General features: G+C 42.7%; 1 protein-coding gene across 2 annotated transcripts; it reads right to left on the bottom strand.

Annotated features, from left to right (window-relative positions):
- Nucleotides 1–17,945: 17,945 nt before the first annotated feature.
- Gypa (glycophorin A (MNS blood group)) lies at nt 17,946–34,955 on the bottom strand. Of its 2 annotated transcripts, none has more exons than XM_021635634.2 (8): nt 34,820–34,955; nt 31,943–32,053; nt 26,839–26,913; nt 25,569–25,640; nt 23,858–23,893; nt 22,425–22,510; nt 20,530–20,598; nt 17,946–18,264 (listed from the first exon to the last, which is right to left on the bottom strand). In XM_021635634.2, exons 1-8 carry the CDS (start codon nt 34,851–34,853, stop codon nt 18,232–18,234), a joined length of 516 nt encoding a protein of 171 aa, XP_021491309.1. In that variant the 5' UTR covers nt 34,854–34,955; the 3' UTR covers nt 17,946–18,231. The 2 variants fall into 2 exon arrangements, with proteins under 2 accessions (XP_021491309.1, XP_060249202.1); XM_060393219.1 differs by having other exon boundaries at nt 25,611–25,640.
- Nucleotides 34,956–60,948: the final 25,993 nt, after the last annotated feature.

Raw genomic sequence — 60,948 nt, 5'->3', positions numbered from 1 at the left:
CAGTGTTCCCTGATGGTTTCTGAGTTAGGCTGCTGCTTGAGTTCTTGCCCTGACATCCTTTAACGATGAATGATGACTGGAAGCACAAACCAAGCAACCCCCTTTCCCCTAAGTTGCTTTTGTCCATTGTGTTTATTGTAGCAACAGGAAGAGAATTAGAATATTAACTAAAATTCATTAATAAAGAGAAAACTAAGAAAGTAATTTGGACATTAAGAAAAATTTTCAAACTTCATGCATTGGTTGATGTCTATTGCCCCAGCGGGAAGTATGTCTGTGATATGAATATGTATGACCCCTAAAGACTCACGTGTTTGAATGTTTGACCCAGGGGGAGTGGCACTATTAGGAAGTGTGGCCTTCTTAGAGTAGGTGTGGCCTTGTGGAGGAAGTGTGTCATTGTGGGGGCCAGCCTTAAGGTCTCCTATGCTGCCTGTAGATCAAGACGTAGCTCTCTTGGTTCCTCCAGCACCATGTCTGCCTGCACAATGTCATGCTTTCCACCATGACAATAAAAAACTAAACCTCTGAAACCAGCCCCAAGTACATGTCCTTTGTAAGCCTTGGTGATGGTGTCTCTTCAAAGCAAAAGAAACCCAAACAAGACAATGTACACTCTCAGAATCAGGGGGTGAGGAGGTGCATTCCTCCTCCATACGGAGAGGCCCTGTATTCCCAAGTGGAAACGGGTAGATACAGGCAAGAGGGGAAAGCTAGGCCCTTAGTTCCACCACCTACCACGCACCTCACCCACCTCCACCCCTGCCTGTGCTGAGGGCGCAGCCATAGTCTCTGGGGCTTACCTTCAGTGTTTTCCTGTGAGTAGCATTATTTGTTCTTTTTGTTGAGTAGAAGAGCTGAGCATAAAGCTATTTCTCTCATTCAGAGTCTAGGATGGAATTCCCAGCAAGTGAACTATGCTGTCCTCCCCTGACAGCTCTCAAAGAGTAAAGTGGAGGAACTCCCGCTTCCTCACTCCTTTAGTGGGACACCCTGCGTGTGCCAGGTATAACTGACATATGTGAACATAGTGTGAGCATAAAATGTGAGCATATTGTGTGTTTGGGGACATACATAGCTGTATAATGAGTATATGTGTGCATTTGTGTGTGTGCCGTGTGTTTATGTGTGTGTGTGCTGTAACTTGCTGTATAGTGAGAATAATATGTGTGTATGTGTGTATGTATGTAAAGTGTGTGGATGTGTGTGTGTGCTGTAACTTGCTGTATAGTGAGAATAATATGTGTGTATGTGTGTATGTGTGTATGTATGTAAAGTGTGTGTGTGTGTGTGTGCTGTAACTTGCTGTATTGTGAGAATAATATGTGTGTGTGTGTGTGTATGTATGTATGTATGTGTTTGTGTGTGTATGTGTATTGGCGCAGCGTAAGTTGCTGTATAGGAAGTATTCTGCATGTCCTGGAGGGAGCTCCAGTCAAGGACTCAGGGCATCAATGTCTGGATAAAGCCTTTGATATAAACAGCTTTGCTCTTAGGGTTCATTATCTCCACCTTGGGCAGACACTCCTAGGACTCCTTCTTTTTGATGGGGAGCAGGATGAAAGCTGAGAGACAATATTTCCTGCTCTGACCCATTACCCACAACGTCTCCACTCCCAGCCCTTCTTCTGATCTTGGAGCAGCCAAAGCCTTGGTTCCAGTCTCCATCACCAGTGATGTAACCTAAAACTCTAAGTCTTGATCCAGTGCTTGGCCCCTCGCGTGGTGGGCTAGCTCCAGGGCAGCGTCAGGACTTTCTGGTTTTGAGCTGTTTTTCATTCTGTCATAATGATTAGAGGCAAAACTTGGTCATTTTCTGCTCTTCACTTTTATTGGCCTAACACACACCAACTTGGCTCTCTTTGCCAACCCAGAGAAGACCTCAAACATGTGCCCAGACTTTTGTACGCTATCCTCTGTGTTCACTGCTTCTGTGGGCGCTATGAAGACTATCATTTCACAAGTCAGGAAATTAAGTCAGAACTGCTAAGAAACCTACTGATGGTAACAAAATCAATCAGCGAGAAGAATGCGCCTAAACCCAGGAAGCCTGGCTCCCAGTGCACACCTTGGACTAGTCTTCATTCTGTCTCTAGCTATTAAAAATCCTCCCTGCTTTTAAACCCCAACCAACAACATACAATCAGAAAATAAAAGCTCACCTCTAACACAGCAGCCACAACTCTAAAGTACTAGGGATGGCAGTTGGAGAAGTCCCTGTCCTCATAGAGAGAATGATGAAGCTTGATGGAGCCACTAGAGATAGTTCATAATTATGGATAATTTTCTACTTATCCAATAAAGATCAGTTTTCTAAATCATCCCGCAAGATAAGAGGCATTCTATAAATATATAAAAATAACCTTTCATGAAACTTGCTGAACTTATTTAAATGCACATAAAACGGAAAAAAGAAAAAAAATTAAAAATAAGAAAAAGCATTAGTTTGCTATTGGATGTATAATATACCTTGGAGTCAACAAATTGATCAGTAGTTCAGAAAAAAATGATTTTGAAAAAGTGACTCTATTCATTCTGAAAAATTAATTATATATCCTATATCTATAACATAAAATATAAATAAAGTTTGAAAAGGAGAGAAAAGAAAGATAGGAGGAAAGAAAAGATGATGCTAGGAAACAAAACTACAGATGCTGATGAGGCAGCTCAGCATGAAGATGCTTGCTGTGCAAGCATGGCGACCTGAGTTCAAGCCCCAAAGCCCACAGTGACAGGGAGAACCCGTCCCTGAAATTTGTCCTCTGGGATCCACAAGCTACAAGGCACAGGTGCACCAGCACACACTCACACAATGACAATAACAACAACAAAAATAAACAATAACAGAAAAAACAGAACTACAAAATTATTAAAAAATGATGATTATGAATCCAGGAAGTCTTAACCACAAACTTGCAAACTTAAAGGAAATGAACAATTTGACTCCATCAAAATTCAATATATATATATGTTATGTTTGAATATATATTATATATACACAAATGAGCAAGAAAATAGAGCTACTTCACCCAGAGCAAACAATCGGCTGTTTTTCTAATATATCAGATAGTCCTTAAAGATCAGGATTTCAGATGATCCATAAATATAGAGCTACATTTAACTCCCTAACTGTGGAGAAAGGCTACTGAAATTACAGTGAGACTTCGCATAGGCTTGATTTACAAAACTCATGGTTTAAAAATGGTGAGTGTTGGGGCTGGAGAGATGGCTCAGTGATTAAGAGTACTTGCTGGTCTTCCGGAGATTCTAAATTTAGAGAATCTAAGTTCCCAACACCCACTCCAGGAGCTCACAATCACCTATAATTTCTGCTCCAGGGGATCAAACTTCTTCTTCCAGCTTCCAGACAGACAGACACTCATATATAAAGAATAAAAATTTGCTGAGAGTGGTAGCATGTGCCTTTAATCCCAGCACTTGGGAGGCAGAGGCAGGAGGCTATCCATGAGTTCAAGGCCAGTTTGATCTACAGAGTGAGTTCCAGGACAGCCAAAGCTATACACATAGAAACCCTGCCTCAAAACCCAACCCTCCAAAAAAGAATACAAATTTATCTTTAAAAAATATATTGAGTGCTATGGAAATCAGTGTGGCAGTGTCTCTGGAAGATGGGTCGAACCTGTCTCAAGATCTAGCTATAGGACTCTGAACGTTTACCCAAAGGATGCTTCATCCTACCACAGGGCTCTTGATCACTCATATTCATTGATGCTTTATTCATAACAGCCAGAAATGAGAAAACAACCTAGGTGTCCCTTAACAGATGCATCGATTAAAAAGTGTAGTATCTTTAAACAACGGAATATTACTCAGTCATGAAGGAAATATGGAGTCATGAAATTTGGAGTAGATAGAACTAGGCCCAGAGAGACAAATGCGGTATCTATCTTCTTACATGTGAGTGTCAGTTTTTAAGTCAAGGTAACCAAGCCATGGCTGACTGAAGCCCAGAGGGTCGGAATAGAGGAAGGGGGAAGACATGGAGCTCTCTAGGAAGGAGAAATAGAATAGATTGTTATGAATGGGTGAGGGTGACTGGAACAAGAGGAGCAAATGGGGAGGGAAGAGGAGGATGAGGAAGGAAGTACAGAGAGAGACAGCTAAAATTAGGAGCCATATGAGGGGTAGTATGGAAACCTAATACAGTAGAAGCTTCCTAAAATAAATGCAAATAAGAAGGAGATCTAAGTCCACTGATAGGGGGGACCTCCTCCCCATTCATCGGATCCTGTTTTATCAGGTATCTTCAGGACTGGCTGCAAAGCCCTTCTCTGTGGCCTAACAGGACTGCTCCTCCCTTCGGGGGTGGGGAGACCAAAGAGCCAGTCATTGAGTTCCTGTTAGAAATAGTCCTTGTTCCCCTCACTTTGGGAAACCAATTGGTTACTGAGCTACCACAGGCTACATCTGAGTGGAGGTTCTAGGTTATATCCATATGTGGTCCTTGGTTGAATGTCAGTCTCAGAAAAGACCCTGTGCCCAGATATATTTGGTCTTTGTGGAGCTTCTATCCTTTCCCCATCAGACTAACTCCCCTTCTTTCTTATGATTCCCTGTACTCTGCCAAAGGTTTGGTCATGAAAGGGGCACAGTGGAGATGAGGGAGGGAGGGAGGGACTGGGAGGGAATGAGGGATTGGGACACAGCTGGGATACAGAGTTAATAAAATGTAACTGATAAAAAAATAATAATAATAAAATAAAAAAAGGAGATCTAAACAAAATCACTAAATAATGGGGGAAACAGAGCCCCAACTGGACATCTTTCATCACCAAATGAAGCTTCTAGTCCTGGGACTAGATTACATCTAAATGAGTTGTTGGCCAAAAAGATCCCATGGGAACCCCTGAACAACTCCGGCTGTTGCCAAGATTATAGGTTGTTTACTAAAAACCGATAACAAGACCCTATTGCTAAAACAACACCTACCCAACTCCTTACACATAGAGAGGTTGAGCGGTGCCTACCTAGAGCCTCCAGTCCTGTAGGCCAGTGCTTAGTGCTGGGAGGTATCAGCATGCTAGCAACAGAGAATAATAAGGGCCTCACTCAGGCATCATCAGAAAAGTTCCTCCAGCAGCAGATGGGAACAATAACAGAGTCCCACAGACAGACAATATTCAGAGAGCGAGAGTCCTTTAGAAGAGCAGCCGGTGCACTTAACCTCTGAGCCATCTCTCCAGCCCTCTGATTTTTTTTTTTTTTTTACCAAGATGAAATTAAAATTGTATTTGCTCAGGGCTGTGAAATTCCTAAGGGGCACAAGTTTTAGTTATAAGTTCTGAGGGGTGAACGCCCCGCATAGTAACAATGGTATACTTGTCTGTGTGACGCTTCAGTCTGGCTTTTATGTATTCTCAGCACACATGTTTGTACACACAACATAAACACACACAATGTGTACACACACATCTCCATTAGGTGAGACTGTGTAAACTAACATGGCTGTGGTTACAACTTCACAATATCTATGCATATCATATACTTTGAATATACACAGTTTCAGTTTTCAATTATATATTAATTAGAGTAGAAAAAAAGCAGCTGCACTCAAAATGATGAACAACACTGTCACATTTCCTACCTCATAAAAATGCCTAAGGTGAAATTCAATATATTAGAATATTCCATTTCGTAGATGTTACAGGACTTGATTTTTATTTACTTAAAATATAATTACATCATTTTCTTTTCCCTTTCTTCTCCTCTACCCATCTTAAATCCTCTCCCAAAATTCCTCTTCTTTAATCATTCTTAGTATATTCTTATTTTTTCATTTGAACATGTGAAGAGTCTAGTTATGGTGAAATTTCAGGGCATATTCTTTTTTCCTTTTTTATGATTAATTTTGTTCTTTGATAATTTAATGTGTGCAATAATGGATTTTGTTCACTCTCTTTTCCTCCCATTCCCCACTCCCAATCGTTAACCTTTTCTCTATTTTGGTTTTGCTCTGTGAGCCATTTAGTTTTACCAGGATTGCAACTGTCCGTTGGCCTGGAGTGGACACTAGTGTGCCCACAACTGAAGGCAAAGGCCCTCGTGCTCCCTGAATCTATCAGGACCAAGCAGGCCAGGAGTGAGGGGTGGGGCCTCCAACCCCTCCCCCACCTAGCCTCGCTGTTGATGGCCATTCTGCAGACCCAATGCAGGCATCCACAGCTGCTGTGACTTAGAGACTGTAACGGGAGCGGCCCAGAGCTGGTCTGTCGGGTCACAGTCTTAATTTTCAGGTCTGAAATCACTGGGTCAGGTAGGTCTTGAAGTACATTGCTTTGCAGGTGCGTACTTGCTTAAGGTAAAATTGACTATCCTTTTTATGTCACAAGGGTTTCACCTACTTCCTCTTTTAAAAATTCTTCTCTTCCACATTAATCATCCTCCCTCCACCTCTGCCAGTCCTTCCCCAGCTCCCCTTTCCCCCAGATCTACTCCTCTTCTGTTTCCCTTCAAGAATATTCTTTTCAGAGATATCACCTGAATATGGCATAACAAATTACAACAAAACCAGGTACAAATGCCCATTTCAAGGCTGGATGAGGCAACACAGTAGGACAAAAAGGGTCCCAAGAGCAAGCAAAAGAGTCAGATGCATGCTCCCACTCCCACTGTTGGGAGTCCCACAGTAATAACAAGACACACAATCGTAACATTATATATATATAACTAACAGTGTCCCTCGGTCTCCTCGCCTCTCTCCACTGAGCACTGAACCCTGGACCTCAAACATGCTAGGCAAGCACTCTAGCAACAAGCTACGTCCCCTCGTTTCCTTTTACATTTTGAGTCAGGATCTCTCTAAGGTGCACAGGCTGGCCTTGAACTCACTCTGTAGTCCCATCTGGCCTTGCCCTTGGGATTCTCTCATCTCAGCTTCTCCAGCAGCTAGGATTCTAGACCTGCACCGCCAGACCAGGCAATGCTGACTAATTTCAGCTTGCTTACTCCTTGTCCTCAAGCCAGCCTGATGTAGGTTTTGTGTGAGAAGGTTTTTGTTTGAAACCTACCTCTGACCAGTTCAATGTTAATTTCTCCAGCTTTCTGTTGGAGTCACAAGTTTTTGGGTCAGTCAGAGAGTTGGAATCATAAATACATCCCACCCTTACAGAGCGGCACAGTTTTATGGAATAATATAAATAGTCAATCTAGCCCCGGGTGTGTTACCTAGGAAGGTACCTAATAGAAAACCACTTTTTGTATATGAGGTTGCTGATTGCACAATAAACAATGGTTTTAAGTCCAATCAACACTCTCATAACTCCCTTTTCTTGGGGGCGAGCATCTAGTGAGAAAAATATGGGAGCCAGCAGCTTTAGTAGCGAGGTATGCTCTCTGTTGGGCTTGATAAACATCAGCCTCAGTTATGGTCTTCCTCCTGTGGGGTAGAAACCCAGAATTTATTCCTCTGTCATATCTCCAGTTTAGTGCCCTCTGATCCGCCTTGTCTGCGTTTCTCTTTCTGCTCTCATAGCTGGCTGGATGTGGTTTAGGTGATCTGGGACAATTTGTTACTTATTTTACTATTACTTATTAATTTTATTTTTGTAAATCCTGACCTTTGGCACATCTCAGAATAGAACACTGAGATCGATTAAATTTACAAATTTCTACTTGATCAGAAAAAAATACTCTAGACCCAGGCAGCATTTCAGACTGAAGAGTGTTCCAACTACCAGTCATGTTTGTAGCCTAAGGAAAAGATGTGACACACAGGAACAGCCTGCTGTTTGGGAGACTAGCAATCAAGGGAGTTCAAGACTGACCTGGGCACTATAGTGAGATCCAGCTCCCCAACCCTCATACAAAACAAGCAGCACACACACAGACCAACAAGGAACCCAGGAAAACAAACAAACTAAAACAATTATGCCATTGTATAAACACGGTTTGAACAAGTAGTCTGTGACGAGCTGAGATAGCCTTGTTTGGAACAAGTGTATATTGTCAAATTAGGCTGTGTTTTGTCTATACGTGTAGCTAGGGTGCCACTCCCTATGTATAAAGACTGTTTGGGGACAGATTTATTGATCAAATACGGAGGCTTCTCCATCCCAAATTTACTTTGATTCAACACACTCTCATCATAGTTTCACTGAATCCCCACATGAGTCCCTTGATAAAATTATTCATATTTTTCAGGCAAGGACACCAAGACTTAAGAGATAATGTGCCCTGCTTGAGAGAGGTTAAGTTCTCTGCACTGTGAGGACTGGCTCACCTCAGATAGGAGACTGAGGTCATGCCTTGACTAGCACAAGTTTGAGGTACTGCATCAGGATTTATATATATTCATTTCCCCCTACGATTTTTCTTTGGCAGTATATTATTCAAAATGATTCTCTTTAGGCTTAAGGATGTTATAGACTGAGTGATGTGTCCTTATATGACACTAATTTTAGTGATGAAATTTTACATGATGAAGCTTTAATCCTAAATGTGGCTGGATTTGAAGACAGTCCCTATAAGGAAATACTTAAGATGGAAAAGGTGGTTAGTTTAGAGGTCTATCCAGAATGACTGGTGTCTTTATAAGAAGAGACTCAGGGCAAGACCCCATCCTAATGCACGAGGAACAGTGAGAAGGCAGTCAGATGCACCTGGGGAAATGGTCCCTCACCATAAGCCACCGTGTTCACAAACTCAACCAGAGAACATCTCTCAGAGTTTAGCCGCATGAGCTGTGCTTTGTTGCTTGTTATGACATCAGGAAGACGAGGCAGGCTATCAAAGGGGATGCAAGTACTGATATTCTCTTCTATACTAAATGGTCATACTGACAAAGAGAAGTCACATCCGAAGGAAAAAGGGACAGGCAGGTATTATTTATTTGATGTGGGCTATCATGTTAATTGTGTATTTTAATGTTAAGAAGTCATCACTGACTTAAAATGCATTTAAAATTCTAGTTGACTTCAAGATGTTGAAATGATGAGATAAGGTTTCTTTGTCAAATAGCTCACGAGAGAAATTTATAATGCAGCACAGGGAGACCGCTCAGTGGATAAAGCTGCTGGTTGCTAAGGCTGATGATCTGAGTTCTGTTTCCAGGACCCGCATGGTGCAAAGAGAGACTCTTTAAGTCTTTTTAAGCGGCTATAAGGTGTCCTCTGGCTTTCATACGTGCGAATGTGCACACACAGACACACAAATAAATAGTAAATAGGTAACTTAAAAGGGCACTCAAGCTGTGTGTGATGGCAGCACACACCTTTAAATCCAACACTTAGGCAGGCAGCGGCAGGTGGGTCTCTATGAGTTATGGACAACACGGTCTACACAGAGCATTCCAGATCAGCCTGAGCTACGGAGTGGACCTGGTCTCAAAACCTGAAGAACCAAAGACCTCAAAACGGGCATTAAATGATAAGTGCGTATTGTATTTAATATAATGGATGTTCATATGTGTATATACACACATACACTAGAGAGATGTGTGTATGTGTGTACTAGAAATCTACACAATAGTCCTCTGATTAGTAATCTTTGTGGAGAAGCTACATGTAATTTTCTTGATTTTACTTACCATACATTTTTTTATGTTTTTATCATTGAAATATATAAAAGAGAGTAAAAGTTAGTAACATAACCAGAAGATTCCTGGAGATGAGTGGTGTGTCTCTCTTCATTGTAGAGAGATAAAGAGGAAAGAAAGAAAGAAAGAAAGAAAGAAAGAAAGAAAGAAAGAAAGGAAGGAAGGAAGGAAGAGAAAAAGAAAGAGGAAGGAAGGAAGGAAGGAAGAGAAAGAAAGAAAGAGGAAGGAAGGAAGGAAGAGAAAGAAAGAAAGAGGAAGGAAGGAAGGAAGGAAGAAAGGAAGGAAGGAAGGAAGGAAGAAAAAGAAAGAAAGAAAGAAAGAAAGAAAGAAAGAAAGAAAGAAAGAAAGAAAGAAAGAAAGAAAGGTAAAGAAGAATTTAGGTGAATTCAGCAGGCTGGAAGTGTGCTTTTTCCAGAAAAAAAATCTCTGGCAGTAATTTGAGGAAGCATTTAAAAACAACATGTCAGAAGTCCTACAAACTATGCTCAAGTAAATACACTATTTGGAGCTTCATGAGCTGCAATAGGCTTTTTTAGATGAGCTAGTGAGGTGGCTGAGCTCTCCTCCTCAGACTTCTGAGCTCCGGGGAATGGTCAGTGTAGGCATGGATAAAAGAAGCAGGGTCTCAGCTCAGTAACCCGACTGGCTGCTGAAAAAGTCATTTCAGTGTTCAAAGCTTTGGTGTCTTCTTTTGTAAAACCGGGGTAACTGTTCTGTACCATTTACATAGTTTTCATCCATATCAATCAAGATGAAATAATACATGCAAAGCTCTGAAGCCTGGTGTGAATGTTAGCTATTATTCTGAAGGAAACCATTATAAATCTAGAAAAATTATGAAAATGTAGCATTTGGTGCCCTGAGAGTGTGAACTGTAGGTGCGGTGGTCCTGATTCTGCTGGGCACCTCCCTTTGTGTAGTCAGCATTTCTGTTATGCTCAGTTAGTGGCTGCCAGTCCATATACATTGGATTTCTGGTAGACAATAAAATCTAGGGTTTGGGCACACTGTCAATCGATAGCCATTCAAGCAGAACATGTAATTGCAAAGTCTAACTTTCTTTTGTTCAGTATTGATCAGAGAAATCTACTTAGCATTTCCAGTGCTCCAAGTTCTGTTGTTGTTGCAGCAACGGAAACAAAATGACTGCCCACCGGGGCTCACGATCCAATGGGAGGGAGAGCTGCTAATAATGCAGTAGAAAATGCGTGTCACGGGTCAGAAATTAATTGGGTAGAACAATGCATGTAATGAGGGCCTCGAAGAAAACTAAAGCAGAGTCAGGCAGAGGGCTTAGGTTAAGATGTGTGAGCAACAGGACCTGAGATTTAGAATTTTGAAATGCTCTGAGAAAGGAAGCAAGATTAGGTGGAAAACGATACTGGACTATGAGAGAGATGCAGTTTGGCCTTGCTGACTGTGGTGGTTTAGATAGGTATGGTTCCTACAGACTCTTATGTTTGAATGTTTGGCTCGTCAGGAGTGGCACTGTTAGAAGCTGTGGCCTAGCTGAAGTAGGTGTGGCCTTGTTGGAGGAAGTGTGTTACCGTGGGTAGGTTTTGAGGTCTCCATGCTCAAGCTCTGCCCAGTGTGACACACAGTCTCTCCTCGCTGCCTGCAGATCAAGATGTAGAACTCTCAGCTCCTCTAGCACCATGTCTGCCCACATGCCGCCATGCTCCTGCCGTGATGATAATGGACTAATTCCCTGAAACTGCAAGCCAGTCTCAAACATTTTCCTTTTTAAGAGTTGCTGTGGTCACGGTGTCTCTTTACAGCAGTGGAACTGTGACTAAGACACTGACACCCTGGGAACTGAAGATAGGTTTGGCCTTCAGAGATGCCTTCAGTTGGCCAGACAGGCTAGCATGTTAGATTCCTGCAATAACCAGAAACTGAATATAAGATGTTCCCTGGGAACTGGGCTGCGACCTCGTGGTGGCTCTTGAGGACAAGTCCTAGAATGGTGAGAGCAGTGAACTCGCGCCAGGGTCAGATAGGGAAGCTGTTGAGAGTAGTGAGGATTGCTTGTTTCCACAGAGCAATCAAGGGAATCCCTGTCAAAGTGTTTTTCGGAATACATTTAAAGGGCAGGAAGGGAAGTAGTATTCCAGAAGGAAACTTTACTTTCATTTAAAAGGTTTTCATGTAGCTTATTTATGTGAGTCTTTCTGTGATCATCCTTTGCTTTCCCATGTTAATCATATAAGTAACAATGAGAATACCATTTCTGGCATGCAATTGCAAACTTTGCCTTTAGAAGTAGGTGTCAGCACCTTTCATGAGATGCACTAATCGCTAACTAACTCTTCAGTTAATCACTGTTGAGTTGGCTGATTTTGGCTCATAAAAGTCTAGAGAAGCCATTCCGCAAAAGATATGCTGATAGTAAATCACTTGTGGGAAATGTTTTCATTGATTTGAAGGACCCCACATTCAAAGTCAGGTAAAATCTGCTGTGTAGAATCAGCGAACATCTCTGGTGGGAGCTCGTGGCTTGAGTGTGGAAATGGGGAAACCGCCAAGGGCTGATTTTGCACACACACATGACATAGGGGAGAAACAATGGCTTCCACTCCCATCCTGTAGGCTAGCCAAAAAGCTGCTTCAGTACTTGTGTCTGTCTCTTTTCCTTGCCTGCTCCATTCATATCTGCTTAGACATCACAAGAGTCACTCAAAGAAGATGCTCTCTTATGCATGTTTGAGTTAAATGCCATTCTACTGTTATGTTTGCACCGTTGGTCCACGAACACAAGCTCATTAATAGCTGTGTCGGCAGCAGGCAAACGGAAGTGCTGGCAACTCTTCCTCTACCAGCTCGTGACTCAAGTGATACGTAAAACATCCAGATGATACAGTGTGTTTTCAGAGCTAAGTTGCTAAATCAATCCCTCTATAGTGGTGTTTTCTGTGTTCCCAGAAAATTTTCTATAAAAACATGATGCCTAAAAGTCACATCTCCTCACCTCTCCTTTCCTCCTTGCTTTTCTCCTTTCCTCCCCTTTCTTCCTCCCACCTCCTAACCTCCATTCTCCCCTTCCTCCCTGCTCTCCTTTTCATACCCTCCAACATCCTGAAGTAAGACTCAGGACATTTAAATAAGTTCTGAGCTGTGGTTCATTCATATGTTGATATCTTTTGATGTTTTCATATCTGTTGCTAATGACCAAAAAAGAGATGATTAAATATAAAACAAATTTGTATCGTATCATTTAAAATCACTTAATTTACCCATTCTCCCTATCCCCATATTTTCTCATATTTCAGAGAAAGATCAGCTAGGAAGTGGTTTATCCTGAGACCTTAGGTCATATTGCACTGGGCTAACAGGCTCAAAACACTGTTACTAAGTCACTGGGAATAAACAGTACCTCCATTTGTGGTGCCCTGTCCATTTGTGGTGCCCTGTCCTTTTGTGGTGCCCTGTCCTTTCTGCTCTTGCTTTTAAGACTTTTGACTACAGGAAGAAAACCCTTTGTGGTCCTCTGCTGAGTTTACTCTCTTCTCTCATTACTGGAAATGCTTGATGGTTTCCACAGTTGCTTCTAGAAAACGAGAAAAGAGCTGTCTCATTAAATGAAAAGCATCTTGTAAGAGCAGGAGTTCCAGTTCCAGCTCCCTGAAGTAGATATGAATATCTGTGGCCCCTAAAGATACATGAGAATCCCGTATCATGAGAGTTACACAGCTTGTGGAAAGGCTATGACATTTTGGTACCAAATGGTTCTATGCCACCATTCTGAACCATATGCTTTAGACCAAGAGAAAGGTGAGGTTTCTCCAGTGTTCTTTCTAATGTGAGAAAGGTCTTACACACATACGTGGTAGGTTTTTTCCCCTGACTAGCACATTCTCAGATCTCTGTGCCCACTGCCTGATTTTCCTCTTGGGTTCTTGCATATTAGTCACGTTGGTGTTCCCAGACTCAGCTCTGCCTATCTTGGGGACCTAATGGGCCACAGAAATGTTCCAGACTGAGAGCTGACTAGTTACTTCCTCTTATTTCCATGATACACATGTCCAACCTCTGAACGTCATTGCTTCCTGAACGGCCTGTCTGCTGGCTGTTGCCTCACGTTCAGGAGGGCCTGGCTACCCTACTCCATCTCCTCCCTGCCACTTCCCATCCTGGAAACTCACTCTGTCTTCTGCGCTGCTGACTTCATCACTCTCCATTCTGTCTTCCAGAGCTCATGTTCAGTTAGCTTTCCGTCTTTCCAAATCACGTTTCTGTCTTCAAGCTTTGCTTTTGTGTTGTCTATTTATTAAGTTCAAATTGCCTGTAACTGAACTCTGTGTAACAGTCCATTTATCTAAATCCTGTGTCTTTACTTTGTCATTTTGATTAACATTTAATGTTACTAATTTTAATAATTAGTAATAATAATTAAATTAACATTCAGTTAGCCTACACTAACTTTTTATATTTTATATAAATAGCTTTTATTCTACTGTAATTCCTAGATAGAAAAGCTTCATGCATTATTTTTCCTTTTCAGAATATTTCTGGCTATTTGCATACATCTTGGTTTCCTAGCTCAGGGAAAATATGTTTGAGCAACTATCTTGTTCATGTTTCGTTCAGCTTTGAAATTTTAATGGCTTTTACTCTTTGATAGTATAACTGGACATATTATAAAAAATTAATAAGCTAGGATAAAAGGAAAGAAAAAGTCCATCCTCTTTGCATTTCTGAATGGGGATTGAGCATCTTAGCCAGAGTCCTCCTTCTTGATTAGCTTCCTTAGGTGTACAGAGTTTAGTATGATTATCCTATATTATATGTCTAATATCCACTTATGAGTGAGTATATACCCTGTGTGTCTTTCTGCTTCTGGGATACCTCACTCAGGATGATCTTTTCCAGTTCCCACCATTTACCTGCAAATTTCATGATTTCTTTGTGTTTCATTGCTGAGTAATATTCCATTCTGTAGAAATGTACCACAATTTCTGTATCCATTCCTCAACTGAGGGGCTTCTAGGCTGTCTCCAGCTTCTGGCTATTACAAATAAACCTGCTACAAACATGGCTGAGCAGATGTCATTGTTGTATACTTGAGTGTCTTTTGAATATATACCTAGGAGTGGTATAGCTGGATCTTGAAGAAGCACTATTCCTAGTTGTCTGAGAAAGTGCCAGATTTATTTCCAAAGTGGTTGTACAAGTTTACATTCCCACCAGCAGTGGAGGAGGGTTCCCCTTTCCCCACATCCTCTCCAGCATGAGTTGTTACTTGAGTTTTTGATCTTGGCTATTCTGATGGGTGTAAGATGAAATCTCAGAGTCGTTTTGAGTTGCATTTCCCTGATGACTAACGACGGCCGTTGAGCATTTCTTTACGTGTTTCTCTGCCATTCATAGCCAAACTTTGGACAGAGTACAGGGAATCTTATGAAAGAAGTGGGAGATAGTAAGACCTGGAGAGGACAGGAACTCCACAAGGAGAGCAACAGATCCAAAAAGTCTGGGCACAGGGGTCTTTTTTGAGACTGATACTCCAGCCAAGGATCACTCATGAAGATGGCCTGGAACCCCTGCATAGATGTAGCCCATGGCAGTTTAGTGTCCAAGTGGATTCCATAGTAATGGGGACAGGGACTATCTCTGAGAGGAACTGATTGGGCTGCTCTTTGATCACCTCCCCCTGAGGGGGGATCAGCCTTACCAGGCCACAGAGGAAGACGATGCAGCCACTCCTGATGAGACCTAATAGACTAGGATCAGAGGGAAGGGGAGGAGGACCTCTCTTATCAGTGGACTGGGGGAGGGGCATTGGTGGGGAAGAGAGAGGGAGGGTGGGGTTGGGAGGGGAGGAAGGAGGGAGCTACGGGGGGGATACAAAGTGCATAAACTGTAATTAATAAAAATAAGTTTTAAAAAAAAGGGAAGGAGAAGACCAACGTTGACTGTGATCTCACAACCTAAGGTTAAAATTTAGCCCTGAAGCAGGTCCCCAGCACACGCACATCAAGCTCCTGATGAGTAACTCGTTGTCATCTTTCACATACTATTGCATGTTTACTTATTTTTAGAACTTGCAGGTGGTATTATGATGTCATTCTGTCCCAAGGTTTTAAAAAATATTTTATATTTGTACACATCCAAAACAGTCACTCGGAGGTCAGTCAGTTGGAGGTTATGGTATAAATTTTTGCAAAGGCTGAGGCTGAGCAGAACAGATTTCCAATGGTCATCGTACTGTCAATCGCGGGGAGGCAGCATGTGGCCAGGGCCTGTTACGCCTCTAGTTTAGGACAGACGAGACAAAGCATGGCCATCTGTGGGCAAGCCAGAGCTGTTGGTGTATTAGAGGGAGGGCAGGGTGCTACACAGAGGGAGGCTGACTCTTTAGGTTTGCCTTTCCTTTGGGGAAGCTGTGGGTCTCCTGGAATCCTTCAGAGACCTCTGACCCAGGCACACTCCAGAACGATCTGGAATATCCTTGGAGTAGCGAGTGTGTTTGGAGCCTTTCTCTGAATGTTCTGCCCTTGTGCGGTCGTTCTTTTGCCTGGGAGCAGAAGACATGCTCTAGAAGCTGAGAGTGAGTTTGTAGCCGCCTGTGCTCGCCTTCCTGGTGGAGCAGAGCTGGGTGTGCGAGCATGTTAGCCCTGCCTTGACCGGCTGACTCATGCTGGAGAGTGGAATCTGCACTTTTTTCATCTGAACAGCATCTAGGTCAGGATTGTCTTTTGTGAAAATAGCTATTTGGGGGACGAATACTTGAAATATACGAGAAGCCACGAGTGTGTCACTGTATGTCATCGTCACTGTGTCGCTCGGTCTGCACGTGGACCCTCACATTTCTCATTCGCACGGTGTGCCTTTATGTTGCGCTCATTTACATCTGGATAAGGAAACACTCAGCAGTGAATAATAAGTTTTGTAACTAGCATCACCACCCTGGCTCACTTCAAACCCTAATTTTAAAAACTTTAATTAGAGTCATGCCTGGGGTCACACTGGCTCTACAGGAAAGATTTCTTTCTTACAATTTTTTTTCCTGATTTAAATATAAAAAAAATACAAAGAGGGTAAAGGTCACGTCTTCCTACAAACACTTTCAATATGAAGGCCAATAGAGAAGTGCAGAGAAACTGCCAAAACAGTTCAAGGTGGTGAAAACAATTTGTATGTTAATTATCCTCTGTATTCTGGAACCCTGGTTAAGTCAGCAACTTTACTCATCTCTTACCGTCTTTGACCAGTAAATTACTATAGAGACAAGGTTAGACTCATGCCCTCTCTTAGTCTAATGTTTTGTATTTATTGAAATAAGTGCAGTTAAAATTAACTTGGCACTTGAGCCATCATTGAATTAAGTTAACTTAAGGATAAACCTACTTTAAATACATATCAACAAATATTCCTTTCTTACTTCCATTCTTTATTTTAAATAGTTGACAAGCATAAAACATTCTCTGAACATACAAGTAAATTTAAAAAATATTAAAAATAGATTTAAGTGTCCAGGTCCAAATATGTACATAGAGTTATTTACTTAGTTAACATTAAGCAAGGCAAAGCCATGTGGACTCTTGTCAATTTGGAAATAGACAGTCACAGGTTTTGCTTTAATATTGAGTTTTGAAAATATTTTTTATTAATTCTGGAGAATTTCATACACTGTATTTTGAACACATTCCTCTCTTTTTCATTCCCTTGCCACTCCCAGATCCACCCTTACCTTCCCACCGCCTCCCAACTTCATGTCGTTGCTAAAAAACTGATTATTTTGAAGTTTGCTATAAAGGATGACAGCAGTGGAGTCATATCTAGTCACAAAGCCCCTTAGTGACTTCTGTCTAGAAAGTTCGTTTTGATAATCCGTTTTCCAAGGTTTTGCTGATAAGGGAAGCTTTCACCGGATGGATTCAGGGAGTTTGTTGAAAATCGGAGTTGCCCACCGCGGTCTTCCCCTGGGCCTCACGCTTACACCCAGTGCCGTAGCCACTCTCCATGGCAAAGGAAGGCCCTTACTTACTTCTCCCTCAGGGTGCTCTGGGTGGTTCTATAAATATCTCTTTGCCACATGACACCTTGACCATGCTCTGAAGGAGTTAATGTAACGCTGTCAGACAAATTATTCCGAACTACCTGAAAAGCAACTCAGGGTTTGAAACAAGAAGTATTTTTCGTCTTGACTTACACATTAAATAGTGGCTGTGTCTTCACACACATTTACGTTTGTGGGGTTTCTGAGTGTGAGTGTTGCCAGTGTGGGTAAAGTGTCCTGAACAGGGTGTGCTGCCTGCCTGGTGAGGAAGGACGCGGCTGGGCTGGCCTTTAAATTTATCTAAAACAATGAAAACGGGTTCAGGAGTTAGAATAATAAGGAAAATTGGATTTCATGGAGATAGTATAAATCTTTCAATGATAACATCATGAATAAATTATAACAGAGTTTAATAAATCAGTCTTGGTGGACAGACAGCACATGAACTCAATTGAAAGTTTGGAGCAAAATTTCTAGTCAAGTAGTTACAATTTTTTTTTACCAGCAAAATCAGGCATACAAGAAAACTTTGTTTTCATCTTCAGTTATTAATGAACAGAGTTTCCCAACCCCCCAAATTGTGAATCACTGAAGCTCAGATGTTGAGATTTTCTTTTTTTTATGATGGCGTAAGCTTAGGAAGGTACACAATTGACTGAAATGTCCACTTTGAGGCGTTTCAGACTTTGGCGTATTGTTCTTGACTGTTGCTCTGTGGAAGAGTGTGGGAGGGAAGATAAAGCAGTCAGATAAGACCCGGTTATGTTTAAAACGGCACAAAAGCATCACACCACACAAATACCAGGCTTCTGCATTCTTTGAGTAATCTTTAAACAGAATTGTTTATATTATTATTATATTATAATTGTTTATGTTATATAAAATATCCTTTATTTAGCTCTATTTGAGGGTTTTTATTTGTCTGTTTTAGAATGGCACAATTTTTTTTTTCTTTTGAAAATCTATTTTAGAAATCTCAGGTGAGAAACAAATATAATTCTTCTGCTCCTCCTTTCTCCGGAGATGAGAAACTCACGGAAGGAGGGTAGAGGCAGGCCGGGCCAAGGCGGAAGCAAAGCGAACTGATCACACGCACAAGCTCCGATTGTAGGCAGGTAAGTCTGCGAGGCGTTGCTCAGAAATAACGTTTCCACCTTTATGAGGACGCCCCGAAGCCGACTGCTGCGTTCCTCCCTGACACCCACCAGCCTCCCTGACAGTACTCTACAGCGTCACCTTCTAGATCGGAAGGCTGAACTCAGTCACGTCTCAGAGAGCGTATAAAAAGGATGTTTACCCCAGTAACACTTCCCAGGAAACGTGGGCAGGAAGTGGCCCGTGAGGAAGCGACGGTGGCAGCTGACTCGTGTTCACTCACTCCAATCTCCCACCAAGCCCAAGTCACGGCCAGGTACCCACACGTCCCAGCATTCTCTGCCTTGCTTCTGATCCCTGGTTCTTACCTAGACCACAAGAGCCATCCTGGCCTCTCAGGCCTTTGGTGTTGGCAACTGTTTTTTGTGTTTTCTCACATCTCTTATGGAATGTGTTTGAACTCTAACTCATTCACTCAGTTACAAGCATACTCTGAGTAATTTAACCTACACAAATATAGGAAAACAATGAGCCTAAGATTTGTTTCACTCATTATGAATTTTGATGATTATGGATAAAACTTAAATTGATTTTGAACATTCTAACTTACTGTTCTTGGCTGACTTTTCTCCCAACATACACGGCCTAGGCTGATACTTCGGACAAAGTTTCCTGAGAACTGCATTAATGGAGTGATACCAAGGCCATAGTGAAGAAAATCAATTATATTGGCTGGGTGTGTAGAGGCACCATTCACACCTCAGATCGTCTGGATTGTTTTCTGGTTAGTTTGGAAGCTCCAGTGTTGTTAAATTCTACATTTTTCCCTACAAAGGCAATACTGGCTCTTTCTTTTCTTTTAGTTTTTCAAGACAGGGTTTCTCAGTGTAGCCCTGGCTGCCCTGGAACTCATTCTGTAGACCAGGATGGTCTCAGAACTCAGAGAAATCACTGCCTTTGACTCCTGAGTGCTGGGATTGAAGGCATTTGCCACCACTACCACCCAGCCCGGCACTTTCTAAGATGTAAAAAACTCCCAATTTCCTTTTTCTCTTTGAGACAGGATCTCTTTACGTAAGCTGGCTGTCCTGGAATCTATGTGGACTAGGTTGGCCTTGAACTTAGAAAGATTCACCTGCCATTGATTCCCCAGTGTTGGGATTAAGGGTGTTCCACACCCATAGGTGGCTTGTTTCCCACATTTATGGTTGATAATAAATTCTCTCAAACAAACAATGGTCCTGGGGAGCTATCCTTCTGAACGAACACTCTTCTATGTGTTCCCCAACTCAACGCCTGCACATGAAGTGAAAGGGGTGCAAAGAGGTTATTTAGCAATGAAGTCTAAGGTGCTGATGACAGCTAACAGGCATGCGTACTCTGCGTAGGTAGCCCAGGCTATCCTCCAGTCCTTAACCTTCTTTCCTCACCTTCTATGTGCTGGGAAAAGAAAGGCAGCTTTCTCAAGGTTTTACAGCTAACCTTGGGGCATGAGTGTGGGAACTTGAGGTCTCCACAGCGGAAACGCCGTATCCTAACCACTGTTGGGTCTCCTACACGTATTGCTTTGAATGCTGGCAATGAAGAGGTACACTAAATAATTTGTTTTTCTTTTCCACTTACAGAATTTGTTTTACTTAAAACAAACAAACAAACAAACAAAAAAAAAAAACCCCAACCCAAACAAACATACTCTTAACCCAAGAGAGACTCTCTTCAAGCCACAAGCAATTCTCGCATTAAAAAAACAACAACAAAAAAAGGGAGATCAGGCTTGTGAATTCAGTTACTTTTCTTCCCCATGACAGAGAAAGATGGATTCACTGATTCATTTCTATTCTGTTCATGCAACAGACAGGACAGTATAGACATCAGCACCAACCTGTTCAATTGAACTTAAAGGCGCGCCATTGTCTTCATGCTCAGAAGGCTGGATGTCAACTGAGCGCTTCTAGAATGAATAAACAAACAAACAAAACTTATCATCACCATTTTCTAATTTGAAGATACCCTGAAAATCAAAATGTTTCAAATAAAACATTTTTTAAAAGTCTTATGTAGTCTGCTTATATTGGAGAAATCCCTTATTTTGTAGATAAACATGAACACTGATTTAAGTTCTGTTTTGTATTTGTTGTCAGTCAGTAGCCCTGGCTGTCCTAGAACTGTCTCCACAGACCAGGCTGGAACTTAGAGAGCCACCTACGTCTGCCTCTTGAGTGTTGGGATTAATGACATGCACTACCATACCCAGCTCCTTGATTTAGATTTACATTTGCATTTCGAAATAGTATTTTCAATCAACATAGGCCATACTATCCTGTAGATTGACTTTTCCATAGTCTCTGCTCTAATAGTGAAAATTGAAATAAAAAAATGAATAAAGAATGGTTTCTGGATCATGTTGACCAGTTCCAAATTCTTTTGTATATAAAGAGAGAATATTCTATGAATTTTGCCAACTAAATATTTCAGGGTTTGAATATCATCTATGAGAGAATTTCATTTTCACAAAAGTGACTTTTTTTTTTTTTGCAAAGTATAGACTTCAGACAAAGGAGTCATAAAATGCCTAGGATATCTTATAGGCCAAGCAAGCACCCATAAATTAATATACATATGAATCATTAGTAGGTAATGAAATGTGTAACTGACACATTTTTACTTAACAATGAGTTGGGTGATTATGGGTATTGACAATAGGAAGTAGCTGAGATCAAAGCCAAAGAAACAAAAGAAAACCCGAAAAACAAAACCGGTGTAGAATTCCTGTCATTTTTAGTGTGATGGCCATGCTACCAGTGTGGCAACCATTCTAACTATGTCAGAATAATACAGACAGATCACGGTTATAGTGCAGCAATCTGAGCGAGATTAAAAATAGAAGATGCTAACCGTCCGACTGTCAATGTCATGTGACCTCGTGCTCAGGATAGAGGACCTAGGGCGTTACAGATCCAGGGACAGCATCATGAGTGCACCCACAGGTGCCTTAAATGTCTTAGGTAAGAATTCATATGCTTTAGAAAGCTGTGTCATATATATTTAACACATTATAGAAACAATCCCTGAACGTATAATCTTGTAATACTCATTTTAAAAATAACTTTAATGGTTAAAAATTCACATGGTGAAAAATCATGTGTGAGTTTTGAATAATTCATTTCAGAAACAGTAGGAATAGAAACAAGGGCTGGAGAGACTGCTCGGCGGTTCGGAGCAGTTACTGCTTTTGCAGAGGACCCAGGTACGTTTCCCAGCACCCATACGATGAGTTCCAGGAGCCCTGATGACCTCTGGCCTCTGGAGGCCAGTGCATAAACACGGTGCACACACACGTACAAACACACACACACACGTGCAAACACACACACACGTGCACACAATTACAGTATAAATCTTAAAAAGGAAATAAGTACAAGTTTTAAATGTATGTAAGTGTGACATATTGTCTTAAATGTTTTGTACTCAAACTAAAGTGGAGATTTGACTAGCCCATCATCTATAGCCATCAGAATTTACTAAGCCATATTAGGCAAGAACTTTGTAGAAACGTTCACTGGAGGGCCAGCAGAGTGAATCAATTGATATGCATGAGTCATCTTAAATTTGGCAAGTGCAAAAGCAGTTCATTTGAGGACCCCGTGTCTTTATGTGTCCAGTTTAAAAGGATGGAGGTTTATGAAATTTTCTTCCTCTTTGTTATATACTCAGGAGAGCATGCCACCCACGCCTGTTCACACTGAAACAAGACAAAACGGAACACGCGACTCTTACCTTTGTTACTCGGCTGATGAGGTAATAAATGAGAAGGATAGTTGCAACAATACCAGCTATCGCCCCCAAAATGATGATTATTGTCACTGTGGGGGACAAAAGGAAAGAGTGCACGACGAACGGTGTCATTTGAAAAACCAAACAGGGCAACGTAACCTTGTGTGTTTATAGAAAATGAATTAACACTTCATAATCTTAGGCACATTCAATCTTTAAAGAGTTTAAATTTTGACAGTGACTCAGTGGGCATCTGGAACCTTGTGTTTTTGAGTCACACAGGGAGTCGACATCTGATCATGACCCCAGAGTTCTGCTGCCAAGTTCAGTGTTCCTTGCAGGCACACCAGCAGACATGAGTTCAAGGGGAATCCATAAGCTCTTTGTTGATTTGAACATTATGAGAGGAAACAACGTTTCACTGTATCAAAGGGTACGAAATGGATCGTAGGATCACAGGTTTGGAAGAGAAGTAGCACAGTTTACAAATGAGTAAGTAAAGCCTAATGAGGCTGCGTACAGTCAGCAACCGTTGAAAGCGGAGTTAAAACTGTGCTCCTGGCCACGTGTTCTGAGCTCTTCACTTGTCGCAGCGCACTTCCTGCGTGCTCAGTGACAGAATGACAAGTACTTTTTGTGAACTTTAGCATGCTGGGAATGAAGCAGTTTGCAACAAGTAATTTAGAGGGATTTCCCATTTTAGAGAGGATTTATAGTGCAGATCAGCGAAGTAAAGGGAAATGGGGGCTACCCATGCAGACAAAATGGCACAGGCATGTCTCAGAGACAGATGACTGACTTCAAAAGCAAAAGGAACCCTTAAAGGTGCATCATTCCTGCCCACTTCTCTTCCACAGCCGTCGCCACCAATCAGATGTAATCCGTGAGACTGCAGCGAAGTTCTACAATCCACCTTTTTTTCTCCCATGTGAAGTGTGGACACTGGCCAAATTGTAAGGCAGAGTTGAAAATTGCAGGGTAATGAAATAGCCCACGGTGAGTTATGCCAGCGGGCATGATGCTAGTTATAATGGAGGTTGTGGAAGTATGGCTGAAGGTGGGTCAGGACTGAGATAGGAATGCTCTCTTTATTCTTGATATGACGCCAATTAATCCCAATTAGTGGGAAGAGAAACACTCAGCATTTTTTTTTTTTTTAATAAATGAAGAGACTTTTTATCAAATGTCCATAGTTGATTAAAAAATTTACAGAAATGTAACTTAGGGAAAAAAGATCAAATTACTTATTTCTACTTTCAAAGTTAAAAAAAAAAAAGTTCTTCCTTCAAAACCAGGAAAATTTGCTTTTGTCATTGAAGTTAGTGACGTATATTTTCTTTTTAGATGGACCTGTGCCAATTATTACACATTTGAAATGAAAACCCTACAATTTAAAATTGGAATAGTTGTCATTTCGTTAACACACACCGACATACCTGGCGCGGGAAAAATGTGTTCAAGTTGTTCCATACCTGGAAAATCAAAATTTCAAAGTAAGTCAGGATAAGTAGGATATGCCTTTACAAAAACACATTTGGAATTTGAGGATTTCCTCTTTTCTTTTTGAGACTCTAACTTAATTACATTTCCCCCCTCCCAAACTTCCCATGGACCTTCCCCCACTGCCCTTTAAATTTAGGGCCTGCACACATGTATGTGTGTGTACATATGTATTCCTAAATATAACCTGTTCCATTTGTATAATGCTACCGGTGTGTTTGCTTTCAGAGAATTCTAGGTGACTGAAGAGTGCTGGGAAGGGAAAGGATGGCCTTCCCTAGGGAAGAGCACACCTATTAGTTGTCCGGTGCCAAAAGGATTTCTTTTTCGTAAACATTTTTGGAGGAGTAAGCCACCTTTCAACACTACAGTGTTTGTGTTGGTTTGAATGAGTGTTTGGACACTTGGTTCTCAGTGGCGTACTCTTGAGGCTATGGGGAGGGCCAGTCTAGCTGGAGGAAGCAAAGAAGCTTTTGGTCATAGTGCTTTGTTTTAACCACAGAAAAGTAACTTACACAGTGTATTAGGAAACGTGTCATTCTTATCACTATAATTTCAGTGTGGACTTTTACTACCCATGGGTGAAAAAGAAGCTCATTAACTGAGAGGAAGAACGTGAAGAGATACTGGAGGACGCCTAAGGACATCTCCAGGACGCAGGTGTGGGAACCTGTGGAAACGGGGACTCCCAGAGAACACTCCACACAGACTCCAGTCCAGCCTAGAGAGGGCTCATGCGGCTATCAATCTTCTAGATTTACGTCATGGCCAGTGTCTAAATCCAAACACTCACTGTATCCCATTTGAATGTCTGGCAGGATCCCATCACGTTTCCTATCTGTGAAAGTTTCCAAAAGTTTCCTTAAAGTCCCAATGGAATCAGTCTTCCCTTACCAGTCCACACAACAGGGGTTTTTGTTTGTTTGTTTGCTTTGTTTTTGTTTTTTTCTCTGCTGTTCTTTCACCCCACGAAGAACTCACAGTACCACAGCTGAAGTCTCCTGCTCTCATCTGTCAGGGTATTACACAGCCAAGAATTTGGCTATATTTTGTCAATCTCCAGGACTGAGAGTTCTGGAGAGTAGCAAAATATATCCAAAAAGCAAATGTACCACAGCCCCCACCCCCTTATCTCAACACCCAGCTTGCCTGTGGCTATCAGTTTGCAGGCATGGGATCTGTCTGGCCCTGGGACTGCGCGCTTACCTACCTCCTAGTTAATCTGTAGAGAAACACTGTGAGCAACTATGACTGGCTTCCTTTTAAGGTTAGTGGCATGGAGGTCCCTCAAGGCAGTTCCTCCAAGGTCTGTAGGAGAATGGGGTCAGCTCAGGTGAGCTCGTTTGGTTTGCTCCAGACTTTACAGGTTTTCTTGTTCACTTTATTTTTACCCCCCTCTCCCTTTTCTGGTCACATTTATCACTTGAGCACTTTCCTAGCTCTAATTTCTTTGACTCACAGTCGTCCCCTTGATTCACAGGGTTATTTCTATGTGCTATTCTCAGCTGAGGGCTCCTGTGCAGCAGCAGCCTGTCCATTGGCTTGCAGTTAGTTCTCAGCGCTGCTCAGTTTCCCTGCAGTCACCAGTCCACCAAGGAAATATGCATCACAGCACAGACTCCACAACTGAGGGAATACAGAGCAAACCTGTGTTCTCTGGCAGGGGGGTGGAGAGTGTAGATGACTCACTAGAGTTCATTTTATGCGGCTGCAGAGCATCTGTGCAAAAGAGAAGGTGAGAAACGGGATAAACATGAAGTGACTGTGTGCACCAGGAAGAACTCAGCAGAAGACAAGTTCATCCCACACCAGGTGGGAGCAGCTTCAGAACATCTGCACAGCAGAGGCACAGAGACGAGGTGAGTGAGCTCAGAAATGATTTCAGCTCTAGTGATGCCTCACAGAAAACAATCACTGATGCTCACCAGATTTAGACTGCATGGACACTTTAGGTCCGGAATCAATAGTATCACAGACTACCTAGAATTTGAGACATCGTCACGCAGTGGGGAATGGCAGGTGTCCACACACTTGCTTCATGGTTCTTGAGAGGGAAGGGGTAGAGAAGTGGATTGACAGCGGAGGGGAAGGCTGCCAGGACAGGTGGGCACCACACAATGTGGGCTGCCTGTGGTGTGGACTTTATCCCACATTACAGTGTCAGTGGGTGGAAGCCACTGTCAGCTGCAAGCAGGAGGAGGTGGATAGAGAAAACACGCCCAGAGAGCTGCATGTGGGAATCCCTCTTTGTGGCCAAGAATGTTCTAGATAAACAGTCGGCTTGCAGAGGTCCTTATCACTCCTTAACATTGCCTTGAATGAAGACCTGTGCAAAAGCAGGCAGAGACAGGGTGAAAACAAAACATAAGGAGTGTATCTAGCTGTGCTCTGGTCAGGACTGATGTGCAGAAGAGGATGAATTTATATATTATTCACGTGTCATCAAATGTTGTTCTTTTGAGCTTTCTTAAACATTTAAAAAACATAAACGTCATTCTTAAGTTGTAAGTTGTTCAAAACCCATAGACTATGTATAGTTCTCTGGGCCCCATAGTTCTCTAATCAGCCTCTTTGCCTATGGAACCCAATTATCACGGTTCTTAGATCCTCTGAGATGATTCTATCACGTGGTCAAGATGCTGCATGTCTGCACTAATGAGCCATGAACTTCCTGTTATGTTCTGAAATGGATCTGCCTTGCTGTCGCTCTCATGAATGATTGGGGGCCACAGAACTCAGGGCATCAATAGCCCATGAGACACTCAAAGGTCAAGGCCACATAAGCTATTGACCATTTGGCTCATGTACAACTCTATTCATCACATACACAGTCCAGTAAGACATAAAGGTAGCCAATGGAACAATGAACGAGTGAGCTGTATGGCTTTCCATATGGAAGCAGGAATACAGAGCAAACCTGTGTTCTCTGGCATGGGGGTGGAGAATGCAGATGAGTCACTAGAGGCCATTTTATGCGGCGTCACAGCAATACCTGTGCAAAAGAGAAGTTGAGAAATGGGATAAACATGAAGTGACTGTGTGCACCAGGAAGAACTCAGCAGAAGACAAGTTCATCCCACATTTCCATGCAAAGCCCCACACATTTTGTAGGGACATTGTCTCATTGCCTGAAAGAAGGATTTTGAGCCCAGAAGAATAGTTCAGGAAGGAAGGCAAAACCAGGAAATTCTACAGCAGTTTTCCTCGTAAGCTACAAATCTCAGTGTCATGAACCTTTGTCCCAGTGACTTCAAATAAATTGTTGTATTCATGTTGTTTTGTGTTTTTTATTTACCTTCTTTCATTTTGAATATTAAATATAATCATGGTGTGACTGGCCACATCAAAAGATTGCTCTAGGATTAAAAAATATAATCCAAATTATAAAGAGTCATGGGCTTTTGGGGTTTGGAGGCAGCTTAATAGCTGTGTCACAGGGAAGGACAGTCAACCTTTACTAAAGGCTTCAGTTAATAAGAACAGTAAAAAAAAGGCAGAGCACATTCACATTGTAAGAGAAAGGAAGACCCGAGCCTGGAATATTGACGGCATAGTCACTGAGCACGTAGACTGGGGTTGAATTACCTACATGCAAACAAGTCCAAGCAAGAACTAAGGGCGCTTTGGCCAGTTGTCTGTGCGTCTTTCATCGCCGAATACTGAGGTTGTAAACAGTGCGGACAGCACAGCATTGGTGACTGCGCTAACGAGCGTGAGCGCACAGTGCTTTAACAGAATGGAAGTCTGACCTCAACATGCACATGGGATTAAGAGATTTACACAGCCAAACAGCTCTCACGAACACAGTCTGAAGACTCAAAATTCCCGAGTTCAAAACTCATGACAAAAAAATGGAAACAAAATGGAAAATTCCAGTGTTTAGAGCATGGTATTGCCATGATGGACATCAAGATCATGGATAGGGCCTAGAGTCCAGAAGTCAGTTTACGTCTATGACTGACTGATTTTTCAAGAGAGTATGGAGACCATTCAATGGGAAAAAGTAATATTTTCATTAACTGGGATATTAACATGCAAAGGGATAAAATACTTTTTCTTCATGTCATATAAGAACATTAAATTCAAAATAATTAAGATGTATACATGTATGCATATATTTAAACTATTATATAGAATATATAAATATATTGAAACCATGTGTGTAAAATTAAAACCATAAGACTACTCCTGAAATTAATGCTCAACTAAAAGGAGGCTTGATGGTGTTCAATCAGAGGATTGACCTCGTGCAGGAGCAAATTGATACCCTATGGCAAATCACTCAACTTGGCTGTCAATGGAAGTATGCTGGACTTTGTGTCACTAGCATACAACATGAGAATTTTTCCCGTGCTGCAAACCTGTCTAAACAATTGTCTAGCTATATTTTAGGTTATTGGACTGGAGAATTCGATACTATGATGGAGCAGCTGAGAGTGGCCATTGTCACGGTAAATTCTACCAGAGTGGACGCAGGACTAGCCACAGGATTATCATCATGGATTGCTGCAGCCATGAATCATCTGAAGGAATGGGCAGGCATGGGAGTGTTAGCAGGCCTTCTGGTGTTGGTGTCCTTGGTTTGCCTGTGGTGTATATGCAAGATTAGAGTTTCACAACAGCGTAATGCAGCCATGACCATTCAGGCCTTTACAGCCATTGAAGCAGGACAGTCTCCCCAAGCATGGTTGGCTACCATAAAAAGCTGAAATGTTACGCTCAGGATGCGAGGCTAAACACTGCACTCAGGGTCAGCCGCTTTCGACCCAGAGAAGAGCATGTCTGATTGCATGCGGGTTGATGCCCCAGGTCCCGCCTCTGAGAAAAAGGTATCGGACAGGTCTGATGCTCTTTGGGTGGATGACACCTAAATGAACATCGGTACAAAGTCCCAATTTATTTCTAATATCAGATATCAGACCTCTACTCTTGCCTGATGCGTCTAAAACAAAAAGGGGGAACTGTAGAGAGCTGTGTAATGCCGCGCCTTAAAGATGGAGCTGGTTTCCGCCTTCCACCTTCTCGATGGTGAGTGCTCTCTGTCACAAACAACTCCATATTTGGCTAAGGCTGAGGATCTGGCTTGCTTCCGTGTATGTGGACCTATCTGCATTGCCCACGTGGCACGCCGGGGTTGGCTACCCAGAGGCTATTTAAGCTGTGGGCTGGCTTTCCCCAGGGTCAGAAGATTGTTCAAGGTTCCTGAATAAACTGCATTGAAAAAAAAAAAAAAAACTACTCCTGAAAGAAAATGTACAAGTATATTTTTATAACCTTGAATTTGGAAATGTTTCTTCAGATACGACATCACCAACAAAAAAGATAAGAAAATAGAGTTCATAAAATGCATTAGAAAGACAGTGTCAAAAGCAAAAATAAATGATCCAATATTTTAATGAAAGAAAACATTTTCAACTCATATATGTGAAAAAGGACATCTAGAATATACAGAGTTCTTACAACTATACAACATAACTATTTAAACATCTTAATTATTTAAACAAACATTTCTACCCAAAGAATAAAAAAAATGAAAATGGCCAGCAACTATGTTCAGAGATAATGGGTGTCATCATTAGTTATTACGGAAATGCAACACCATGAAACAGTGCCACACGAGCGACAATGGCTACATGGACGTCTGCCAAAGTAGGGCGGATTGGCTTAAGATGTTTCATGTTGACGACTAGAACAAGTCATGCACATACAAGGGTTTTCCGCACTCAGTAGTTTTCTATAGTGTCCTAGACATTTCAACATTGTACTTTAGACTGCCATTGTACTTTTTTGGCAGATAATGTTTCTGAGCTGTAGGCTGACATAAGCGTTCTGAACACACTTAAGAGCACGCTTAAGAACACATGGAGACATAACCCCAGCGCCAGTCAAGGGTCATAGACAATTCAAAGGATGGAAATTACAAGTATGAGCAAAGATCTGTAGAAACTGGAACTTTTAAAGCCCTGGTGGGAGAAAAGTAAAATGCGCAGGTCCTGCGGGGAAAGACCACTGAACAAACAAAATGCACTATGACTCAATATTCTGTGAATATTGCTGTGGGTGTTCCCTCCAAAACAGTATATGAACAGTCATAGTAGCCTGATTCACAATAGTCCAAATTTCTATCAAATGTGAGTGAACATGCACCTTTCTGTTAAATTTCTGTCAGTCAATGAATGAAGAATTAGTTCACACAGTCATAAAAGGAATGAAATGATATTTCATTCTCCACCATTCACAGATCTTAAACGTGTCTCCTAAGAGAAGCAAGCTTCACAAAATGCTATGTGTTGTATGAATCTATTTGTTTGAAATATGCGAAATAGGTAAATCCATACTAGCAGAAGGAAAATTAGTAGCCGTGTGTACCGTGGGCATGGGATGGGGAGGGGCTGATAACAGGTCTAAGATGGCCTCTTAAAGTAACAAAGATATTCTGAAACCAGAAGGCAGTGGTGAATGTACAGCACCCTGGGCAGAAGGAAACTTACGGTGGCAAAAATGGTGAACGTTTTATCAGGCACAGTTCACGCTGATCAAAAAAAGAAGAAGCGACCATTTTTTTGGGCAAATAGGACATTGGTTGAGTGAAACTAGGTTTGCATACCAACTTCTCCACTCACTGCCTTCAGGTAAGCTTTCAAAACATCTTAAACTCCCGCCTCTTTCATCTGCAAATGGAATACTGACTGCACAGAATAAATGGAAGCAACCACACAAAAGGCTTCTAGTGGGATTGGGTCAGGATTCAGTAAGAACTCTTTACAAAGTCTCATTTTCTTGTAACAAATACAGTGTCTAAATATACATCACCACTCTGTTCAGCCAAAAACAGTAGAAGCCGATCCTCTTGGGAGATGGTTTCTGTGGAGCAGGGCGCATGCTTTGGGAGCCTTGAATTCAAAGTGCCAAGAGGTTCGTAACAGCACTGAGCATGTTTGATTGCTACCTGAGTGGAGACTGCTTGTCGGTATTGACAAAGTGAGTTCCTAAAAGCCCAAGGTCAAAGGCTAATGCTACTCAAAGCAGGTCTCGCTTGCAACTTGGACTGGAAGGAACACAGCTAAGCAAAGCCCCTTTTACTTATATCCACACACCACTACCAAACACTAAATTTTTCTTCCCTTAGTTGAGTGGGTTTTGGTTTTCTGTATTCTGTCAAGTTCATTGATTAAATTGAACAGTTCCTTTATTCTATACGCCTTCTAGGAAGCTCAGGCCAGATGTTGAACGTGAGCCTGATCTAAAACATCTCAGTACATGTTTAAGGAAGAGATTAGAATTTTCTTCCCAGACCTTTGTCTGAGGGCAGCATGGGTCAAGGAAACTGAGGGAAGCTGGGCAGTACTCTGGGGTAGGGCATTCACAGCTCTGGGTTAGGCGTTGTCTACAACACCACCTCATTCTGGAGATATGGTAGAAGTCCTCAAGCAGTAGGGTAGTCAGAGGTTTTATTTACACCACTTCTCTGACACTCTTAGTCACAAGACGTGTGGCACTTAGCAACTTGGGAATGAAGGAACATTCCTCACAGTCGGAACAAACCCCCTGAAAACCCAAGGTGAGAAGCTGCTACCAAGGCTTGTCTCACACGTTCTCTTTGCTTCTTGCACATTTCCCTACTGCGTTCTTTGAGAGTCAGCTTCAGCCCCTCTAAGCAGGTCTTAACAACCACAACTCAGTGAGCAGTGTCACGTGACCTCCTCCATTTTGTTCCGCAAGCACAGCTTGATGACACAGCCTTCCTAAGAAGCAAAGATTGTGTTTGTTCATGTTGATTTTCTAAACCTTTTAAATGTTTCTTCTGTTTGTGGTGTGATTGATTCTCTTAGCAGAAAAATTTCTGCTTAATTAAAAGCACAGAGGGAAAAATTCAGGAGCCTACTCCCAAAGGTAACTGCTAGACTTTTTTTTTTTTTTTTAACATTAGTTTGTTGACCCCAGAAGACATTGCATACCTTACTGGAGATTCATATAAAACACCAATGGCTACAAACACTGTGACCGAACACAGAACCTACCTGGTCCTGTCAGGGATGATGAAGTCAGGAGAGGAGTGGTTGATGCTGCAGTTGAAGGTGTCAGCAGAGGGGATGATGCTGCAGTTGAAGGTATCAGGGAAAAGGATTGTGCTGCAGTTGAAGGTATCAGGAGAGTGGGTGACACATGAAGAGAGTCACAGAAAGAGAAGTTAGTTAATATGAGCCTTTCACAGGCCACAGGGACTTTCCTTTCACCCCAGCTAGAATGGTTATTTTATTTTTAAAGATTTATTTGCTTTTATTTCACAGGTATGTGTGTTTGCTTGCATGCATGTGTATATATATACCTGTGTGTACCCAGAGCCTGTGGAAGCCAGAGTGGCATTAGATCCCTTAGAACTAGAGTTACAGACCATTGTGAACTGCCATGTGGGTGCTGGAAACTGAACCCAGATCATCCACAAGAGCACCCATGGAGATAAGCTAGAACCCCTGCACAGATGTAGCCCATGGCAACTCAGTGTCCAAATGGGTTCTCTGGTAAGGGGAACAGGGCTGTCTGTGACATGAACTCAGTGGCTGGCTCTTTGATCACATCCCCTTGAGTGGGGGTGGGGGCAGGGGGTGCAGCCTTGCCAGGCCACAGAGGAAGACAATACAAGCAGTACTGATGAGACCTGATAGGCTAGGGTCAGATGGAAGGGGAGGAGGATCTCCCCTATCAGTGGACTGGGGGAGGGACATGGGAGGAGAAGGGGGAGGGAGGATGGGATTAGATCGGGATGAGGGAGGGAGCTCTAGCTGGGATACAAAGTGAATAAATTGTGATAAATAAATAAATGATTAAAAATTTAAAGAAGAAAAAGCAGGAAAGTCATTTAAAATGTGCTTCCCATAGCCTGCACGGTGGCAAAGGCTTGTCAGCCGTTCGCCTGGCAGAGGCTACTCTGCAGAACGCATGAGGAACTCCTAGCCTTTAAAACATGGGGCTATCCTTAAAAACAGGAAAACGATCTGAAGAGAGACTTCTTGAAGAAACAGAAGAGGTCACAGGTATGTGGAGGAATCCAGTCCTTCCCAGCGAATTGCCATCTCACTCCAGCTGGAGTGGCTATTTTAAAAAGATTGATTTATTTCAGTGTTATAGGTATGAGTGTTTTCCTGCATGTATGTATGTACACCTGTGCGTGCCTGATGCCAGTGGAACTCCAGAGAGGCTCCAGAGCCCTTAAGACTGGAGCCACAGCCAGTCGTGAGCTGCCATGTGGGTGCTGGGTCCTTCGCAAGAGCAACAGGGACTCTGAATCACAGAGCTGTCTTGCCAGCTTTTTGCTTTGAGACAGGATCACACTTCAGAACTCTGATTAGCTTATAACTTGCTCTGTAGACCAGGCTGGCTTGAACTTAAAGAGATGCCTCTGCCTCTGAGTGCTGGCGTTAGAGCATACTCACCTGTGCTAGCTGGAATAGCTATTTAAAAAAAATAACAAGTGCTGAGGACATGGAGGAAATGTAACTCTTATAACGAGATGGTAGGAATGTGAACTACAGCCATCGCTGTGAAGACAGCGTGGGGTTCTCGCCAAGCGAATTACATAGCCATTCTATTAGTGGCTATGTGTTGAAAGGATGCCAAGTCATCACATCAAAGATACCCACGCACGGTGCTTATTCAGAGCTGTTCGTGTGCACTGAATGTGGAAGCAGCCTAGGGCCACGGGCACAGGCCAAGTGGGCATTAAGGAGTACCGTTCACCCGGGTAGCCAGCTTTGTTCTGTATGTATGTTGTGATTACCACAGCTAGCACCTGTTTTAGTGGTTCTTAGCAATACTTATTCTGATGACAATGCATACTAAATATGCAATAATTCCTATAGTTGAAGTACGGTAAGCAAATTTTACCCGTATAAGGTGCTGGGATGAGTTCACCACCGCCTTACCGCTTTGCTCGGCTCCTGCCACGAGGCCAACATTGCCTGCATTTTACAGGCGAGGCCTGTGATTTGCCTCATGTTTTCCAGACTTTCAGATTTAAACCCAGTTCTGCTGTTCCCTGTTTCTTAACTCATGCCTCATTCCATCTACCAGGGAGCCTGGAATTTATGCCCTGTACCCCCAGAAAGCTCATCGCATCCCCTCTGCTCGCTCCCTCGGGTCACAGCTATGCCTATGGGCAAAGCACATCTCACCCGACTGCCTGCTCCTCGCCACCTTCTGGGCCTTTGTGTTTCTCACATGGAATCACCGTGTTTGAGAGAACCTTGCTTAGAACATCCCCAGAAGGAGGCCAGAAATAAGGCTACTTTAAAATACACAGAATTTATTTTAATGAACACACTAGTTTAGATTCACCCAGCTAAAAATACCTAAACCAATTAGAAAGTTTTTGTCTGTTTTGCTTAGTCAGTTCCCCGCCCTCAGAAACAGTTCCCTAGAGAGGACCCCCTTCACAGTCTCAGAGTCCTTACTCATAACTTGTCTCTTCTCATCAGGAGAAACGGATGTGCTGCTTTTGAAAAAAGAAAGGCCACAGATCTTCCCTCACCTTCACTACTAACTTTAACTTAGAAGTGAGTCTCTTCATAACCCAAACAAAGTCACATGCTTGTTTATATAAAGATATCAATTATACTTGATACAGATCTTTTAATGCTATCTAGGCTGTACAATCAACGAAATTTCTCAGACTGGGAAGCAGTTATTCAGCCACAAATGGTGGGCTGCCTTGTGCCATTCCTGTCCCTAGCTCCTACTGCCAACTGAATCCTAACAAAACCCACCCACTGACTGCAATTTAATATACCATTCATTAACTTACCTGGTTCAGTTAAGGAAGGAAAGCAGAGTTGGGGCAGTCATAGTTTAAACAAGCGCATCAGCAATAAAACATCACCACGCAGAAAGTGCTCACTTACCCGATGTTGCCGCACTGGTTGCGTTCTCAGGCATACTGGGAGAGTCAGCCCAGAAACGCTGAGTGGTACCTCTGGCCTTGCCCTCTTGCCGTATCTCTCAGGCCCATCTTCCCTGGGCAGCTATCAGCTGACACACACTGGCTCACATTTAAATGATGCAACATTATTTAGTGCCTGTTGATAAAGATAAGCAGAGGTCTGCCTAACTGAGAGGACATGAGTGTAATTAAAATCTTCATTTTTAAGAATTGCCTGCTGTGTTAAATTTACTTTGCATAAATGAATTGGGCCAAGGTAGCAGCAGGAACCACTCAATTGGACAGAGAGACACACTGCAGAGATGGTGGCAAGCGCTAGACTGTTGTAGACCACGAATGTTTTTAATGTGGAGGTCCTTTTAGTCCGTTAAGAAAGTAACTTCTTGGGGGAAGGATAGAAGGACCTGGAAGGGGACAGGAACGTCACAAGAAGACCAACAGAGCGGGGGAGGAGGACTGTCTCTAACAAGGACTCTCAAGGACTCTGTTGCCTGCTTTTCACTCACTTCCTCCCTGGCAGGGCTGCCTTGCTTGGGCCCCCTAGAAAGAGGATGCACTCAGTCCTGATGTGACTTGATGTGCTGGGGTAGGCTGTTGGTGGTGGTGGGGGCTCCCCTTTTCTGAGGGGTAGGGGGGCAGGGATGGGGGAAAGAGGGAGAGAAGGTGAGATCGGGAGGAGAGGAGGGAGGGGGGCTACAACTGGGATAAAAAGTGAATAAATAATAAAGTAACATCTTGTATATTAATTGAATGCTTTTGAGAACTTTATTCAACGTTGGAGTACTGTGAGATTTGAAAAGCAATTTTTAAAATTATTTTTATTTATTACAGTTTATTCACTTTGTATCCCCCCTGCATCTCCCTTCCTCCTCCCCTCCCAATCCCACCCTCCCTCTTCCCCACCCCTGTCCCTCTCCCAGTCCACTGAAAAGGGAGGCCCTCCTCCCCTTCCCACTGATCCTTCCTTGTCCATCAGGTCTCATCAGGAGTGGCTGCATTGTCTTCCTCTGTGGCCTGGTAAGGCTGCTCCCCGCTCAGGGGGAGGTGATCAAAGAGCAGGCCAATCAGTTCCTGTCAGAGACAGTCCCTGTCCCCATTACTATGGAACCCACTTGTTTACTGAACTGCTATAGGCTACCTCTGTGCAGGGGTTCCAGGCCACCTCCATGAGTGGTCCTTGGCTGGAGTATCAGTTTCAGAAAAGACCCCTATGCCCAGACTTTTTGGATCTGTTGCTCTCCTTGTGAAGCTCCTGTCCTCTCCAGGTCTTACTATCTTCCCACTCAAGTCTCTGAAGAAAGAATTAGAAGAAGATATCAGAAGATGGAAAGATCTCCCATGTTCATGGCTTGGCAGGATTAACATAGTAAAAATGGCCATCTTACCAAAAGCAATCTACAGATTCAATGCAATTCCCATCAAATTACCAACACAATTCTTTACAGACCTGGAAAGAAAAATTCTCACCTTCATATGGAATAACAAGAAACCCAGAATTGCTAAAACAATCCTCTACAATAAAAGATCTTCTGGAGGTATCTCCATCCCTGATCTTAAGTTGTACTATAGAGCAACAGTTTTAAAAACTGCATGGTACTGGCATAGAAACAGAATGGTGGATCAATGGAACCGAACAGAGGACCCAGAAATAAACCCACACACTTATGGACACCTGATCTTTGACAAAGACGCCAAAACCATTCAATGGAAAAAAGATAGCATCTTCAACAAATGGTGCTGGTCCAACTGGATGTCTACATGTAGAAAAATGCAAATAGATCCCTACTTATCGCCTGCACAAAACTGAAGTCCAAGTGGATCAAAGACCTCAATATAAAACTAGACATACTAAACTGCTTAGAAGAAAAAGTGGGGAATACCCTAGAACTCATTGGCACAGGAGACAACTTCCTGAACAGAACACCAACAGCACAGGCTCTAAGAGCAACAATCAATAAATGGGACCTCATGAAACTGAAAAGCTTCTGCAAAGCAAAGGACACTGTCATCAAAACAAAGCGACTGCCTATAGATTGGGAAAGAATCTTCATCAACCCTTTATCTGATAGAGGACTCATATCCAGTATATACAAAGAACTAAAGAAGCTGAAAAGCAGCAAACCAATTAATCCACTTAAAAAATGGGGAAGAGAGCTAAACAGAGAATTCTCTGTAGAGGAATATCGAATGGCAGAGAAGCACTTAAAGAAATGCTCAACCTCATTAGCCATTAGGGAAATGCAAATCAAAACAACCCTGAGATTTCACTTTACACCCATCAGAATGGCCAAGATAAAAAACTCAAGTGACAACACATGCTGGAGAGGTTGTGAAGAAAGGGGAACCCTTCTCCACTGCTGGTGGGAATGTAAACTTGTACAACCACTCTGGAAATCAATCTGGCGCTTTCTCAGACAACTAGGAATAGCGCTTCCCCAAGATCCAACCATACCACTCCTGGGCATATATCCAAAAGAGGCTCAAGTACACAAAAAGGACATTTGCTCAGCCATGTTTGTAGCAGCTTTATTTGTAATAGCCAGAAGCTGGAAACAGCCCAGATGCCCCTGAACTGAAGAATGGATGCAGAAACTGTGCTACATCTATACAACGGAGTATTACTCAGCAATGAAAAATAAGGAAATCATGAAATTTGCAGGTAAATGGTGGAACCTAGAAAGGATCATCCTGAGTGAGTGGTCCCAAAAGCAAAAAGACACACACGATATTTACTCACTCATATAGACATACAACATAGGACAAACCCACTAAAATCTGTGCATCTAAAGAAACTAAGCAAGAGAGAGGACCCTAACTAAAATGGTCAATCCCCATCCTGAAAAGCAAAGAGGATGGACATCAGAAGAAGAAGAAAACAGGAAACAAACTAGGAACCTACCACAGAGGGCCTCTGAAAGCCTCTGCCCTACAGACTATCAAAGCAGATGCTGAGCCTGATGGTCAACTGTTGGGCAGAGTGAATGGAATTTTATGTAAGAAGTGGGAAATAGTAAGAGCTGGAGAGGACAGGGTCTCCACAAGGAGAGCAACAGAACAAGAAAATTTGAACACAGGGAACTCCCCAGAGACTCATACTCCAACCAAGGACTATGCATGGAGATAACCTAGAACCCTTGCACAGATGTAGCCCATGGCAGTTCAGTGTCCAAGTGGGTTCCATAGTAATGGGAAGAGGGACTGCCTCTGACATAATCTGACTGGCCTGCTCTTTGACCACCTCCCCCTGAGGGGGGAGCAGCCTTACCAGGCCACAGTAGAGGACAATGCAGCCACTTTTGATGTGAACTGATAGACTAAGATCAGAAAGGAGAGGAGAACCTCCCCTATCAGTGGACTTGGGGAGTGGCATGCATGCAGAAAGGGGAGGGAGGGTGGGATCGGGAGGGGAGGAGGGAGGGGCTTATGGGGGATACAAAATGAATAAAGTGTAATTAATAAAATAAAAAATAAAAAAATTAAAAAAAGAAAAAAAGAAAACAAAAACAAACGAGAGAGAGAGAGAAAAAAATAGGATTCCCTGTACTCTGCTCAAAGTTTGGCTATGAGTCTCAGCATCTGCTTTGATACCCTGCAGGGTAGAGTCTTTCAGAGGCCCTCTGTGGTAGGTTCCTGTCCTGTTCCTTGTTTTCTCCCTCTTCCAATGTCCATCCTCTTTGTCTTTCTGAATGGGGATTGAGCATCTTAGCAAGAGTCCTCCTTCTTGCTTAGTTTCTTTAGGTATACAGATTTTAGTATGTTAATCCTATATTATATGTCTAATATCCCCCAATGAGTGAGTATATACCCTGTGTGTGTTTCTGTTTCTGGGATACCTCACTCAGGATGATCTTTGAAAAACAAATTTGTGACAATTCAAACATCAATGAAAGAAACATGAGACAGGAGAAATCTTTCGGGGAAGTGGAATTCGAACCGACATCTGGTGATCATAGGACTGCAGAAGCAGTCAGTAAGTTTCCTCTAAAATGCACTGTGTCAGTGAGCCCGAGTCAATCCTCAACAAAAGTAAACACAAACAAGCAAAAGCAGGTGACCCCCAAGTCCCGCTGTAACGCAGGGGGGAAGGACAGGTGTGCAGCACCAAGGAGGCAGCCGTTTACAGGACCGCAGCACAAGCTAAACCCAGGCTCAGGATACCGGAATGCAAGGGGTGCTTTGAAGGTCTTTGGAAGTCGCCCCAGCGCGGAGGGTGGGTGGAAATGGAGTCACGTGGCGACCTCTAGTGGATGGTCTGCATGATAAAAAAAGAAATGCTAAAAATGCAACTGGTCCTCCTCCCCTTCCATCTGACCCCAGCCTATCAAGTCTCCTCAGGGGGGAGGTGATCAAAGAGCCAGCCAGCCACTGAGTTCATGTCAGAGACAGCCCCTGTTCCCATTACTATGGAACCCACTTGAACACCGAGCTGCCATGGGCTACATCTGTGCAGGGGTTCTAGGTTATCTCCATGCATGGTCCTTGGTTGGAGTATCAGTCTCAGAAAAGACCTTTGGGCCCAGATTTTTGGTTCTGTTGATCGCCTTGTGGAGCTCCTGGGGAAGGGGTTTGGGAGGAGAAGAGGGAGGGAGGGTGAGATTGTGAGGGGATAAGGGAGGGGCTTCAGCTGGGATACAAAGTGAATTAATAAAAAAAGAAATAAGTTTTAAAAAACTGAAAAAAAAAAAAAGAAAAATGTAACTGGAAAAAATAATTCTTTTCCTCCCTCCATGGTCTTCACTGTTCAGGAATTATCCCCAGATTGTGCCGATGACTTACATCACGCAAAGGTGTTAGGCAAACACAACTGTCTTTTGAGAATTTCGAGTCAGTGCTTCTAATGAGTAAAACGTGCTTGAGACATTTGGTCATCAGTTTGTTGGGTCTTCATGCGCTCGGCTACTTTTCTTGAAGTGTTACTGTCTACCAATATCTGCCAGTAAGCCATGGTTTGAACAATTCCTGCAGGTGGTTCATTGCTGGTCTAATCTGCCAGGGAGATTTTTGTGTTTTCCATGGAGGTCCATGGAAGAAGGGTCAGGAAAGTTGAGATCTGGTGGTCTGCACTAATGGCCTCCTTGTTACTGAGTTCCTGCAGCTGTCAAGCCTGCTTGCTCAGCATGCTTTAACACCTTTCTGCTTTTTGCTTTCTTCATCTCCATGCTTTTTTGAACTTACGGAAACACATGCTCACACGTATATGACACTCAAAATGACCCAGTTAGAGAGGTGGGGCAGATAACAGTCTGAGAAAACCAGGGAGTGGACAAGAGTTTGCAGTGTGGTCCTTGTTTGTCCCCATGTGTAGCTGTGTAGGCTGCTTTAAAGGATAACTTACTTGGCTTTGTTTAGGAGGTATATTTCAACTAAAAAACAGAATATTAAATGGAAAAACTGGATTATTCTTTACTTCTTCGTGGTTTTGACAGGCTGTAGCTCAGCCAGGCTCAAAATTGTTATGTAGCTGACTTTGAATTGCTGACCTTCCTTCCTCTTCCATCCCTCAACTTCTGGGATATAGGGATGCACCTCCCTGCCTGGCATAAAGCATCTTCATCTTCTTCAGTTTTGTGTTTGTCTGGTGCTGTGGTAAACTCAGTCTCAAGCAGGCTAAGAAGGTGCTTTCCTGGAGAGGTACACCCAGGTTCCCTTTCTGTTTCTGCTTTTTAATTTTTTGGAGAGGGCATCCCGCTGTTTAGCCGAGGTTGTTCTTCAGCTTTCCTGAAATCCTACCTCAGCCTCATGAGTTCTAGGATGACAAACGTGTCACCACCATGGCTAGACTCCTCTTAAACAGGAACATCTGGCAAGACTGAGTGACAAGATCCTGCAGCAAGGAGGCCTTCTGCAGTCGATGGAGGCCCTCAGCTTACCCGCTTAGCCTCAACAGCTTAGCCTAAGGGAGACTGTGGGAAACCCTCATGACCTCAGTGGCCTCCGGCAACACTGGTTCACCTCCTTCTCACTTGGCTGTTTGCCTGACAGTGGCACCGCCAGGGGTCAGACAGGAGGGTTCCTGTTCTTTGGCATATGCTGCTCTTCTTGCGAAGGTGATGAAAAACAGCCCAATGAGAATGCTTTTGGCACTTCTGCTCTGACACGCAGCTGTGCTGCTCACGTCCTGTTGGCCAAAGCAAATCATGGGTGGAGCCGACGTCCACGGGACAAGGAAGTGTAACTCTTCCCAGGGGAAGTCTGTGGGCCACACGGCAGGAGCAACGCCGTGGCTACAGTCAGGAGTGCCAGGGCAGTCTCACACTCTCTTGTGCTTTTTCTCTCAAACTCCTTTCTGCCTTTGGGTTTGAAAGTCGAATTTAGTTAGCAGGCCTGTTCAAGGCCTCAGGGAGGTCCAGGGGTCCTAGTGTCTTTACAATTATAAAGCAAGGCGATGTGTGTTGAAGGGATGTTCAGTGTTCCCAAGAAAACTGTCTTTATTCTATCGTTAGATACTGCTCCAAGACCCCCTAATTCCACTGGAATCAGAAGACGTGTGCCCTTTCTGCCAAGGTTCAGGTTGGGCTGTGGCCATCCCCACTTGCTGGAGACACATGGCTTATCCTCTGCTCCCCTTCTGGAACCTGCAGGGCACAGGAGACCATGCAGACGCAGTTCAAGCCCAGCACGCTGACGGGTAGTGAACAGGGAACAGAGCGTGCTATGGTTGTGGATGGAAGTCTAAACGCAGAGCTGGGGCTCAGCTTAGGAGAGCGTTCTCAGAGACAGCAACACGAGCTGAAGGGGGGCCGATCAGACCAGAGGAGAAGAAAGAACACAGAAGGCCGAGAAAAGAGCATGAAGAATGACAGCACGAATAATAGTCCGGAGAGAGTAAGAGGAGGGAGAGTAGATAGACAGGTAGACAGACAGACGGACGATAGATAAATGATACCTCTCCATTTGTGTGAGAAACACCATCCCATGGGCCGGAGTCCCACAATGAGCAGAAAGAAGGGCGTGAGCTGAGCATCAGCAGTCCTCTCTCTGCTTCTTGACTGTGGCCATGGCATGGCTGCTGCGCCCTTCCTCTGTGACAGACGTTACCTTTAGACCAGAGCCCACCAGGTCCTTCCCTTAAGTTCTTTTTGTTGGGCGCTTTGCTACAACAATGCAAAAAGTACCTGATACAGTTGCAATGCTCCTTGACAGTCAGATTTATACAATCATGAGGTGGTTGTTTTTTTAAATATTTTTATATTTCCAGCTGAAAACTAGAAACAATGCTTTTTCAGTATTTTTTTTTTTGTATCTGGATACATTGATGAAATTTACTTTTTAATTCTAACAGTTTAAATATATCCTTTCGTATTTTCACTTAATGTAATTTTGTTAAATCTACAATCTAATGCCAATTTGCTCCCACGTGTAAGCACCTCCATACCCGCATGCATTTCTTTGCCTTCTGCCCCCAGGAGGATGGCAGCATGCTTGCTGAACGGTGCTTCTGGGCAGCTCTGATCACCAGAAAGGTCTGTCTCTGCTTTCTGAAAGGTTTTGTTTTGAAAGACGCATACACGTTCTCAAACACCTTTTCTGCCATTCTAGTGGGGATGCCATTTTCTTCTTTGCTCCACTTTTTAAAGATATTCATCTGTTTATTTTGAATTGTAAAACAAATCAGTCTAGATGTACTGAGTTAACATTTTGCATATGACATTGGATTCAATATGTTGATACATGAAAGATTTCTACATTTGGAGAAACACTGACCCATAATTTTTTTTTTCTGTATAATGTTTTATCAAGTTTTGTTAACAAGTTCGCTGTAAGCTCATAAAGTGAAACAAAAAAAAATAGATGTTTTTAGTGATCTGAGTTTGTAAGAGATTAATACAACACTAATGGGCTGGGAAGATGGCTTAGGGGTTAAGAGTACTGGCTGCTCTTTCAAAGGACCTGGTTTGATGGCTCAACACTTTCTATAACTCCAGTTCCAGGGGATCTAATGCCCTCTTTTGGCCTCCAAGAACATGGAGCATACATGATACACAGATATACATGCAGGTAAAACACCCATTTAAATAAAATAAAATAGAGGCCAAAAAAATTTAAATTAATATTAATTACTTTTTAATATGTAAATATCCTAATGCTATAAAATAACATATGTGATAAATATATTTATTTATAAAATATATTTTATATAAAACATATAAAATATAATAATATGGTATAAATATAAAATTTAAAAATAATATAAATATAAATACATATATAATTTTTATAGAAATATATACTAAATTTTTATATATTTTGTAATATATAAAATATTTTATAAATCATAGAAATATAACTAATAATGTTATATATTATAAATATTCATATATAAAATTTTATATATAAATTTTATGTATTTATTTATTATATATTTACATACAACATTAATATTGTATATTTTTATATATTTACATATAACTATATAATTGTTACTTATACAATATATTTTGTACACACATAAAATATATACTGATATATAATATTATAAAATAATATAAGCTATCCTAATGATATTCTGCTATATGTACACATATTAGTGCCTTATTCAGCGATCATCAGAGAGGCTTCCTTACGCAGCAGATGGGAACAAATACAGAGATCCACAGCAAAACATTAGAGAGAGAGCGAGGGAGGAAGGGAGAGAGAGTGCGCAAGGCAGAGAGAGGCCACGGAACACACAGCTCTAAATGAGGTGTCTCCATCAAATCCTTCCCCTCCCAGCTCAGGGAACCTGGCAGAGGTGGAGGCCGGAGGAGCTGGAGGGACAGAGCAGACCGAGGACACTAGGAGAGCAAAGGCCTCTAAATCAACTGAGCCAAGCTCATGTGAACCCACAGAGAGTGAGGCCGCAGCACAGGCCTGCACAGGTCTACACCAGGTCCTTGCACGTCTTCTGGCTTCTAGTTCAGTGTTTTCACGGGATCCTGATGTGTGGATGAGGGGGTCTTTCTTTTTTTTTTTTTTTCTGGAGAGAACATCTTTATTTGTAATAGCCAGAATCTGGAAACAATCCATATGCCCCTCAATGGAGGAATGGATACAGATATTGTGGTACATTTTCACAAATAAGGTAACATTACTTAGCAATTAAAACATTGAAATCAAACATCTCCCCATGTCTGATCTCTAACCTCTTAGCCTCACATCCTGAGCGTAACATTTTAGCTTTTTATGGTAGCCAACCATGCTTGGGGAGACTGTCCTGCTTCAATGGCTCTAAAGGCCTGAATGGCGATGGCTGCATTACGCTGTTGTGAGACTCTAATCTTGCATATACACCACAGGCAAACCAAGGAGACCAACACCAGAAGGCCTGCTAACGCTCCCATGCCCGCCCATTCCTTCAGATGATTCTTGGCTGCAGCAATCCATGATGATAATCCTGTGGCTAGTCCTGCGTCCACTCTGGTAGAATTTACCGTGACAATGGCCACTCTCAGCTGCTCTATCATAGTATCGAATTCTCCAGTCCAATAACCTAAAATATAGCTAGACAATTGTTTAGACAGATTTGCAGCACAGGAAAAATTCTCATGTTGTATGCTAGTGACACAAAGTCCAGCATACTTTCATTGACAGCCCGGTTGAATGATTTGCCATAGGGTATCAATTTGCTCCTGCACGAGGTCAATCCTCTGATTGAACACCATCAAGTCTCCTTTTAGTTGAGCATTAATTCCTTTTTGTACATCTAAAGCATGAGCTACATTGGCTAAAAGATTATTTAGGGTCTGAGGGGTCTGCACAGTATGACTCATGGCTAATGCCGCGGTGGTAGCTCCAACAGCCGCCAATGAGGTGGCTGTAACAATGGCGGCTATAATTCCAAGATCCCTTTTCTGTCTGAAGAGAGTCATAGCGTGAGGGGCATCAACGGGCACAGGCACCCAGCGAGGCATGTGAGTAACCAGGGCATACCTAAATTCACTAGCATTCTGGCATTGGGCAAAAAAGCAAGTATCATTACCACAATTACTTGTCTCTATCTGGCTAACAATGAATAAAAATGGGGGTCAGCCGCTTTCAACCCAGAGAAGAGCATGTCTGATTGCATGCGGGTTGATGCCCCAGGTCCCGCCTCTGAGAAAAAGGTATTGGTCGGGTCTGATGCTCTTTGGGTGGATGACACCTAAATGAACATTGGTACAAAGTCCCAATTTCTTTCTTTCTTTCTTTCTTTTTTTTAAATATTTAATTTTATTTATTTATTTATTTTTTCTCAATGCAGTTTATTCAGGAACCTTGAACAATCATCTGACCCTGGGGAAAGCCAGCCCACAGCTTAAATAGCCTCTGGGTAGCCAACCCCAGCGTGCCACGTGGGCAATGCAGGGGTCTTTCATTCTTGTGCTTTTTCTTGGCACTCTTTTATTTTCCTGTTGTCTTGTTTTGTCCAACTTCGATATGATACAGGCTTTGCTTTACCTTATTATAGTATATATATATTTTAAAATTAGGCCTAGGTTTTGTTTGTAAGAAAAGCTTTGGTTTCTTTAAACATGATCTTGTATTCTAAAGATTAAAATGCCAGTAAAGATATATATATTTTTTAATTTCTGGGTTTCTTTTGTGTGAGTTTTGAGGCATTTTCTGTTTTGTCTAAGTTGTCAGAAGCATTTCATCGATGTTAAATTCATCCTGTAGTATTGTGTTTTTCTATTTTCTCTCAAGCTTTCTAAATAATTCCCAGTAACTTTGGAGAACCAACACTGGGCTTCATTGCCCTGTAGACATCCACTGTCTCCAATTGCAGCCACTTTATCATTTCCCTGACAGTTTGTAGCTGTAATTTGATGTTCTTCTTCCTAGTTTGTGAAGAAGATGCTTAATCATCAATTTCCATACTTTTTCAAGTATGAATTTATGCCTATGCTTTCACTAAGTAATATTTTATCCATGCCAACATATTTCACAATATTATGAATTTATTATAACTCAGTTCAAGATATTAATTATTTTCACATTTCTTCCTTGACACATGGATGATTTAGCAGTACATTTATAAAACATTTGGGGTTTTCCTATTTATCTCGTTATTACAATTTCTAATCATATTTCCTGGTTGCCTATGAATACGCTCTGTATTTTAATTGTGTTACAGTACATTGTAGCTGTTTGATGTGTAACTTATACTTCAGCATATGGTTTTAGTTGATAACTCTTCTATGTTCAGTTGAGTAGGATTGTGTTTTTTAAATTTGTTGGTTATAAACTTTCATGCTGATTCATTTGGTTAACTAGTTACTAATCTTTTTTTTCTATTTTTTAAATTAATTTATTTTTTATTAATTACAGTTTATTTACTTTGTATCCCAGCTATAGCCCCCTCCTTCATTTCCTCCCAGTCCAACCCTCCCCCCCTCATCTCCTCCCATGCCCCTCCTCAAGTCCACTGATAGGGGAGGTCCTCCTCCCCTTCCATCTGACCCTAGCCTATGAGGTCTCATCTGGACTGGCTGCATTGTCTTCCTCTGTGGCCTGGTAAGGCTGCCCTTCCTAAGGCAGAGGTGGTCAAAGAGCCAGCTACTGAGTTCATGTCAGAGAGAGTCCCTGCTCCCATTACTAGGGAACCCACTTGGAGAATGAGCTGCCATGGGCTACATCAGTGCAGGGGTAGCAGGCAAATGGTAGGAACTGGGAAAGATCATCCTGAATGAGGTATCCCAGAAGCAGAAAGACACATATGGTATATACTCACCTGTAAGTGGATATTAGAAATATAATATAGGGTAAGCATGTGCCTGGCACTGCCAGAACCAGAAGCTGAAGGCCCAGACACCCGTGGCAGACCCAAACAGGACTACCAAAAAATGTCAGTGAAATGATTTTTAGTGACATTATGCTGTACTCATAGATTGGTGCCTAGTCCAACTGGCATCAGAGAAGCTTCCTCTGGCAGCTGATGGAAGCAGAGGTAGAGACCCACAGCCAAACACTGGCGCCTGGGGAACCCTGCAGAAGAGGGGGAGGAATGTTTGTAGGAGCCAGTGGGGTCAAATGGCACCACAAGAAAACTTACAGAATCAAGTAAACTGGGCTCAAAGGGAGCTCACAGAGCCTGGAACAGCAATCATGGAGCCTGCATGGGTCTGAGCAAGGTCCTGTGCAAATATGGTGCAGTTGTTTAGCTTGGGTTTCTCTGGAGTAGGGACATCTCTGACTCTGTTGCTTGATCTTGGGACCCCTTTCCTCCTACCGGGTTGCCTCATCCAGCCTTGATATGAGGGTTTGTGCCTGGTCTTATTTCATGTTGTTATGCCGAGTTTGGTGGATATCCTCGGGAGGCCTGCTCTTTCCTGAAGGGAAATGAAAGAACAGTGGATCTCCGGGAGAAGAGAAGTGGAAAGGGACTGAGAGGAGTGGAGGGAAGAAAAATGCAGTCAGGATGTATTGTATGAGAAAAAATAAATAAAAGAAAAAGGAAGAAAAAAGTGAAGTCAAATGTTATTCTTATCTAATTCTGCCTTTAAATTACTTGTTCTTTTACCTTGCAGCTCCTTTAGGTTAGGGAAATTTTCTTCTAGATTTTGTTGAAAATATTTTCTGTGCCTTTGATCTGGATTTCTTTCTAAATCCCTATTATTCTTAGATATGGTATTTTCATAATATCCAGGATTTCCTGGATGTTTAATGCCAGGAGAATTTTAGATTTACATTTTTATTTTGACCAGTGTATCCATTTCTTCTATTGTGTTTTCAGTGCCCAAGTTTTTTTTTTTTTTTTTTTTTTCTTCCATCTCTTGTATTCTGTTGGTGAAACTTGCCGATGTGGTTCCTGTCAAAGTTCTTAAAATTTTCATTTCCACATTCCCCTCAGTTTGGGTTTTCTTTATTGATTCTATTTCCATTTTTTTCCAATCGTTTTATCATTTTTTCCAATTGTTTATTGCGTTTTCATTCTCGTCAAGGCTGTTTTAAGGTTTATTTTTTTCATGCTTCAGCAATGCTGAGATATTCAGGGCCTGCTGTGGTAGGGTCACTGGAGACGTATTGTCTTAGCATTTAGCGATTGTGCTTTTATGCTAGTGTTTAGGCATCTGGGCTTGGGAAGAGTTTACTTCTAGGTGCTGATATCTACACCTGTCCTTTTTGGGTAGATTTTTTTTCCTTGGTTCCTGTTGGCATCTCTGCTTTTTTAGCAGCGTTTGGTGCCTATGTGTTCTGGTAGAAAATTCTCCTGGGATCCTAGTAGGTTTTGTCACTGGGGATTCTAGGTAAAATGTTTTTCTAGGTGTTGGGAGCTGATATGTAGGCACAGGGATTGGCCAGGAGCGGGCTGTGTGAGGGAGTCCACAGGAGATAGAGGAGGAGGCTGTCATACGAGGATATGCTTAGTCCCCTGGAAATGAGGGCAGAGACTGAGGAGTGGCTACAGTAGGTCTGCAGCAGAGCTGGGTATAAAAATGGAGGATTAGATTTGAAAGAATGGAGGGAGAGGCCAAGACCTACAGTTTCCTACATGTTTTCCTGGCTTAAGTAGCCTATAGGGTCCCAGGAAATGCTTGCTGGGGTTAGGGGCTGGGGTACTGCAATGAGTGGGGGAAGGAAGTTTGGAGGGGAAGATCTTTGTGAGCCATTGGAGATGGGGATAGAGGAATGGGAGGCACAGCAGGTTGGTCTCTGTAGAGTTAGGGGTGAGACTGGGGGATTGGGTTTAGGGAAGAGGTTGGATAGATGAAATCTGCAGGTAGTCTACTTGCTTCCCTGGTCAGAGAAGCCAGTGGGCTCCCAGAGGTTGCCTGCTGGAGTTGGGGGTTGGGATGTCATAATGTGTGGGTGAAGGGAATTGGAGGGAAGATCTGTGTAAGCCATTAGAAAAGGGGCAGAGATGAAAGGCCTTAGATGGTGGTCTCCTGCAAAAGTTTGAATCAGACAGGGCAATTGGGTTTGGGAGAATGGAGGGTGAGGTGAGGATCTGGAGTCAGCCTACCTCCTTCTTCAGCCAGAGTCCCAGCATCAAATTTCATTATATCTTTTAAAATATTTTATGAAAATATTCTGATGAAGAATTTATTCAGTTTCTGAATTTAAGTGCTTTTTATTTATTTATTTATTTAGTTTTTGAAGAACACTCTTTTTTTTTTTTTCAAGTGAATGCAAGTTTTTATTTGATCCTCACAACAACCCTCCCAGACAAGCCATAATGATTACATCCACATTATAGAAAAAGAAAAAATGAACCTTATTTGGGTTAATTAACTTGGCCAAGATCCCATAGATGGCTTATAAAATAGTGAAGAACACTCTTAACTTTGTGCAGATTTCTTTTTGTTTTGTTTTGTTTTGTTTTGTTTTGTTTTGTTCGAGACAGGGTTTCTCTGTGTAATAGCCCTAGCTGTCCTGGAACTCACTTTGTAAACCAGGCTGGCCTTGAACTCACAGAGCTCTGCCTGCCTCTGCCTCCCAAGTATGAGTACTGAGAATAAAGGTGTGCGCCACCACACCCAGGCCTTTTTGTACAGATTTCTAAGGGCCTATGTTTTTCTTTTGTTACTTTAAAAGCTTATTCTTGATCATCTTACCCAGGGTCCTCCTTCTTGATTAGCTTCTTTAGGTGTACAGGTTTTAGTATGATTATCCTATATTATATGTCTAATCCTCTTTCAGAAAGGCAAATGGGAGGGAGTAGACAGGGAGCAGGATAGGAGCCTACCACAGAGGGACAATGAAAAAGTCTATCCTGCGGGGTATCAAAGCAGAGGCTGAGACTCATAGCCAAACTTTGGGCAGAGTACAGGGAATCTTATGAAAGAAGTGGGAGATAGAAAGACCTGGAGGGGACTAGAGCCCCACAAGGAGAGCAACAGAACCAAAATACCTGGGCACAGGGTCTTTTCTGAGATTGATACTCCAGCCAAGGACCATGCATGGAGATAACCTAGAACCCCTGCACAGATGTAGCCCATGGCAGCTCAGTGTTCAAGTGGGCTCCCTAGTAACAGGAAAAAGGGCTGTCTCTGACATGAACTTAGTGGCTGGCTTTTCCCCCCTGAGGGGGGAGCAGTCTTACCAGGCCACAGAGGAAGACAATGCAGCTAGTCCAGATGAGACCTGATAGGCTAGGGTCAGATGAAAGGGGAGGAGGACCTCCTCTATCAATGGACTGGGGGAGGGGCATGGGTGGAGAAGAGGGAGGGAGGATGAGATTGGAAGGGGATAAGGGAGAGGACTTCAGTTGGGATACAAAGTGAATAAACTGTAATAAATAAAAAATAAATAAAATTTTAAAAAAGTTTATTTTTTGGTGACATTGGAGCCAAATATGAGTGGCCAAAGCCTGGGAACATATATTTTAGTTACCTCTAAATTCTATGTTCCAATGTAGAAACAATTTTATGAAGTTTCTTTAGGAACAAACAATGAAATCGTAAATCCTGGCATTTATGAAATGCACTGGTGGAAACAGGAGGGAGGCGGGTTTTAGCTAAGTTGGGAATCTCTGCTGTAGTCCTCAGTTGTGTTTGTTTCTAAACCTTTGGGTCAGAGGAAGCTGAGTGCTTGCTTGTACATTCCCAAAGGGTTCATCCAATAGTCACAAGGATGTCAGGTCACACACAGGGGTGAGCAACAGTTGGGTAATTTGGGGACAAGGATGGCTTGGGATAATTTTGGCCCCCAGTCTGTAACATTCCAGCGCTCTGAGGTTAATCAGCTCTGCAGAATGCTTAACACATTCACCTCTTTTCTAGGAAACTTCAGCTCATAACCTGATTTTGTGGCTTCTAGAATTTCTGCTGAAAAGTTGCTCCTCAGCATCACTGTCCCTCCACCAGAGCTACTGCATGCTTTTACTCCACTTTGTTGTTTATTTTATGTGTGTATCTGTGGGTCTGTGCTGGTTAGGATCTTGTCAACGTGGCAAAATGTATGGTTATCTGGGAAGCGGGAACCTCGATTAAGAACATGTTTCCGGCGTTCTGGCCTGTCGTTAAATTTGTGGGGGCACTCCCTTAATTAGTGATTGATGTGGAAGGGTCCATCCCACTTCAGGTGGTACCAGCCTTGGGCAGGCAGTCCTAGGCTGTATGAAGCCAGCTGAGTGAACACGGAGAGCAAGGCAGTCGCACATTTCCTCCATAGTTCTTGTCTCTGAGCCTGCTTGAGTTCACGCCCTGACTTCTCTCTGTGATTGGGATGTGTAACTGAATAAATCCCTTTCCCCCACGTTGTCTTAGGTCATAGAGTTATGACAGCAATAGGAAGCAAAGTATGACAGGGCCTGAATGTAGATATAGGTGTCCTTGGAGGCCACACGGCATAGGAGTTCCTGGCGCTAAAGTAATAGGGCTGTGAAGCACCTGATGTGGGTGCTGTGAACCAACACGGTTCTTCTGCAAGTTAGAAAGTTCTCCTAACCACGCGCGGCCCCCCTAAACTGTGTAGCTCTGGTGTCTGTTTTCAAGAATTTCTTTTTGCTTTAGGTTGTGAAGTGTCTGCACGCCATTTCCTTCAAGGTCGTTAGTTTTGTGATACGTATGCTAATGCTTTTATGCACTTTTTTTCAAGTTGACTTTTCAAATATTCAAGTGTTGCCTTCCTCCATCTTGGCATGTCAGTGATGAGCAGAAGGCTTTTAACTGTGCTGAGGTGTTTTCCCCCATGCTTTTTTTTCTTCATAATATTTCATTGGCTAATGACCACTCTTAACTATATTTACTGTCAAGACGGATAGAAACCTATGTCATTTGATTCTAATATTTGATATTTCAACTGGATTTTTGGGCTCTACAGTATCTATGTCAAAGCTGGAATTCTGCTCATTATTGTTTGTTTTATGTATCTTTTCTGCTTATTATTGGTATCTATATATCTTTTATTTTTAATTCTTGTGCTTACTAAATAGATATTTAAAGTCTTTATTGCCTCCATTATTTAGATACCTGAAGTTCACCTTATATTTTACTTATTCATTTTCATTATGCAAAAAAATTGTTCATAGCATACTATTTGGGTTCTTAAATGTATCCTTAAGTGTAGAGTTCAATGGCATTGAGCACGCTGGCCATGTTGTATGCTTGATTTTCGCAATCTTGGCCATTTGCTCTATTCTTCCATCTCTTTGCATGGCCAGTACATTTTTGCCTCACATGCAGACATCAGGATCTAAAGTAAGGAAGCAACCCATTGTGCCTATCCCAGTCCTCTTCTTATTAGTAAGATTTCCATTTGCTTCCCTACTTCTGCCACGAAGCCTCATCTGCTTCTTTCAGTGCATGGCCTGTGGTGAGAACAGGTCTGAGGCTGGGCCTCTCACTCCCAGTCTGATATGCTAAGTCTGGTTACTCACCAAGTGACAGTTTCTCTCCCATAATTGTGACCCCACTGCTGAAGCATTCCCCTGCTCACAATCTTTTTTATGTCACATGAAAAGGATAATCAATCAATAAGTAAATGAAAAGGCCCCTCTGGGTAAAGAAAAATATGTCCATGTGACTGTCCATCTCCCTGTTGATGCGCGTGCGCACAAACACACACACACACACACACACACACACACACACACACGTGTCACATGGCTATGGTACCAAGAAGAGAACTTGCAGAAGCTCTTCCTGCCCTCTATTTCCACAACATGCCAACTTCACAGGAGTAATCAAAATAGTCAGTGGCAAATAGCTAATAGTCATTCTGAACGACAATTTTTTTCTTAAAAATCATCCCATAGGGATCAGACACATTTCGTTATACTCAGGCTGCAGCTCCTGATGCTTCCTCATTTGCCTTTCATGACTCTGGCTTGGAGGGAGGCAGCTGGAAGCACATTCTCAGGCCCTGAGATCCAGGTGAGCCCAGATGGTGGCCTACTGCCTGATTACAACAGGAGGGTGTATCACTCATTATCTTGTTTTCTGTTAACGCTATCATTCGCGCTTCTGACAAGCACATTAGTGAAAAGACACTGATTCCCAACCATGTTTACTTATTCTCGTGGGTAATATTCATTTCATCATGAGTTCATATACTGTTCACATAGCATATGGTAGAGATGAGATTTGAACCCAGGCAGCCTGTCAATTGGGCCCATTACAGCATATAAACAAAAAGACCTTTAAATATTCTCTGTAGCTTCAGGAAAAGGACAGAATGCCAAGAACAGGACCTTGTTTCATAAAGCACAGGATCAAGGGCTTTGTGTAGGCGCCCCTCTTGGAGCCCAAGGCAATTGTGTATTATTCAGAGGAATGAAAGTGACTCGCCATGGTTGGGGCAAAGGGAGAAGCAAGGAGTGATAAGAGATATGGCTAACGGCTGCAGTCCTTGCCACCTACATCATGTGGGGACTCAGCACTTGGCAAGCCACTGAGACTGTGAAGTAGGTTCCAGCCACCCAAGCTGGAGGAGACCTGTGATTAGAGGTGACACTTGCATGGGGAAGTGTAATAAGATTTTAGCGGAAACTGGAGGGAGAGCAGAGTCGGTGTTTCAGTCAAAGGAGCCACTGCAGAGATGACTGAGCAGATTAAATGACATTAGATTTAAGGTTGGCTACCCTGGTATTTAGTTGGATAAGGGCAGGGGCAGAGTGGCTAATGATTAGGTCTAAACTTTCCAATTTTCATGAGTGGTCCTGACTGTAGAGTTAGGAATTCACAAAGCAATGATGCTTGTAGAGAAAGACTATGAATTTGAGTTTACTTCAGATGTGTCAATTTTGAAGTTTCTCTGAAGCACATTTGTGAAGGGTGAGTATGGAAAATGGATTATTGGATTTGGTCCTTAGAAGACTAATCCAGGCTGGGCTAGACATGTGACCATCACCCATCACTGGCACATGGCATGAACAAGGGTGCCTGAAACTCTCATGGACAAGAGTTATTTTCTCTCTGATGAACAAGCTTTAGCAGGTCTGTAAGCTGTACCATAGGAACTGAAGACATGAGATGGCTGTAGTAAAAGCAACAAAGAATTCCCAGTTCCTTGGTTTCTGTAGCTTCTAGTTGAGGCCTTCTACAAGATGTCCTGCGCCCAGCATCTATCTCTTATTTGGGACTACTCTCCTAAGCTTAATGATGGCTCCCCAGGAGCTATCAACTTTACTGTGTGACCAACACTTCTGGGTTTGGCTGTTCAGGACATACTCAGGCTTCCCATGCAACCCCAGCTTGTCTGTTTTCCTCTGGAGAAACAGAGAAGAGTGGAAGTCAGAAGCCATACTGTAATGCTGATGATGTTCTTAGATGCATGGCAAAGGCAAAATAACTTCCAGCAATAAGCCTGAAGCTTCTTCTGCCCTTCCTGCTGCTTGGGATCTGGGAGTAGCCTGGTGTCCTTCCAGTTCTTGTTATTTTTGTTTTTTCTCTTCTTTTCTGAGAAACTGCTGTGAAGTGGGTTTGGGGTGCTTGAAATCAAACCAAAAGTATCTTTATTAGGACAAGCTTGATGTGTCTAATTAGAGAGCCACTGACACAATGCGGCTGGGCTCAACTGCCAAGAAAACCGGCATTGTTGGACTCCAGGGCAGAACTGAAGCCTGTAGAGATGACACTGGCTGGAGCCACAGAAGATGATCTGGCTTTAGATGTCAAGAGGAGCCTTTTGTTTGTGCCTGTCATATGGAGATGTTGAGCCAAATCCTCCATGCGCTCCTCAGGCCTGACACACACTCCCCAAGCGAGCTGCCGGGTACACTCCACTGTCTGGTGCGCTCCACTCCTGTGTTTATTTCTTTGTCTTTCTCTTACTGTTGAGTATAGAAGGACTCAATTAACTACCTATAATTCTTAAATCATGCCAGAAGGTGGCTTGTTCTTCTTCTGTGGCTTGGTGCAGGTGGCTTGTTCTTCTGTGGCTTGGTGCAGGTGGCTTGTTCTTCTGTGGCTTGGTGCAGGTGGCTTGTTCTTCTTCTGTGGCTTGGTGCAGGTGGCTTGTTCTTCTGTGGCTTGGTGCAGGTGGCTTGTTCTTCTTCTGTGGCTTGGTGCAGGTGGCTTGTTCTTCTGTGGCTTGGTGCAGGTGGCTTGTTCTTCTTCTGTGGCTTGGTGCAGGTGGCTTGTTCTTCTTCTGTGGCTTGGTGCAGGTGGCTTGTTCTTCTGTGGCTTGGTGCAGGTGACTTGTTCTTCTGTGGCTTGGTGCAGGTGGCTTGTTCTTCTGTGGCTTGGTGCAGGTGGCTTGTTCTTCTGTGGCTTGGTGCAGGTGGCTTGTTCTTCTGTGGCTTGGTGCAGGTGGCTTGTTCTTCTTCTGTGGCTTGGTGCAGGTGGCTTGTTCTTCTGTGGCTTGGTGCAGGTGGCTTGTTCTTCTTCTGTGGCTTGGTGCAGGTGGCTTGTTCTTCTGTGGCTTGGTGCAGGTGGCTTGTTCTTCTGTGGCTTGGTGCAGGTGGCTTGTTCTTCTGTGGCTTGGTGCAGGCTCGTTACAGAAATAATTGGCCCAGCGGGGTACCAGGGCTGTTGGATTTTTTTTCGCTCATAGAATGTTGCACTACAGAAAACTGATGGCCTGGATACAGTGAGCAAAGGGAAGAGATTATCAGAGTAATTTTATGTCTTTCTTTAAAGACAAAAAACCCAGAATGAGAAAAACTGAAAGAAGTCATTTTCAAATAACCAATTTCTTTGTTACTAGTGTCATATCTCATTAGATGATATAATTTAATAAAAGGAGACCTATAACAATCATGAGGAGTGCTATAGGCTTGAGGCTAGATTGGGCTACAAACAGAGATCCTGACTCAAAAAATTAAACTGCACAAATAAAGTTTCTACTATAGTTTTTCTAATATAAATCACGACCAGTGTAAAGTTAAAAGAATAAATAAGAAAACACTACACTATACAAAAGAGAGTCTCAGTAATGAGACAGTCAGTATCAGATTTATCTGTTTATAATTTGTTTATTTGTTCAATGATTCTGCAAAATGCCCTGCCTCATAAAAAAAATGCAACACACTGAGGCTCAGGAAGAAAACCATAAAAGTTATGCCCTAAAAGCAGGCACAAGTAGTTGACTTAGCATCAAGGAGCAACAAAACTTCTGTTTCCTGCTGGCATAATGTATCAATAAATAAAATCCACCTTGGCATAATCTCCCCTGATTAATTGGGGTCGAAAGAGAAATCTGTGGGTTGCCCCCAAGGCGTTTGGAGTAGGGGGAATCAAACACAGGACGTGGTTTGAGCTGGTTCTTTCTAATCCCTACTGTCTTCTTGGCTCCTCCAAGCTCCTCTGCTATTCCCTCCCTTAGCTAACACTGAGTTATTATGCTTGTTACCATATAGCACTAAGCAAACACAATCTCTAACGAGCTTCTTGGAGGTGAGGCGTGCCTGACCGTGGTGGTACAGGTAGCCCAGATTTTGGCCAGGAAGAGATGTCTCTCTGGCATCTGGATCAACTTCAGGCTGTGGGGAGGAGACAGAGGATACGGTTTATAGTTCCTCTCTCTATGTGTTGGCCTGGTTCCTGCTGTTGCAATTTCATCTTGGGAAAACATCCCAGAAGTGATTATTTGTAGCTTTTGGGAGGCCAGGAGCACCTTGAGTGTGCAGTTTGGTGGAAAGGGCAGGTTGGCCTGACCCGCAAACTTCCTTTTCACCAAATGGCTTGGTACTGAAGATATACCACAGGTGGAGGGCCCCAACGCATTACCTCTCAAGCTTTCCAGCCCTTTCCACTCACCCTCTCCACCTGTGCACAGTTTAAACCAGCCCAGAAAGCCTGATGGATTTTTTTACTTTCTGCAACTGGCATTAAAGGAAAAAAGCATACGCAAATATGTTTCTTACAAACCACCCAATTCCTGTGATACGCTGAGATTTGCTCCTGGAAATACACGGTTCAGAATGTTCTTGAATACAAAGCAATACAACAAATACTCTAATTATTCTGTTACCCCTGATTTATACATATTTATCACTTTGGAGTGTGTTTACCTTAATCTGGTAAATGCAAGGCTTCCTCCTGCTATCCTTCTACTCATCACCTCTACTTTGCCAACTTTACCTGGCTCTTATATGTCTTATAATGCAAGAAAAGGACAACTGTTTACCCTATGAACACAGTGGAAAACTAAGCCTTTAGTGCACACCCTCATTATGCAGCATTTAGCTGATAGCTACTGGGTGGGGACCTGGTGTGAGGCCAGAGGCTTACTCGGTATGGTGGTATGACCCTGTACTCAGGACACTTAAAAGGCAGGGGAAGGAGGACGGTGAGATCAAAGCCAGCCTGGGCTGCACAATGAAACCGTATCTTCTAAAACTAAACAACCAGAATGTCTTTTTCTCTGATGTAGGAACTGTGTTTCATATGTAAAGTTGCCTTGGGGTCTGATAACTGTGATAATCCCATTCCCACCAAGTGCATAACCTCGAAGTAACGGGCAGCCGCTACTATGCAGCTTACCTATTTCCACATTTAAAAGCATATTTATGGGTGTGAGGACATGGTGCAGATGTTCCCAGAGGTCAGAGCACTGCCGCCAATCCCCTGTAGCTGGTCACAGGCAGTCGTGAGCCTTTCCACTCTCAGCTCTACATGGGTGCTGCAAAGTCTAGTCCTCTGCAAGAACAGCAAGAAAGCTTAGTTGCTGAGCCATGTCTCTAGCCATTTTTATTTACTTTCTTCCTTACGTTTTTATTGTGTGTGTACATGTGTGTGTGTGTCTGTGCATGTGCCACAAAGCATGTCTGCCTGTAGGGCAGAGGACAACTTGAAGAACCCACTTCTCGCCTTCCACCATGTGGATCTTGAGGATCAAACTTCTGTCATTAGACTTGGTAACACGGAGCCTCTATTTCAACACTATGATCATCATCATGATCATCATCATCATCATCATCATCATCAATGATTTGTTATTTGATTTGTTCTTTGCTATTTGAACTCAGATGCTCACACATGGCAGGCAAGCACCACGTAATAGGAGCTCCAATCCCAGCCCTAACTTTGGCTATCTTTGCTTCCTTCGGCCGCCGACAAGGAATGCTGGGTTGTAGCTGAGCGCTGTTATGGGCTGCACTGCCCTGCAGAGCACCACACATTCCCTTGGTAAGGACACTGTAACCACATCCAAGCAAGTATTTCTCTCTCAGCTATTTGGCAATTTGAGAATATGTACTGGAAATATTTGTATTTTCCATGGACATACTTTTTAAACTCTCATTTATTTTTTGAGACAGGGTCTCTCTGTTGGCCTTAAACTTGTGATCCTCCTGCCTCAGACTTCCAGATTTCTGGAATTACAAGTCTGTACTATTCCATGCAGCTCACAATTTTTTTTAATTTGTTAATTTTTTTAATCTTGTTAATTTTTAGCAAGAAATTTTATTTTTTAGTTTTTTCAGTTACAGAGATTGTTCCCATTTTTATTATCTGAGGCAGATTAATGTAGCAGATATGTGTTCCTAGATTTTGTTTTCCTTTTTGCTTAAAATATTTAATTTTAAATGGATATATAAAACAACAAGAGCTGTATGCGCCATATTTTGATACATGCATACACTGTATAGAATTCCGTTTCTATGTCAGCACCTCAGAGCCACAATGCTGGAATGGCACAAAGATTTAGCTCCCAAAATAATCGAAAAAATTTAAACCTAAATATCTGATAGCAATGAATAACTTGTGATGAAATGTTAAGCAGCTAGCATGAACAATGTACTAGAAGGCTGGACAGTGCCTCAGAATGGTACCAAAACCCACCAAAAAAGCAGTGTGATTTGAAAACTAACAAGCTGTGACTAGAGAATTCCTCACTGTTGTGGGCTGTTGCAAGCCTGAACATAAATACACAGAAACGAGACTGAAAGCGGTGAAGGCTCAGGTGGGAGGGTTGTGTGCCCCTTTTGTTTGTGATTTTATTGCTAGAGGGAAAATGCAGTAATGCTCTTTTGTTAGGCGAAAGAACGACAGAGGCTGGGGGATGGGGAGGGTGGTTCAGTGGACGAGAGTGCTGAGTATGTTCGCAGGACCTGAGTTCTAATCCCCAGCACAGCGGAAACAGAGACAGGATCATGGGGACTGGCTGGCAGCGTGCTTACTCTGGGTTCAGGGAGAGATTCTGTCTCAAGGTGAAGGAAGTTGAAGAGTGATAGAGCAGGCCCTCTGGTCTTTGCACACACAGAATGTGTCCTCTCACACACATAAGTATACAGAAAACACACACACACACGTGCACACACACACACACACCACACACCACACCCACACCCACACCCACACACACACACACACACACACACCACACACACACACACATACACACACCACACACACACACACACACACACACACACACCACACTACCCCCCCCCCCCCACAGGAAAGACTAAGGGGCAGAGTTACAGAATAAGAGTGAAATCCCTGACTGGAGAGCTCTGCTTTGAGAAAGCGCCGGCGAGTTTGTTCCCAGCTAGTCGCTAGAGGTCGCTAAAGCCCCAGGGATTATCAGCTCTTTTCTTCCTGTCCTTTGAGTCCAGGCTGTTTCTGCACTTCTGTTCTTGTTTCAAGCGTTTACTGGAACCTCTTTCTGCTTAGATTTAAAGAAGAGTAAACTGTTTGGCTTAGTTCCCCCTCCCCAGTATTAATATTCCCTGAAACAGACAGCCATCTATCCATGGGACTATTCAAAACAGATGGGTGTTTCTGGAGAAGTGATTTATTCCCTCCTCTGATACCAAAGGGCTTGTTGGCTGATACCAGCTCAATGTGAGTTCTGAGTAATGTTGTTGAGACAGAACCACAGCTCGCCCAGCAGCAGCACACACCATTTCAAACGAAACAGCATGGGCCATTTCAAGGAAAAAGTCTTGCCTTTACTGGTAACATGTGTGGGGTGGGAGGGCTTCAATGAAGCAGAACCTTTGAGAACACCCAATGCATCTTTTGGGTAACAGACTGCACTCCCCTTTCATGTGTTAATGATTCTTTTTCTTTTCCTCCTCCTCCTCCTCCTCTTAAAGTCCATATTAACCCAAAGTTATGAAGAGGCAGAAACTATCACAAAACTAGATGGGGCTCTAAAAACATTCCAAGAGACTGCCTTCCTTCACAGGGCCACTCAAGTAGAGCTAGAAAAAACATAGTTGATAATGTCAATGTTCTTAACATCCTGACATCTCAGAGAAAGAGAATTCATGCCCTGGATTGAAGTTATCATGGGTGGCCAAGATGTCCCATGTAGAATGTGTGTGTTCATAAGGAGTTGAAATGACAAAGATGGGATAGGCAATGAGCCTATCCCACCGTCAATCTGTCAACTGCCAACAGCTAGACTGCCTACCTGGTTGGGAGAGGGAGCCTTTGTTTGCAGTTTCCTAACGTCCTCCCTGTAGGAACCCCCATGCTCAAATAGCTGACAGGTCCAAGGCTGAGCCTTTCTGACAGCCATAAACTAGGAGCCCTCAAGCCAATGTCAACGTTTTGCGGTAGAGCTTTCTCCGTGTGCAAAGGACTTGATTTGACTTTGATCTCCGTTAACTTTGAAGTAGTCAAGGTCCCTACTTTCCAAAAGGTTTTCTCCACCTCTTCCTGAAGTTAAATCAGACAAGCAGGCAAAGAAAACGCTAAGAAAGAAAGAAGTGAAAACAACTAGACGCAGTCAGGTATGTATTTCCACTATTTTGCTTAATGTAGCACATTGCTGTCGTTAGAGCACTTCATGTCAGCGAGTTATTCATTAAATTGAAAATAATAGTAGCATTTTCCATTGCATTACAGGAGATAGATTGTTGAGAACCTGTTGTGTGATTCATCTGAAAAATTCATTTAATTGCAGGACTAAAGATTGTAGTTAATGGTGCAATAAAACTATTACTACAAACTAGCTTGGAGAAATGCTTGTGTGAGTATTCTGATATTTGAGAACATATATGTGAAAGCTGGGTGTTTTATGCAAGTTCATAGAATTTGACATGCGAAAATTTTTTTACTGCCATAAAGACAGTTCCACTGAATGATAGAGTCCAAATACAAATGTACACACATGTATGTATATATGAAATTTTGCATCTGAAAAAGTAATTACAAAACCTGGCCCACCGAAGCACCATTTGTCTCTTCCATGACACCTCACCAACCTCATTCTCCTCTCCTAAGTGTGAGAAGGAGACTAGGAAAGATGAGTAAGGATTTCTGTCACGTGAGATCACTGTACACTGTCCTAGGGTCT

Source organism: Meriones unguiculatus, chromosome 10 (assembly GCF_030254825.1).
Source record: "Meriones unguiculatus strain TT.TT164.6M chromosome 10, Bangor_MerUng_6.1, whole genome shotgun sequence".
NCBI lineage: Eukaryota > Metazoa > Chordata > Mammalia > Rodentia > Muridae > Meriones > Meriones unguiculatus.
The sequence above is the reverse complement of the archived record's forward strand: the minus strand, read 5'-3'. Positions and strand labels throughout refer to the sequence as shown.

Excerpts from the sequence above, each read along its gene's own strand:
- Gypa (XM_021635634.2), bottom strand. The coding sequence starts at position 34,853 with ATGCCTGAGAACGCAACCAGTGCGGCAACATCGG. Across the intron at positions 25,641-26,838 it reads CCCCATGCCAGAGAACACAG|ATGCTCTGCAGCCGCATAAA; the intron begins GTTTGCTCTGTA and ends TCTTTTGCACAG. Across the intron at positions 22,511-23,857 it reads ACACATTTTTCCCGCGCCAG|TGACAATAATCATCATTTTG; the intron begins GTATGTCGGTGT and ends TGTCCCCCACAG.